The sequence below is a fragment of the Salvelinus fontinalis genome, chromosome 2, assembly GCF_029448725.1.
Source record: "Salvelinus fontinalis isolate EN_2023a chromosome 2, ASM2944872v1, whole genome shotgun sequence".
Classification (NCBI taxonomy): domain Eukaryota; kingdom Metazoa; phylum Chordata; class Actinopteri; order Salmoniformes; family Salmonidae; genus Salvelinus; species Salvelinus fontinalis.
The window spans coordinates 88,549,120-88,619,520 of NC_074666.1; the positions used below are offsets into that span (position 1 = coordinate 88,549,120).

A 70,401-nucleotide genomic window follows, 5' to 3' on the forward strand; every position below is an offset into this window, starting at 1 on the left:
TGGGATATAAAGAACAGATGTTGAACAGATCTGTTGAAATGATCATGCCCTTACTTTAACTACAAAATCAGTAGCCTACAAAGGTATGAAGAGGGGTGTAATAACATAGTAGGCTAATAACCGTCAATTACAGACACATGATCAACTATTTATTGATCACGGCTGGTCAGGTATGTCCTATGATGTCATGTCATATGATTTCCCTGGATAAGGCCAATGTCTGAGAAGTGCCAAATGAGAGCATACATTATTTGTTATGACCCTGTCTCTTTAATATTTTTAAACCTGATCTCTTCTTGCTTAGTCACGCCCGTCAGCCGGTTAGCGCCGAGCGCGGCAGTGGCTGCCCATGTAAACCGATTGGCTGGTGGGTTTGACAGTCTTGTCCTATGCTCAAGGGCGGGGTTCTCGGTCCGTGAAACTGAATTACCGGCTGAAGAAAACTTACCCTTGTTGAGCCTTGCGGCGTGGGAATGCGCTGGACACTGCCCGTGAAAATAGCAGCCCAATAGACATATCTGGGAATGTCTTAACGTTTTGTGGCTAGTTCCAGGATATAGAATAGGACTCTTGTTTGACTCGAAATAAATTATTATTTTTCCTTCTCAGAATGAAGTGACACCACATCACATTTCAGTAACTGGGATCTGGGATCTGAAATCTTTACAACAATATTTTTTCTCCACACCGGAAAACATAGGATTTGATTTTGATAAGGGTAAGTTTATTTGTATACTACACGAATAGGCTGGGTTTAGAGTGCTAGGCTATATAGGATTTAATACATCAGAAATAGAATGTTAAGAAGACGATCCTAAATAAGCGATCTGTCCCTCTGTCTCGTGTGCGCACAGTTGTATGATCGATAGCCTACACCGGGATCGATAGCCTACTCACACGATCCAAAGGGAATGTATCGAACGAATTGTACTATTTGATATTGGAACCTGTTTTGAATGTCCTGGTTCACATGCATTTGTGCTGTAGGTTGCAAAGATCTACGTGTATCGCTATACAATATTAGACCTTTCTTTCGTTTTGCATATTTATGATTGTGAATGACAGCTTGTCATCACCTCAATACCAGTGCCTCTATTCTATAAATGTTTGTCATTTCCGCGAGCGCCTATAGGCTTCACGACAGTCCGGCATGTTCATTTGTAGCATGGTAGCACGACCGGTCTGTAAAGGAGCACATAGCAAGGCATTACTACATAATATGACTGCTATTACGCAGGCTTACACCTTAGGTATTTTGTCAGGTGATGAATGTAACAGTTCTCCTCTGATAATGTTTCTCCTGGAATAAGTGGTTTCAGGTGTTTTCTAAGCAAAATCGTTGGAATCCAATTTTTATGGCTTTACTCGTTCACCTTGTACTTCAACGATTGTCCATGACATCATTATCAATATTCTGTTATGAACTATTGATAGTAATTATTAGGTAATTGATTGGTTGTTAACATTTTCATATATGTCATGAATGCAATGGCACTGTTTAGACTCCACTGTGCTACCTGATCAATGTACACTGCACTATAGCCCCCTGTCTGCAACAGGAATGAGAGATGTATTCAGATGTGTTATTTTGGCAAAGTGAGAGGAGCAGCAGGCCAGGCAGGCAGCACATGGCCCGCTGAAACATGATCGCATCCAGAGGATCATCATGAGGGCTGATGTCATGACACAGATACAGCAGGCAGGGCCATGATGTGTGATATTGACGGTCATGTTCATCCTCACTTACCGTTCCAACTGGACTGGAGGTACAGGGAATGTTTCTCTGAGAAAGAGACTGTGTGTGTGTGTGGGGGGGGGGGGGGGGGGGGGGGGGGTTGTCTGTGTGTGTACAGCGTGAGGCATGTGTGGAAGAAGGTGTGTGGCATTTGTGTGCCGTACAATCGAGAGAGAGTATTCCTTGGAAAAAACGATGGTTTCTGGAGCTGGCATTGAAGGGAGCAGGTGGGAATGGGCTAGCCAGGCCTGTGTTGGTTGGTTGGTATGTGGGTGTAGCAGGGAGCTGCTGAGGGGGCACACTGAACTGTAGTCATGCCCACATGAGTCATGGTGCAGTATCTGTTTATCTATCAGTCAGTCTTGCTAAGTGTGCAACACTCACTCACTCTCCATGTGACACTCACTCACTCTCTCTCCATGTGGTGTTGTTTTCACTTGGGTTACTGGGTTGAACCGGTCTCACCCTCAGGAGTCCTGTTTTGAACCCACCAGACTGTGCCAGACTTGTTTCAGCCTTGTTTTTTTATTATATTTAGGGGAAGGACACTAGCATGGTAGCATGCATGCATCTCTATTATATTTAAGGCCTTCTAAGGCAGCCATGAGGTTGTGTTCTGTGTAGGTGTTTGTTCTAATCACCTCATGATGATTCATTGAAAAGCTGACCAGTCTTCAGATGTGGATGTGTCATGGCAGATCCTCTGCTGCTCCGTCCAGTCAATAAGATGACGCAGCCCCTTAAGCAATTGCATATTTCCTGGAAGAATCTTCTTGTTTAATGTGGTCTCAGAGCATTTCGTATGATTCTGTACGTTACCCAAGACACTCTATTTAGTGTGATATGTTACGTTTCATATGGTATGTATTAATTTGTGTATGTCCATCATCCATTTTGTACAATATTTTACGAATTTGCAAAACGTACAATATGTTACAAATTTGTTACCAACACGCAACCTTTGGGCCCACCTACCCACCGCTGACCAACCACCCTCTTTTCGTTTTTGCCTTAAGTTACTTCTATCTTATGTAATCATACCAAACATAACATATCATACGTTTACTATGTTACGTCTAGTCTATAAGACCAGCCTGTCTTGTTATGAAACTACATTGTTCTCTCCCATGGCCTTCAGGTATGTACCCTAGTCTCTGACCAGTTCACTCTCTCTCTCTCTCTCTCTCCCCCCTGTCTCTGTCTTTCTCTCTCTCTCTCTCTCCCCCTCTCTCTCTCCCCCCTGTCTCTGTCTTTCTCTCTCTCGGTCTCTCTTTCTTGTTCTCTTTGTGTGTGTGTGTGTGTGTGTGTGTGCTGAGCACAAGCTTCTCTAAATCACCCCAGGCTGCCTGCTGCGGCTTCAAAAGGTAGTGATGACTATGGCGTGTTATAATGCCATAGGATTGATGTAATAGCTGATTATTATTGCTCTCTTATTAATAATTATAGTGTTAGTATTAATCAAAGTCATATCAATTGTTGAAGAGAAGACATTTTCAACCACAGGCATATCTGTGGTTGAAAATGCTTTACCCTTTTGGGTTAATTGTAGCATTAGTGTGGGCTAAATCCTAACACGGAACTCTCAACGTGAATCACACACCCAACAATCTGAGTTATGTATGTGTATCCACATCTCAAATGAGGATTCCTCTGTTTGTGGAACCGTGCTTGCAGTTGTAAAATATAGGGCAAAGCAGCAGTATCTCTTGTCTTGCAGTTAAACATGTCAAACAACTTGGTCAACAGCTTTAGTAACAATAAGCAGGGTGTTCAAAGCAGATCAGTCAAGTGTTCCCACTACGGCAGACAGATGCTTTACAAGCATGGCAGGTATAGTTTCACTGAAGAATAATGGGGAGAGAAGAACAATTTACTGCCTATGCGCTCTCTTTGATCTGGGCCCCATTGGTGCTTGCTTAACCACGACCGTCAATAACTTTGATGTGCTTGTAGTCGGCCTGGAGTTTGTGTCAGATTGTGTCAAGGCTTCAGGAATGTTTGATAAGCAAAAACAGACCACTCTTTTCAGACGTTGAAAAAATGACTTGTTACGTCAATCTGCCAATCTATGAACCGTGGAGAATACGTCGTGGTGATTACGCTTTATGTGGAATACTTGTGAACAGGAAGATGTTTTCCTCACGCTGTCAGACACTGAACGCCTTTCTCTACATGCACGTGAAAACACAAACCTTCACATTAGTTCTCAACAGTCACAATGAAAAAGCCTCATCAAAACCAATCCCCCACCATTTTGTGTTGTGTGCGGAGTTGGCGTGGCCATGGAGGCTACTTGTTTGTATTCACAATCGTCCTCCCTCGGGTGTCTTTGAGTTTGGCCGTGTAAAAATAAATGTAACATTGCTTTGGTCTGTGAGTTTCCTGTCAGTGTTCAGGCCTTGATTATGTGAGTCCCAGGAAAGCAGCCGTGAAGCAGCTAACTGTAACCCTCCCATTACATCTTGGAGGTGGCACGTAGGGCCTGTGCTGCACGTAGGGCCTGTGCTGCAGAAGCCGACAGACCGGACTACAAACTCAGTCAGATATGATGTAATGCTGTAATGCTATTTCAGGTCTACCTCTAGTCTCCAAGGCTCTGTCTGCCAGCAAGCCATTCTGCCTGCTCCTCTCTCTCTCTCTTAGTCCCCATGTTAGCACCTCATCTATCAAAACTCAGCCATGGCCTATGTTGGGATCCACAGTCAGGAATCCCAAGAAACTCAAACTTCCTTTAACTGAATATAGGGATTAATATAGATTGTTTTATGGTATTATTTGTTTAAAGCTGATTTTAGGTGGGGCTTAGTCTGATGAGATGACATTTAGGGCATGATCCTTGCTGCTGAGGTTTTTCTGGATTCCATTGGTTGTTGTTCTCAATGGGGTGGCGTCTGGTCTGAGACTGGTTAACCTGGCGGCACTCGTCATTCTCAGGACCATGGGAATGTTGTGGGTACTCCCACCAAGCAGACTAGAGCTCCGAGGAGGAGGAACTGCTCTGTGCATTTTGATCTTCCGGCTCTGTGTCTGTAGAGAGTAACTGTAAGGGTGTTTTTCTTTTTCACAGATAAAAAAAAAATAGGGTCCATAGGAACGTATTGTTCCATAGCTGTTGGCATGTGTATAGTGCAGATCCTTACCTGTGTAATATCTCATAACACAGAGTTTACACAACAAGTCAGAATCTCTAGTCCAATTCAGATCCTGACCTGTGTAATATCTCATAACACAGAGTTTACACAACAAGTCAGAATCTCTAGTCCAATTCAGATCCTGACCTGTGTAATATCTCATAACACAGAGTTTACACAGCAAGTCAGAATCTCTAGTCCAATTCAGATCCTGACCTGTGTAATATCTCATAACACAGAGTTTACACAGCAAGTCAGAATCTCTAGTCCAGTTCAGATCCTGACCTGTGTAACATCTCATAACACAGAGTTTACACAACAAGTCAGAATCTCTAGTCCAATTCAGATCCTGACCTGTGTAATATCTCATAACACAGAGTTTACACAGCAAGTCAGAATCTCTAGTCCAGTTCAGATCCTGACCTGTGTAACATCTCATAACACAGAGTTTACACAACAAGTCAGAATCTCTAGTCCAATTCAGATCCTGCCAGTCAAAACAGATGAGATATAGGCTTCATTTTTTTTATGGTTGTCAAGTGGACAGTCAGTTAGTGTTCTTTTTCGACAGGAATCTTGAGTGCAGGACTAAAAATAACATATACCACATTCAGCACTTTTCATCGCCTTTTTGCTAGGAAGTGAGCGTTCTCATGTGCACCAACAAAGTCCATTACATTATTGCAAAATCCTCAAGAGAAATCCTTGTTCTTCAGTTTTCAGTTAGAGCCCATTAGCACAGGTCTACTGTCAGACTGTCCATAGTGTTAGCTTACTACACACACTATCTCTTTAAAAGACTGAATGGCCAGACAGACACAAGGATTGGAGAGGGACAATTATAGTTACTATCCCAGGACTGTTACAGTTGAGAGCACATTTTTTAAATAGGGCGGCCTGCCTTCTCCGACGCTATCTTTGGCCCAGCAAGCCTTCAGCCCCTAGTGCAGGGATCATCAACTAGGTTCAGTCACGGGACAATTTTTTCTTGAGCGGATGGTCAGGGGGCCAGAATATAATTATAAATAATTTGTAGACTGCAAATTGACCACAAGAAGCCCAAACAAAAATGATACAATGAGTTTCACTATCGTGAAAAAGTTGAGTGAGAAAGTTCCAGACGCAGAAATATCATACCCCCAAGACATGCTAACCTCTCACCATTACAATTACAGGGGAGGTTAGCATTTTTGCAGGGGTATGATATTTGTGCGTCTGTAACTTTCTCACTCATCATTATTCACAATGCATTCAGGACTATCCATAATCATGGAAGCATCCACATTATTGTAGAAGTGTTTAGAAACATATTCTATTCTTATTTACAATAAAAATAAAAATAAAATGACACAATACATTATTTACCATTAATTTCTATTGGACGCAAAATAATCTGAAACACAACCAAAACAAACAGCAAATGCATCCAACAAGTTTGTAGAGTCACAAGCTTGATGTAGTCATTGCGTGCTAGGAATATGGGACCAAATACTAAACTTTTGACCACCTACACATATAAGTGAATTTGTCCCAATACTTTTGGTCCCCTAAAATGGGGGGACTGTGTACAAAAAGTGCTATTATAACTGTTTACCTGATATAGATAAAAATACCCTCAAATGAAAGCTGACAGTCTGCACTTTAACCTTATAGTCATTGTATCATTTCAAATCCAAAGTGCTGGAGTACAGAGACAAAGAAGAAAAAATGCTTCACTGTCCCAATCATTTCAGAGGGGACTATATGACTCTCTACTGTGCGTGGGAATACTTTGGAACAGATTTCCACAATGAAGATCAATTGGAGCTGATTTGCTGGTGTTTTTACAGTCTTTTATGTCCAACAGCAAAAACAATTTTTTTGCTTAGTAAACTGGGGGGGGGGGGGGTCAAATAATATCACCCAAGGCCCAAATTCGGCCCATGGGCCGCCAGTTGGGAAACCCTGCCCTAGGGACTGCGGATCCTCATGGTGTATCACAGCGGTAAACTCATGTAAACTGTTCCCCTGAATGGAAGAGCACACAGAGTCATACACAGTAATATCTGGACAGTCTCAACCAACAGTCCCCACCACCACCTCCATCACATACCTTGGGCGCAACTCACTCTGTAATGGAGTTTCCAAGAAACGAGGGTGTGCTTTTGGAACAGCTCTGTGACTTGGCCTTGCCTGGCCCTGTGGGAGGAGGTGGATCCAGGAATGACTAATGATAACTGACAGGGAGACAACTTGGAAAGGTTCTGTAGTTGAACTGTTCGGTTGTGTTTTAAGATCTTTGTGTCACAATGGCTGAAATTGCTGATGACGTCCTCCTGTAATTCTGTTTGTCCTTTCCGTTAGTTTGCTCTCCTGTTCTTGTCTGCTGCCTGTGCTACACTTCAGATCCATGCCAGCTCTTCCATCCACTGGCCAGTTGTCAGAGGTTGTGCAGGAATATGATGTAAAGCCTACCAATGATGCCAGTGTTGCCACCCAGTTGATCACATCACTCACTGCAATAATGACGCCGTCTTCTGGATTCTTCTGGCTGGGAGCACGGTAGTGAAGGACATTTGCATGTAGAACAGCGTCTGTCAGGTTCTTCAGTCTGGGGACGTAGCCCGAATACAGTGAGTCAAGTTGGTTCTGCTGCTGTAGGGGTTGACTAATGCACACTCATCACCACCACTCGACAGTATCTCTCCTAATCACTTAGTCACACCATAACCTGTTACCTGACTGATGAGGGTTTATTTGGATTATCTCACAATGACGAGCACACCCGGGAAGCTGGGATATGTGTCATCCCTTGTCCCCCTTTTTTTCCCCTGTCAAAACATTGAGCTCATCTCTGTGGAGGAGTCTGTGTTTTCCTCAGCCCAATCTACAGGGTGAGGACCGAGGAGGCCTCCCCCAGCCTACTGTATCTCCCATGGGGTCTGCCTCAGCCCTAGCCCCAGCCTTCCTGTGCCTGTGTTTGGGAGTTTCCATGACTCTCTGTGCAGCACAGCTGGCTGCAGCAGGCCCGTCTGCCCCTGCTCTCTCTCCCCGACCCCTCAGACCTGAACCCTGGCTGGCCACCCTTCTGATGATCCCCCAGGGCCAGCTTCACTTCCTCAGAGATGACTTGATGATAGAGAATCCTATGGCACCTTGTTAGATTAGGGAATAACATGTAAAGATACAGGTGAGGGACTTGTCTGAAACAGGTCAATCAAAGGTTGTGTGTGTGGGAGAGCTGAGAGAATGGCCAAATGTAGCTACATTTTTTAAAATTACTAAAACAGAGATGATTAACTTGTATTTTTCTCCTCTTCATCTAATACGGTGTACATATTAAATACTGAGTGATATGAAATACAGACATAGCGTGTAAACCGCATCGACATTGTCATTGTAACGTTTTAATCTTATTTTCACGGCCTGTTGATGGTGCTCAGCAGACTATGATACAGTGGATCAAGCACAAAAATACTCACTTGTGCTATTTATCTCTATTTATACAAAGTTACACAGGACCACAATAATGTTCCTTATTTTAGTAGAGGCTTTAATAAGAAACCCTCATGAACTCCAGGCCTAGAGGTTTACTCTATAAGGGTTGGAGGTTCAGAGAAAGAGATCATATCAGCATAGCATCAGTATAGTTGAGAGTGCTGCTTTTTTCACACACAGCAACTAGTTTGGACAGAGCGTACACGTTGAAGTTGATGAATGTGGGAATGTGGGAACTTGTAAACAGGCAGTCTGGGTGGCTGGCTGCCTGGCTGTGGGAATCAGTGCACATGTTCAAGGTGGAAGTGGAGCACCTGTCTTAGTACACCGCATGGCAACAGCGATACACCTCAAAGACTCACTTCCTCTTTCTACCTTTGGGTTTGACTATATTGATGAATCTCACCTGTTCCGCTTTTATCCTCTTATCTTCCTGGATATCTGCGACGTATTACAGATGAAAGGGATTTAAACATTGGAGGGATGTGAAAATCACCCTGTTGTGTCTAGGACAGACAGAGAGACATAACACCGGAGGGATATATATATATACACTACCGGTCACAAGTTTTAGAACACCTACTCATTCAAGGGTTTTTCTTTATTTTTACTATTTTCTACATTGTAGAATAATAGTGAAGACATCAAAACTATGAAATAACACATATGGAATCATGTAGTAACCAAGAAAGTGTTAAACAAATCAAAATATATTTTATATTTGAGATTCTTCAAATAGCCACCCTTTGCCTTGATGACAGCTTTGCACACTCTTGGCATTCTCTCAACCAGCTTCATGAGGTTGTCACCTAGAATGCATTTCAATTAACCTGTCTAGGCTGAGGGTGCCGCTAGCGGCACTCCCCCCCCACCCCCACTGAAAAGGCAGAGCTGCGAAATTCAAAAAAAACATTTTTTAAAAATATTTAACTTTCACACATTAAAGTCCAATACAGCTAATGAAAGACACAGATCTTGTGAATCCAGCCAACATGTCCGATTTTTAAAATGTTTTACAGGGAAGACACAATATGTAAAGATGTAAATCTATTACCTAAAAAAACATTAGCATAATCCACCATCTTTTATTTGTCCACCAACACCAGTAGTTATCACCAATTCGGCTAAACTAAGATATTTATAGCCCCTAACCAAGAAAAGAACTCATCAGATGACAGTCTGATAACATATTTATGGTATGGGATAGGTTTTGTTAGAAAAATGTGCATATTTCAGGTAGATGGCATAGGTTACAATTGCACCCACCGTCACAAATGGACTAGAATAACTACATAGAGCAACGTGTTTACCTACTTACTAATCATCAAACATTTCGTAAAAATACACAGCATACACTAATCGAAAGACACAGATCCTGTGAATACAGACAATATTTCAGATTTTCTAAGTGTCTTACAGCGAAAACACAATAAATCGTTATATTAGCATAGCACATAGCACATAGCAGCCCAGCATTGATTCTAGCCAAAGTGAGCGATAACGTCAACATCGCCAAAATATATTAATTTTTTCACTAACCTTCTCAGAATTCTTCAGATGACACTCCTGTAACATCATATTACACAATCCATATAGAGTTTGATCGAAAATGTGCATATTTAGCCACCAAAATCATGGTTAGACAATGTGAAATGTAGCCCAGCTGGTGAGAAAATGTCCGTGCGCCATATTAGACAGTGATCTACTCTTATACATAAATACTCATAAACGTGACTAAAAAATATAGGGTGGACAGGGATTGATAGACAATTTAATTCTTAATACAATCGCGGAATTACATTTTTTAAATTATCCTTACTTTTCAATACAGTTTGCGCCAAGCGAAGCTACGTCAAAAAACATGGCGTCCTAAGCCACTAACATTTTTCGACAGAAACACGATTTATCATAATAAAAATGTCCTACTTTGAGCTGTTCTTCCATCAGTATCTTGGGCAAAAGATCCTTTCTTGGGTCTAATCGTCTTTTGGTGGAAAGCTGTCCTCTTGCCATGTGGAAATGCCAACTGCGTTCGGGATGAACTGGAAGCGTGCCCAGCAATTCACAGCGTTTCAGAAATAAATGTCCCAAAATCGCACTAAACGGATATAAATTGCTATAAAACGCTTTAAATTAACTACCTTATGATGTTTTTAACTCCTATAACGAGTAGAAACATGACCAGAGTAATATTACTCCCTCCACTAATGCTTGGAACAAGTGCGGGTCGATGTCCTCCAGGCGCATGACGCAGCAAGAAAAGAGTTCCTAGCTACAGGGTTTTTTAATTTATAGTGCCTGTGAACGCGCAATCGACCCCATTCAAATCGTCATCACGTAAAGGCATCCAGGGGAAGACGTAAGCAGTGTCCGTATACTCATAGCAATAACTGTGGCCTTTTAACTGACTCCAGATCAGGGGCCAACATTTCTGAAATCTGACTCCATGTCAGGGAAATTGCTGTAGAATGGGTTCTGTTCCACTTATAGACAAAATTTCAACTCCTATAGAAACTATAGACTGTTTTCTATCCAATAATAATAATAATATGCATATTGTACGATCAAGAATTTTGTGGGAAGCCGTTTCAAAAATTACACGATTAGCATAAATAGTGACAACAGCGCCCCCAGCCTCAACAGGTTAACAGGTGTGCCTTGTTAAAAGTTAATTTTGTGGAAATTCTTAATGTGTTTGAGCCAATCAGTTGTGTTGTGACAAGGTAGGGGTGGTATACAGAAGATAGCCCTATTTGATAAAAGACCAAGTCCATATTATGGCAAGAACAGCTCAAATAAGCAAAGGGAACTGACAGTCCACCATTACTTTAAGACATGAAGGTACATCAATACAGAACATTTGTGCAGCCGCAAAAAAACCATCAAGCGCTATGATGAAACTGGCTCTCAACACTTTTTTGGTTATTACATAATTCTGTGTGTTATTTCATAGTGTTGATGTCTTCACTATTATTCTACAATGTAGAAAATAGTAAAAATAAAGAAAAACCCTGAGTAGGTGTTCTAAAACTTTTGACCGGTAGTGTATATGTCAAAGGTAAATGGGTTTGTCTGGTTGGAGTCACTCTGTGTAGAAGATTGAAGATCCATAGTACACATCCTCAACAGCTAATGTGTAAGTGACTGTATATGTGTTGATTACATTGAGACCTTAGATTGTTGCCCCCATTGCTGAATTGCCTTGTTGACATATGGAGACAGGTACAACACAGCAGCGGTGCTGTAGTAGTCTGTGTGCTGTAGTAGTCTGTGTGCTGTAGTAGTCTGTGTGCTGTAGTAGTCTGTGGTTCATCTATGGCCCATGCTGTGATGGGGGTTACAGCTGAAAGACGTGTCACATGCTCTGGGACATTCCATCCCCTGTCACTTGGCTTTAAGACCACCATCCCATGCCCTGCCTGTCCTCTGTTCAAGCACTAACAGTGAGTGCTCTGCCCCTATCACTAGCTGTAACATCCCAGAGGAAGCCCCCAGTCTTAATATTACGACTGGTCATAGCAGGTATTAGGCCTCAGACCCTGTTTGTTGTGATGCTGGTCAGGAAATCAATTCCTTCGATCTGCTTGTGTGTATTCTGTGTGTTATTTCTCATTTGTGTACACGTTTTACCAGAAACCGCCGGTCTACTAAACCAGTTGAGGTCACTTCCTTCTATGCAAAAATGTTCTTGGTTTAGGGAAGTGATACCGTGAAGAGTTCGGTATTCTTCAATACATATTTGACTCACTCCAACCCAATACATATTTGACTCACTCCAAACCCAATACATATTTGACTCACTCCAAACCCAACACATATTTGACTCACTCCAAGCCCAATACATATTTGACTCACTCCAAGCCCAATACATATTTGACTCACTCCAAGCCCAATACATATTTGACTCACTCCGAGCCCAATACATATTTGACTCACTCCAAGCCCAATACATAGTTGACTCACTCCAAACCCAATACATAGTTGACTCACTCCAAACCCAATACATATTTGACTCACTCCAAACCCAATATATATTTGACTCACTCCAAACCCAATACATAGTTGACTCACTCCAAACCCAATGCATAGTTGACTCACTCCAAACCCAATACATAGTTGACTCACTCCAAACCCAATACATAGTTGACTCACTCCAAACCCAATATATATTTGACTCACTCCAAGCCCAATACATATTTGACTCACTCCAAACCCAATATATATTTGACTCACTCCAAGCCCAATACATATTTGATTCACTCCAAGCCCAATATATATTTGACTCACTCCAAGCCCAATACATATTTGACTCACTCCAAGCCCAATACATATTTGACTCACTCCAAACCCAATATATATTTGACTTACTCCAAACCCAATACATATTTGACTCACTCCAAACCCAATATATATTTGACTCACTCCAAACCCAATACATATTTGACTCACTCCAAACCCAATATATATTTGACTCACTCCAAACCCAATATATATTTGACTCACTCCAAACCCAAAACGAATGAAAGATATAGAGAATTCTTAATGAACCATTAAGGTCAAGCAAATCTGTATGAAGGGATTTAAAAGAGGCTTTGAATCATATTACAATCACTATAGAATTCCCTTCGGAATAAAACTAATTACCAAGTAGTGAACGTTTTTATATAATATATGAATGAACGTTTTAGTAGTAAATGGATAAATGAATGAATCCATGGATTATGAATGTCATTAAATTAACCTTTCAGTATATGCCTATGTTTTTAGGACATAATGGTGAAGCTAATTTTCTCTGGCGGTTTGTCAAACGTGGGTTCAAATAGTATTCAAAGACCAAACCTGAGTTTAGTAAACAAATACTTTTTGGACCCAGGTCTGATGGTGTGTCAATTAATCCCCCACCCCAGCAGACAGACAGAGGGTGGGTGTTCCTGCCAGTCCCTCCCTGGCCAGTTTATCAGGAGGTTTGACCTCATTGGCTTTGATTGGAGATCAGAGGGCTGATTTGGACAGGCCAAATGCCCATTCTCTCCCCTGGCTAAATCCGTGTGTAGTCTGGCTAATTCCTTTGTCCCAGAGCAACAGGCCACGCTTCGTCTGCTCTCCTCAATAGAGACAACAGCTTAGATTTCACACTGCATGGAGATGCCAGAGGGGGCTGACGGGACAGGACAGAGGGAGGAGGGAGGGGTGGCTATTGTTCTCTACTGTGGTATTTGGAGGGGAGGGATGCCTCATGGCCGGTGATGGGATGAGATTGATTAGTGTGTGTGTTGTGGCTGTGCGCAGTGGACGTTGTGGAGAAGCCTCCCAGAGAGCAGTGTGTTTTCTGCTTTCCCATTCGGAGGTCTCTTCAGCTCCTCCTCTCCTCCCCACTTCCTACCAGCACATCTTAAATAAGCAGTCATCTGACCTCCCCATGCTGGTGGTCTTTTAGGGAGGATGTGAGGTCACACAGTTGATGGCGCCTCTTTGTGAAGTATTTTTACTCGTGTTGATTGGCCAGAGCGTGGAAATAAACCCAGGAGTGCCCACAGTGAGTAATACGGTGGTGATAGGCCGTATCACCTCCAGAATACACTGTCTGAAGGACTTCATAACATACTGGATACAGCTGGAGTCTGTCCACATTTACGCCCTCCTAACCATGATGGGGTTACCGAACTCCATGCACACAGAAAGTCATTAGCTAAACACAGAACTTGCTGACACCCCAGTTTTGATCGATAAAGGAATGAATCCTTCAGTCAGCCTGGTTTTCCCCTTCCTTCTCTCACGTTGAGGAGGAATTTTGGATCAGTCTCCACAACAATGACCCTCCTTCAGCCCCATGCACATCATCAGCCTGATGCCCAGCACACAATGCAGCCTTTTGTGGGCGGGAGCGATTCAGGCTGATATCATGCTGGAAACTATTTAGATGGGGATCACATGTTGTTTGGTCATGCTGCTGCTGAGTCCCCTCTTAGCTCACTTGGCTAACAGGAAGGGCAGCTTCTGACTGCTTTCTACAGACAATAAGGCGCTTGTTAAGCTAGTTTGGGGATGCATCTGGGAGCCTCTCTACGGGGATAGTAGTGGAGGAGAGACATTCTGCTTTGAGTTTGTTTTCCTTTGTTTTGTTAAAGCTGCCCAGTCTCTCAAGAGGATGTAAATCCATACAGACACTTCTATGTCCAACGGTGAGAGGTCAAGAGGTCAAACACGCTAAAATCCGGTCACCAAGTCAAATGCTAATGTTATTGATTGACTGATTATGGAGAGAGAGAGAGGGCTGTTTCAGATTTGCATGTTGTGGCTCACCCAGTGGTTTCCCTTGCCCTGTCAGGCCGGTTTTACAGCAGTGTTTTGAATTTGTGATTAAGTAATGGAAACAATTATCTTATCTCTTAGCTGTCAACTGTCAGTGCAGAGAGCGGAGAGACAGTATTTTATTTATACACATGTAATTGCTGTGATTTATTATGGAGTGTAAAAGTGTTGTGTTAATCTATCATGAAATATTGAGTAATGTTATTACTTGGATAACCCTTTTGGCATTTTGAGTAACAAGTTATGTTATTATCGTTATTATCTAACATTTAGTTTGACAGAAGATTGTGTCAGCATTGTTCTACTGTAGACGTTATCTTGTTAAGCCACTCAACCTCAGTTAAACCAATCCAGTTTAAAAGGTTAATGTTGATAAATGGTCATGGTTGAATTAGTCCAATCACACGCCACCTCTGTGTTTTTAACCTTTGACCCAGATTTCCTAGTTCTCCTTAAATTGAGGTCATGTAAGATGAGGTCACATCATTGTGAGTGTCATGCTCATGTTCATTTCATTATTTCCATTCTTTACTCTGCTCTTTATCCCCACAGCATTCCTACCCATCTCCAGGCTGTTAAATACGGTCTAATCGTAGATATACCTGTATCAAGGCTATTATACAGGCTACATGGAGAAGCTGTTGTCATGGTCACACCCTGTCCTCCAGGCTGCAGTGGTCTGGGGGGTGGATGTCAGAGCGGCCCTGGGTCTAGGTGGATCTCTACTCCCACTCTCTCCCCATGTGACAGGCCTTTCTGCGTGGGCACACTGGGTTGTCTGCTGGGGGAGATAAGGAGAGTTTCCATGCGAAAAAGTACCATCTGGGACCCTGGCATGATAGCAGCAGTCTCAGGGACTTCAGGCTAGGCTAGAACACCCTCTCTATTCCCACCACATCTTGAGTTGAGGAGGTTGTGTGTGTGTGTGTGTGTGTGTGTGTGTGTGTGTGTGTGTGTGTGTGCTGAATCAGCTGATGTAATCACTGTCCATGCACAAGAAGACACAGTATTTGATTGTGTTAAATCAAATTACATGTCCTTGTCTTAGAATAGTATAAGGCATCTGGTCCATGAGGAAAGTTTAGAGTTGTCTCTCTTTATATGAGATGTACAAACACTGGCATGTGTCCATACAAGATACAGATTTACAGTGAGGTTTTTCCACCAGAGTAAAGATATGCACCAACCATCTCAAGTGCTGCTGTGGGTTAGGAGTGGAGCTTCAGTAAAATGGGCACATTAGAGAGTTGAGCTAAGAGGGGCACGCTAAAGAGTTGCGCAAAGAGGGGCACGCTAAAGAGTTGCGCAAAGAGGGGCACGCTAAAGAGTTGCGCTAAGAGGGGCACGCTAAAGAGTTGCGCTAAGAGGGGCACGCTAAAGAGTTGCGCTAAGAGGGGCACGCTAAAGAGTTGCGCTAAGAGGGGCACGCTAAAGAGTTGCGCTAAGAGGGGCACGCTAAAGAGTTGCGCTAAGAGGGGCACGCTAAAGAGTTGCGCTAAGAGGGGCACGCTAAAGAGTTGCGCTAAGAGGCCCACGCTAAAGAGTTGCGCTAAGAGGAGCGCGTTAAAGAGTTGAGCTAAGAGGGGCGCTAAAGAGTTGAGCTAGGAGGCGCGCTAAAGAGTTGCGCTAAGAGGGGCACGCTAAAGAGTTGCACTAAGAGGGGCACGCTAAAGAGTTGCACTAAGAGGGGCACGCTAAAGAGTTGCACTAAGAGGGGCACGCTAAAGAGTTGAGCTAAGAGGAGCGCGCTAAAGAGTTGAGCTAGGAGGAATGCTAAAGAGTTGCGCTAAGAGGGGCACGCTAAAGAGTTGAGCTAAGAGGAGCGCGCTAAAGAGTTGCACTAAGAGGAGCGCGCTAAAGAGTTGAGCTAAGAGGAGCACGCTAAAGAGTTGAGCTAAGAGGAGCGCGCTAAAGAGTTGAGCTAAGAGGAGCGCGCTAAAGAGTTGAGCTAAGAGGAGCGCGCTAAAGAGTTGAGCTAAGAGGAGCGTGCTAAAGAGTTGAGCTAAGAGGCGTGCTAAAGAGTTGAGCTAAGAGGCGCGCTAAAGAGTTGAGCTAAGAGGGGCGCGCTAAAGAGTTGCGCTAAGAGGGGCACTCTAAAGAGTTGCGCTCAGAGGAGCGCGCTAAAGAGTTGAGCTAAGAGGCGCGCTAAAGAGTTGAGCTAAGAGGGGCGCTAAAGAGTTGAGCTAAGAGGCGTGCTAAAGAGTTGAGCTAAGAGGCGTGCTAAAGAGTTGAGCTAAGAGGGGCACGCTAAAGAGTTGAGCTAAGAGGGGCGCGCTAAAGAGTTGAGCTAAGAGGGGCGCGCTAAAGAGTTGAGCTAAGAGGAGCGCGCTAAAGAGTTGAGCTAAGAGGAGCGCGCTAAAGAGTTGAGCTAAGAGGCGTGCTAAAGAGTTGCGCTAAGAGGGGCGCGCTAAAGAGTTGCGCTAAGAGGGGCGCGCTAAAGAGTTGCGCTAAGAGGGGCACGCTAAAGAGTTGCGCTAAGAGGGGCGCGCTAAAGAGTTGCGCTAAGAGGGGCGCGCTAAAGAGTTGCGCTAAGAGGGGCGCGCTAAAGAGTTGCGCTAAGAGGGGCGCGCTAAAGAGTTGCGCTAAGAGGGGCGCGCTAAAGAGTTGCGCTAAGAGGGGCGCGCTAAAGAGTTGCGCTAAGAGGGGCACGCTAAAGAGTTGCGCTAAGAGGGGCGCGCTAAAGAGTTGCGCTAAGAGGGGCGCGCTAAAGAGTTGCGCTAAGAGGGGCACGCTAAAGAGTTGCACTAAGAGGGGCGCGCTAAAGAGTTGAGCTAAGAGGAGCGCGCTAAAGAGTTGAGCTAAGAGGCGTGCTAAAGAGTTGCGCTAAGAGGGGCACGCTAAAGAGTTGCACTAAGAGGGGCGCGCTAAAGAGTTGAGCTAAGAGGCTGAGCTAAGTGTGTGTGTGTGTGTGTGTGTGTGTGTGTGTGTGTGTGTGTGTGTGTGTGTGTGTGTGTGTGTGTGTGTGTGTGTGTGTGTGTGTGTGTGTGTGCCATGCTAGCTCCAATGGGAAATACACAGTGAATTATTCACAAGTATAGGATGGCTTAATAATTTATCCGTTGAATTATCCACCCTTGCAATAATATTTCACCCCCTAAAGAAAAGAGGAAAACCATTTTGCCTGGGGAGAACTTACTCAACTTCAAGTGAACTGAATCAGTAGACGTGGCAATTCAGGGCTAATTCCTCTCCCTGATATAAAACACATCTCTCCCTTTTTTCACGTTGATTTCCAGAGGAAGATATATGCACTGTTTTCTCAATGTATTCATTGGGATGTTGCCTGCTCAACTTTGTTTCATTTTAGAGTTCCCACACGGGCGGTTAAATATGCTGTATATGAGGCAGAGTGTTGAACTGCATAACACTGTCACTGTACAGTACAGTGCACATCGTACTGTGAAGTCACTAGTGAGATGTTAAGAGGATGCAGCCATCATTTTGCCAGTTACAGTAGTAGCATTTGCCGTTATATCATCCTACAGTACTTTCTACTGCCTTGATATCTAGCATGTCTGTCATTATGGAAGCTTGTCTATAGTCTATCTCCAGCAGGACGTTGGCCATTGAAGTTCTATAAATAGACTGTATGCACACAGAACAGCGTCAGAGACCTGCTTATCCTCTCATACATAGTACCTCTGGCACTAGATCTTAGCATACAGTCAATACTGTTTGGACAGCAGTAGCAGAGGTTTTTCCCATGCACCGTATGTAGCACGTTCACACTCACTTTGGATTGAAAGCCACTCACTTCCAAGTGTTGACTTTGCACTGTAAAATCCCCCTGTGGTGTGTGTGTGTGTGTATGAGCGTGCGTGCGTGTTTTTTCCCGGACGGTAGGGCGAGACGACCCGGGTGTCAGTGAGCAAACATGGGGAATGGATTGAGGTTCCACCAGACAGGCCTGTCATGCCAGTTCCCTCCTCCCCTCTGGACCCTCCCCAGCCATGACACTGGATCCCTGGGTCAGCTGCAGAGGGTATTCCTGTTGTGTTTGTGTTTTAATGTCAGACGGGGATGTTTCGGGGTGACAGCCTGTCACATGTCACTGTGTCAGTTTGCCTCAGGCTAGACACACACTGAATCTTAATGGTGCGGAGCGGGCCGGACACAGGGCGGCTCCTTGGCCTCCGCTACCCAGGCCTGGTCTGCAGCTATGTGGAGTATTTCCTTCCATGTAAGAGGAGCATACCACCAGGCCATACGCCCAGACTGAGGAGAGGAACCAGAGCTGAACCCTCCTTCCTTTTCCCCTTAAAAAACCCTGGTGAAAATCCCCTTGTCATCCCGGCGCCATGTTCATGGAAACCACATGGTTTAGAGTCACACTGCTCTGTTAGTCATCAGGGAGAAGGTGTGAAGGAGGGAAAGAGGGAAACAGAGTTGCATTTACACCCATGGTTATATCACAGAGGCAACTCTAGTCTGCATCCAAACTCTGCTTCCACAATCAGCGTGGTCACCTGGTCTTGCTGTCTCTCCTCCAACATGAATGCTATGTTGATATTCTTAGTCCTTCAATCTGCGTCTGTTTCAGAAGTCATCCAAAGGCTCCCAAACTAAGACACTGCAGCTTTGCAGGTTCGGTCAGCTTCTTAATTGGTCTTGCTTGACAGTGGTGTGTGTGTGCGTGTGTGTGCGCATGCGTGTGTGTGTGGGTGTGTGCACATGCGGTGTGTGTGGGTGTGCGCATGCGTGTGTGTGTGTGCACATGCGGTGTGTGTGTGTGGGTGTGCGCATGCGTGTGGGTGTGTGCACATGCGGTGTGTGTGTGTGGGTGTGCGCATGCGTGTGGGTGTGTGCACATGCGGTGTGTGTGTGTGGGTGTGCGCATGCGTGTGGGTGTGTGCACATGCGGTGTGTGTGTGTGGGTGTGCGCATGCGTGTGGGTGTGTGCACATGTGGTGTGTGTGCTATTTAAAGACCAAAAGCAGCACCATGCTGTAATAAATTCCCAGATGTGCCTCAGATGGATCAGGTGTTACACAACACTGAGGCCGTTGTTATTAAGTGCAGTTGATTGACAGTCTCTAGATCTCCCATCTAGGTCCACTGACAGATCAGATGTGTGTTCTAATTGCTTAGCACGTTCCTTGTCCATCCAAACACACTTGAAGGATGAGGTGTTGTTGGGCTCCTTGGCAGTAATGACTTTGTGGGAGTGTTGTTGCCTACGGTGCATGCAGATTGCAGCATAGTAGGCTTATAGAGTCATATGAGGAGTGAGGTCAGTGTTTGGGTAAGAGAGTGAGCTGCTCAATGGCATATTTTCCTTCCATTGTTTCCTTAATATCAGGCTTTGCATTGCTTTCAACATGTAATGAGGCAGGCTGACTGCAGCCATGATGGATCGGCTGCATTGTTGTTAGTGACTCCAGCATGGTGACGGTCAACATTACCAGAGAGAATCTCTGTTTTTATCCAGGTTTACAGTATTTATGGTGCATATTCTGTTATGGAACATGATATGCGGTACTAAAGCTAAGTCATTGTCTTATAGTTTTCCATAGTGTATCTTGGGTCATGAGTAAGCAAGTGTATCACTCATCAAGAGAAAAGAAGGAAGAATACAGTTATACACAAAGACATTTAGAGAAAACCAGAAGCGAGAGAGAATGAGAGAGCGAGGAACCAGAGCCTGAGGTCAGGAAGTTCAGTTTCTCAGGAAGGAAGTTTCCAGCCTTCTCAGTACCCAGATTAATGAGATCATCCATCATGGCGCCTGCCTCAGCCGGCAAGCCAGCATGCCTCTTTTGTGACTCTTCCTCTTCCCCCTACGCCCAGCCTGCCTCCCTCTGCCCAGCCTGCCTCCCTCTGCCCAGCCTGCCTCATCTACCCAGCCTGCCTCATCTACCCAGCCTGCCTCATCTACCCAGCCTGCCTCATCTACCCAGCCTGTCTCCCTCTGCCCAGCCTGCCTCATCTACCCAGCCAGCCTCCCTCTGCCCAGCCAGCCTCCCTCTGCCCAGCCTGCCTCCCTCTGCCCAGCCTACCTCCCTCTGCCCAGCCTGCCTCCCTCTGCCCAGCCTGCCTCCCTCTGCCCAGCCTGCCTCCCTCTGCCCAGCCTGCCTCCCTCTGCCCAGCCTGCCTCTCTCTGCCCAGCCTGCCTCCCTCTGCCCAGCCTGCCTCCCTCTGCCCAGCCGCCCTCATCTACCCAGCCTGCCTCCTCAGCCTTAGCTCTGCCCCGCAGCCAGCTGCACTATCTGGAGCTCTGTCACTTACAATAAGACGGATCATTTTCCGGTGACTGTCCACACACAGGGCCTACTGAAATGACCAAAAGTAATGGAATAGGAGCAGGGAGTGAGCAGCAGAGCACACAGAGGCAGCAGGGAGGAAATCCCTCGCCCAGCCCAGACACTGGCTGACCAGACTGGTTAGACTTGATGTGCTTTCTCCAGCAATGCTGCTCACTTTCAGAATCACCTTTATTCACCAGGTACATTTACACATACTCAGAATTTTACTTGGTGATATGGTGCTACTAGTGATAGACAACATTTAGAGACAGAATACAGGAAACCGAGTTTATACGAAGTTTACATACATTATATACAACTAGGTAGAGTGAGCATAGCGCTATCAGAGAATGAGCAGATATATAAATATACAGTGGGTATACGGTTGATATACAGTGGGTATGCGGTTGATATACAGTGGGTATACGGTTGATATACAGTGGGTATGCGGTTGATATACAGTGGGTATGCGGTTGATATACATTGGATGTACAAATGTACAGTATCAGTATGAATATATCTAAATGCAGAGAGATGGACAGAGTGCAATGCCGTATAATGCAGTTATTTTATGTACAGTTCAGAGATTGCTTGATGCGGTGTGCAGCATAGAGTGTCCTTTAGTAGCCATAGTCCTTTAGTCTCTTTGCGCCAGATAGCTGGTTGGTGAGGGCCATAGCCCGGGGGAACAAACTTTGTGGCTGGAGGTTTTGGTCAAGAGTGACCTGAACCATCTTCCAGAGGTGAATTTTTGGAGTGGGGGTGGGGGGTGGGGGAGTCGGTGATGATTCTTCCTGCACGCTTCCTTGTCCTGGGGGGCAGGTGGCAGACTATGACCCGCTATGCAGAACGGACAATGCGTCACAGTTTTCCCTTGCAGTGGGCAGATCCAAACCAGACGGTGATGGAGGAGGTGATTTATGGATTCAACGATTGATGCGTAAAACCGGATCAGGATTGCCTAGGCGATTTTGAGATTTCTTTCAGCTGCCGCAGGTAGTACATCAACTATTGTGTCTTCTTGGTGACCGCTGTGAACATGTCCTCCCACTTGAGGTTGTGGGAGATGATGTTCTCCAGGAATTTGAATGATTCAGCCCTGCTAACAGCTGAGCCAGCAATCTCGAGGGGGAGAGATGGTGGGGGGCTGTTCAACTGAAGATCATATGGAATGTTGCTATGGAATGTTCCAGTGACAGCTTATGAATTCAGGTTTTGTCCCTGGATGGAGGGCTTGGAAAACATACTGTACAAGACAGTTGAAGTCGGAAGTGTACATAAGCTTAGTTTGTAATCATTAAAACTCGTTTTTCAACCACTCCACAAATTTCTTGTTAACAAACTATAGTTTTGGCAAGTCGGTTAGGCCATCTACTTTGTGCATGTGTAACAGTATAACTTTACGTCCGTCCCCTCGCCCCGGGCGCAAACCAGGGACCCTCTGCACACATCAACAACAGTCACCCACGAATCATCGTTACCCATCGCTCCACAAAAGCCGCGAGCCCTTTCAGAGCAAGGGCACCCACTACTTCAAGGTCTCAAAGCGAGTGACGTAACCGATTGAAACGCTATTAGCGCGCACCTCCGCTAACTAGCTAGCCATTTCACATCCGTTACACATGACACAAGTAATTTTTCCAACAATTGTTTACAGACAGATTATTTCACTTATAATTCAGTGTATCACAATTCCAGTGGCTCAGAAGTTTACATACACTAAGTTGACTGTGCCTTTAAACAGCTTGGAAATTTCCAGAAAATGATGTCATGGCTTTAGAAGCTTCTGATAGGCTAATTGACCTCATTTGAGTCAATTGAAGGTGTACCTGTGGATGTATTTCAAGGCCTACCTTCAAACTCAGTGCCTCTTTGCTTGACATCATGGGAAAATCAAAAGAAATCAGCCAAGGTAACACATTCACCTGTACAAATAATAGTATGCAAGTATGAACACCATGGGACCACGCAGCCGTCATACCGCTCAGGAAGGAGACGCATTCTGTCTCCTAGAGATGAACGTACTTTGGTGCGAAAAGTGCAAATCAATCCCAGAACAACAGCAAAGGACCTTGTGAAGATGCTGGAGGAAACAGGTACAAAAGTATCTATATCCACAGTAAAACGAGTCCTATTTCGACATAACCTGAAAGGCCCTCAGCAAGGAAGAAGCCACTGCTCCAAAACCGCCATAAAAAAGCCAGACTACGGTTTGCAACTGCACATGGGGACAAAGATGGTACTTTTTGGAGAAATGTCGTCTGGTCTGATGAAACAAAAATAGAATTGTTTGGCCATAATGACCATTGTTATGTTTGGAGGAAAAGGGGGGAGGCTTGCAAGCTGAAGAACACCATCCCAACCGTGAAGCAAGGCGGTGGCAGCATCATGTTATGGGGGTGCTTTGCTGCAGGAGGGACTGGTGCACTTCACAAAATAGATGGTATCATGAGGAAAATTATGTGGATATATTGAAGCAACATCTCAAGACATCAGTCAGGAAGTTAAAGCTTGGTCGCAAATGGGTCTTCCAAATGGACAATGACCCCAAGCATACTTCCAAAGTTATGGTAAAATGGCTTAAAGACAACAAAGTCAAGGTATTGGAGTGGCCATCACAAAGCCCTGACCTCAATCCAATAGAACATTTGTGGGCAGAACTGAAAAAGCATGTGCGAGCAAGGAGGCCTATACAAACCTGACTCAGTTGCACCAGCTCTGTCAGGAGGAATGGGCCAAAATTCACACAGCTTATTGTGGGAAGCTTGTGGAAGGCTACCCTAAATGTTTGACCCAAGTTAAACAATTTAAAGGCAATGCTACCAAATACTAATTGAGTGTATGTAAACTTCTGACCCACTGGGAATGTGATGAAAGAAATAAAAGCTGAAATAAATCATTCTCTCTTCTATTATTCTGACATTTCACATTCTTAAAATAAAGTTGTTATCTTAACTGACCTAAGACAGGGAATTTTTACTAGGATTAAATGTCAGGAATTGTGAAAAACTTAAGTTTAAATGTATTTGGTTAATTAAGCTGTATGTAAACTTCCGACTTCAACTGTATAATGTATCACTTCTATTTCCAAATCTGGGCTGGCATTAGATGAGAGGCTGCTGACAAATGCATTCCTGTACACATGGAAAATTAAATGGATGGATCAAGTTTATAAATCATTTTATATTGATTAGATCTTATGTCGAGGGGTGTTTCCTATCAGGAAGTTACGGCTACCAGTTTAAACAGATAAAAGGAAGATATTTCAGTGGAACATTTGTTTCTGCTTAGCAGGCATCAAAAAAGGGCTATATTTAGAATGTGGTTAACGTGAGACAGGATGTGTCAATTAAGGAAAAGTTGTTGTGAGATAGCAGCAGGAGAACTAGGTCCTGTTGAAAAGTGAACAATGAGAATTAACCCCTGCACTCGCCCACCAAAGCCCTTTCAGACAGGCAGCTGAAAGAGGCAGTGAAGGAAGGCAGTCACATCTAATATCCTCCTTGCAGCCCCCAGCCCTCCTCACCACTGTTTGTCTTCAAGCTTTACCTGTTACAGCTGGGCCCTCCATTGTCACAACTCACTGCCTTTCTATGCATGACTGGCACCCATTTACCAAGTCATTATATTAATAGATGTCCTAAAAACCAAACCACATCAAGAGAGAGAGAGAGAGAGAGCACACACACCAACAATAGACCTGCATGGCTCCCCAGGGAGGTAAAACACTGTGGTTGAGCCAGGTTGTCAGTTTGATAACCTGAAAGCCTCATGGACGTCTCTGTCCTACCCTGCACCTGGAGAGACCCGGGTCTGTCCTCTGGGTTTAGTCTGCCTGTCAGTCTTCCCCGCCCACCCGCTAATGGCGAGCAATAGCCTTGTAGGGCAACAGCAACACCAGAACGTAAAAACACAGTCAATCGAGTTTGTTGTAAATGCATCTCATGGTTGAGTAGGAAGCGTTCGTTTCTCACATCCATTAGCCTGGAGTTGAAGCGTCAGCAGGAAGCTAATCTTGCAGTGTGCATGTTGCAAGGATTGGAGTGGGTGTTTTCCTTCTTCAGATGTGGATCTAGAAGTTAAAACAAATCTCTTTAAAGGGCCGACAGATTAAATCACGGTAACCTCATAGTGGTGGGGAGTAGGGGTGCTGACGGGGCTGCAGCACCCCCTGAAAAATCTGAATTTAAAAAAGTATCAATAAAAACATATATCCATCTGCAGCGCCAGAGCGGGCAAAAAGATTGTCCAGCCCCACCCCCAAAACTACTTCCCGCGGCTATGGTTAACGTTAAGAATGCTGGAGTGCAGACAGACAGACAGAGTGCAGACAGACAGACAGAGTAGTTATCAGGGTGGGAAAACTGTTGCTATCTCCAGGCATGGAATTGTTGCCACGCAATGTTAACCTTTTGACCTTTAGATAAGACATGTAGTATTCCATGCACATAGAATTGGCTTCACTGTCTCTTCAACTCAATTCATAATATTAAGCTGTAATGAGCATTAATGTGATAGTATCAAATAAATGGCCGAGGCACTTGCATTACAGTAAGATGGCGTTTTCAACCCTTTTGGAACTTGAATGTGAATTGAAACTATAAGGAGTCAGGGAAAATTATAATCCTGTGTCCTTGGATGGGGTCCAAAATGTAGAATTCAATCAACATAATTTCTCCTCAAGGATATTCCTATTGCTCAAGGACTTCCTCCAGTCAGTGTGCCTCTCAGACTGGGATGGATGACCCTGAATACTAGCTAGGCCCTTGGCCTTCATGCAGGCCTAATGTACTGTACTCATTCATTATCCTGGTGAGAGGAGATGACTGCCATGTTATAGACTCCCACGTGGTAGCAGGCAGCCAGATCACTGCCATAACCACAGCTTGTGTCCATGCTGGGTGTCCTGGTGCCTGCAGACCTAGTATCCGGCTGGCGGCTGCCATCCTCCCATCCTCTTCCCCAGACACAAGCCTCAGAACTCTGCCAAGTCAGCTGCCATGTTGACTTTGGACTGGACTGAAGGACAAGAGAGAAGGAGACAGGCTTCCGAAGCACACAGCTGACTGTAGGTCTGTCTGTCTGCAGTTCTGTGTCTGTCAGTCTGTAAGTAGGTCTGTCTAAGGTTTCTGATTTTCATAGGCCTCAGTGTGCCAGACCCGTCAACCACCTTGCCTCTCAGAGTTACACTCAGAGTGTGTACACAGGGTAGTAAGGATGAGAGGAAAGCCAGGCAGCAGGCAGGAGGATTTAAGTGGGTTGGCCGTAGGAAAACCGTGGGGAGAATCGGAGGCGCCAAAGTCCCCAGTGTTAGCTACAAACCCAGGAGATAGTGGGGCGTAGATTCAGCAGTAGACAGAGGCTGAGGCCCAGTTCAAACACACTACAGTCACGGCTGCAGGGCCTGGAATCACATGAGACTGAGTGTGGAAGACAATTAGGCTCCCATCCCTCGATACAATCTGCAGAACCAGGGCATATGCCTCTGCTGTGTTGGATCACTAAGCACTAAGATCCCTGGAGTTTGTAGTTAAAAGCAAATTATGGGAGCTGTAGCTTCAAGGCTGTCTGGGCTATAGAAGAGAGGGTTTGTGTCTGTTGTTCTGGCAGAAATGTTGAAGTGGGTGTTTTGTATAAGTGCAAAGGCTAAAGCCAGACAGGCTGAAGTTTACCTCCTCCAGGCGTTGGTTGCTAGCTGGTCTAACAGAGCTTCACCTGGTCCAAGACTCACCCCAGTAGGAGACCAGGGGAGGCTGTCACTACGCCTTATACCCCCAGTCAGAAAACCTACAGTCATGACCTGTACCGTCACTAGAAGTCTGAGCTCATATGGAGCTGAGTGACCGTGCTTTGAAATGTGTCATCTTGTGACATTTTCTCTGCTCATCTTCCTCTGCACAGAAAAACCTGGTTGTGAGTCAGTGAGGGCGGTCTCCCCCTCTTTCTTCCCTCACACCTCCCTCCCTCACACCCTAGGCTGGCCTGCTTTGTTCCCGTCTGGCTCAGTTAACAGCTAATCCTGGCCAGTCATCACAACCCAGAGCTCCTGACCAGACATAAAGGCTGGGGAGCTCGGACAGCATTCCACCACAGAGCCCCCTCTCCACTCTGTGCAGTGGGGCAGAATGTCTCAGCATGGCGTCCATGGGTGAAGTCACCGACCTCTTGTTGGCTCTGTCTTCACAGTAGCTAGCTATTTACCACACGCTAATGGACTTGTTCAGTACGCTCTCTCTATGTCAGACCTGGGTTCAAATAGTATGTGTTTTGTTTCAAATGATTGCTGAATTTGATTGAGCATACATAGAGTGCAATATTGGCTTGGATTGCACTTTTGGTTCTATTCCCTTGGTTCCATTGCACCAGGCAAGCTCAATCAAACTCAGTTAAAGTATTTTACCGAAAGCAAATACCACTTGAACCCAGTTGTGTGTAGTAGACCCTTTTCACACATGATAGGACAGGTCAGGATGGGACTGACTGCATGTGTGTCCTGCTGTGAACCGATGGCTCGTGAACACCAGCCGTCAATGATGACTTGGCTGACTGGGACCAGGCTGCTGTTACTAGCACAGTGTGGTTGACCTCACCTTCTCTCCTCTCCTCTCTATCTGTGGACAGCGCCTCCGGCCTGGGGTTTCACTCCTGCCTCCCTCCACTGCCCTCCATTGTCAGCCTCGCTGGCTCTGTGGCAGGATTTATGTTTCACATGAACGCTCCCATCATCACTTGGGCTAAAACAGGAGCCTGCAGTGTGTTAAAATGCAACGCAAAGCAGATGTGCTTGACATTGCCATGGACTTTCCAAGGACCTAAAGCTCTGTAACCGTAGAAGGGAATGTGTGACCCTGTATGACTGCTGCCAGCCCGCTCATAGCCCTCTGATGCTGCTGAACTGAAAGCACAAGACCACATTAGGGCCCCCATCCCTCGTCTTGTGGGGCATTTGAGCAAAATGAGAGTCTGTGAAAGACAAATATCATGTGACACGTGAGGAGAGTGTTTTTCCTCACATTCAAAGGGTTTAATAACAGCTTCTCTGGTGAGGAACTAACCAATGGCGCGCGCTTGAGTGTTTTTCTCAGGGGAAAGAGTCTTTATTTACGCGTTCATGTATCTCACTGCGGGAATAATTGTTTCAGTTGTCCTATGATACCCCTGGGGAGAATGTCGCAGAGCACTTTAAGAGTGCCACCCCTGTGTTTGAAGGTGACAGTATTATTTTACCAAATAACAGGGAGAGAGAACCCAAGCTGAAGTGAAGGATTGTTGATAACAATGTTCTAGGGATGAGGAGGTTTCTCTGACGGAGGCCGGCGAGGTACATTGCACCTCCTGTGGTCTCTAGGCTGCGTCATGGGAATGCACAGGGAAAAGACCTAGCAATTTAGTCTCTCCCACAAATACCTGACGGGGGATAGGCCTAGAATAGATTAATATATAACAACAAGGTGGGATTAAATTCAATTTAATCTCTGGCATTTCGGGATTAGTCCTTAGATCATAAACTTTCCCACCCCCGCTGCACAAATATTTATTGCTTTGTTAAATGGTTCCGTGTGCTTCTTTCTGGGTAAGAGTACACAGCTGTGGTCTGGTAATATCTCCATTTGGCGCTCTCTGCTTTTCTAACTGGTTTTATGATCGCAGTACAGACCCTGTTACATGGCGTGACTCAAGGCTCATCAGCACCATCTTGTGTAATGACTCTGCAACACAAACTGTTATTAGGATGCTCTCAGGCTTTCATTTACAAATTGTTGATTAGACTTTTAACTCAAACTCCTGAGGGACAAAGAGGATGTGATTATACTTGTAGGATGGATATGTATCAGTCTCATCCTTCCCTTCGTCTCTCTCTCCCTGTAGGTGGGAGGCGTGGGGTGGGGTTGGGAGCATGGCTGAACCACGCCGTGAGAGCACCAGCAGCCTGCAGAGGAAGAAGCCTCCATGGCTCAGACTGGACATTCCCACTGCTCAGGTGTCCCTGGATGAGCCACCCACCTTCGTCCAGGTACAGCACACACTCTCTCTCCCCCCTTCTCTATCTCTCTCTCCCTACTGTTCACTCTTTCTTTTTCTCTCTCTCTTTCTCTCTCTCTCTCTCTCTCACTCACTCACTCACTCACTCACTCACTCACTCACTCACTCACTCACTCACTCTTTCTTTCTCTCTCCCCCTCCCCTCTCCCTCTCTCTCTCTCTGCATGCCTTTCCTTGTATCCCACACTTATTCTCTGGGTCTTTGTCTTCATTCTTCTCCCTGCTTTCTCATTGTCTCTCCCACAGAGTTATGTTGTGGTCTGTTGTAACTGTATGTGAATCTCTGGATGCAATATGGCTCTCATTGTGTGTACTTAATCTCTGTCTCTTTCCATGGGACCCCCCCCCCCCCCCCCCCCCCCCCCACTGCAGCCGGTGAAGCGCCAGGGTTTCCTCCGCAGTATCAGCATGCCAGTGGAGCCCTCCCACCTCCGGTCCCCGCCTCGCGACCTCTTTGACCCCCGCCGGCCGCCCCTGCTACGCCAGTCCTCCATCACACAAACCATCAAGAGGTAAGGGGAACATATCAAAGCTCTGGAGCTACTGAAGGACACCTTGGTTGGTTAGATCATGGTTGTGACACGGAATCGTACGACCGCCATGGGATTTGGTTATCTTTGGTGTTGAGCAGTGGGCCCACTGAAAATATTTGATTATGAACTTGTCATGATGGTGTGAAATAAGCATGTTTTATCCAGATCTGTAAGTCATGGATGGCATGTTTTTGACCAGTTTGTTACTGTAGGCTACTTGTGTGATGCCAGTAACAAGGCATGAGACCATGGTGTCCGTTTCTCTGCCTGATTGCCCCACCCACTTCAGTTTGGTGGTTTGATTGCATATTGATTTTTACCAGAATTCTGTATTTGCTTGCAATTTGTCTGGTTGAACTGAGAACAGGGGATATTTGACAGGACGGACTGGTATTTGTAGGTGTTTGTTTGTGGTGTGTTTTATCATAGTGCCTGTCTGTGTCTGCAGATGGGCTCATATTACAGTGTTTAAAACTTTAAATAGCTGTGGCTGTGATTGTGTGCATTGATTCTTCAACAGTCTGAATGAATGAGTTGGGAAACCCTCTGCATGCCTGGTTCTTTGTCTGGTCAGTGTGTATGATTCTAATGCATGTTCAAACTTTATTTCCCTTCACAATTTCAATGCTTGAAAAGCTTTACTCCTTTTGCACTATTTCTGTCTATCGCTTTTCTAGATACTGTTTCTTGCTCACCACCTCTTCTTTTCTTCTCTCCTTTCTTTTTCCTTCTCTTTCTTGCCCACTGCCCTGTCCTCCTCCTCTCACCTTCCTACCCTCTCCCCCGCCCACTGCCCTGTCCTCCTCCTCCTCTCACCTTCCTACACTCTCCCCTGCCCTCTGCCCTGTCCTCCTCCTCCTCTCACTTTCCTACCCTCTCCCCCGCCCTCTGCCCTGTCCTCCTCCTCCTCACCTTCCTACACTCTCCCCTGCCCTCTACCCTGTCCTCCTCCTCCTCTCACTTTCCTACCCTCTCCCCCGCCCTCTGCCCTGTCCTCCTCCTCCTCTCACCTTCCTACACTCTCCCCTGCCCTCTGCCCTGTCCTCCTCCTCCTCTCACCTTCCTACACTCTCCCCCGCCCTCTGCCCTGTCCTCCTCCTCCTCTCACCTTCCTACACTCTCCCCCGCCCCCTGCCCTGTCCTCCTCATCCTCTCACCTTCCTACACTCTCCCCCGCCCACTGCCCTGTCCTCCTCCTCCTCTCACCTTCCTACACTCTCCCCTGCCCTCTGCCCTGTCCTCCTCCTCCTCCTCCTCTCACCTTCCTACACTCTCCCCCGCCCTCTGCCCTGTCCTCCTCCTCCTCCTCCTCTCACCTTCCTACACTCTCCCCTGCCCTCTGCCCTGTCCTTCTCCTCCTCTCACCTTCCTACGTTCTCCCCCGTCCTCTGCCCTGTCCTCCTCCTCCTCTCACCTTCCTACACTCTCCCCCGCCCTCTGCCCTGTCCTCCTCCTCCTCCTCCTCCTCTCACCTTCCTACGTTCTCCCCCGTCCTCTGCCCTGTCCTCCTCCTCCTCTCACCTTCCTACCCTCTCCCCCGCCAACTGCCCTGTCCTCCTCCTCCTCTCACCTTCCTACCCTCTCCCCCGCCCCCTGCCCTGTCCTCCTCCACCTCCCACCCTCCTCCTCTCAACACTCTCCCCCGCCCCCTGCCCTGTCCTCCTCCACCTCCCACCCTCCTCCTCTCACCTTCCTACCTTCTCCCCCTGCCCGTCTCCAGCAGCAGGAGGGTGCACTTTGAGCGGATTAACACAGTGCCCGTTAAGGGTCAGCGGGCATCTCGCCGCGGCCCCAGGAAGCATCACTCTCTCTCCAGAACCCTGCTCAGGTACTGCAGGCCAGAGGTCAGAGGTCAGACTGGGCCTACAGTACACTGGCCAATGAGGACAGCACTTCCTGTCTGATTACAGTAACATACAGTATGCAACCATGGGGAGCCAGAACATCTTGTGATGGATAACATACTGACACAGGTTTAGCTAAGTGTTTACCCCACCAATGTTTGTGTCATAGGTTATGTTGGTAATGGCTCAGATCTAGGGAGTACAGAGAGTATGAAGTTCAGAACAGAGAGAATTATCAAGAGAGTGCAGGGTCTCCGTAAGATAGAATACTGCATCAGGCATAAAGACACAGCTTGAATGAACTGAATGAACTGTCTTCCATTGCCTATAGCTGTAAGCCTCTCTTCAGGGGTGCTGTTGTTTTCTCTCTGTGCTATGACTGGGGTTGTTATATGACTCACCTCATTGACACATCTGACTCACACTGAATTAGTCATAATAAAGGAGCCTAACAAAGGGAGCTGCCATTTTCCTGGAATACACAACCACCACCGCATTCCATTGTGGTCAGACCAAAGACTAAGCAGCAATAATGTCGCCTCAGACTTTATGAATCTCTGTGTGAGTTAGGGACCCTAGAATACATGTCCACTGATTCGATGTTACAGTCACTAAAAGACCATACTTGCGTTTGACTGAGTCTTAAAATAACCTGAGCTGCTCTTTAAACTAAGCCATTCTGGTTAATGTGTGTATAGCGGCAGGGTTGGGTTAGCGTGGCCTTCTGCAGCACCTGATTAGACTGGCAGAGGCAGAGAACATTGTATTGTGATCCTTATTGAATGTACAGATGATATGATTCAATAGAAAAAAGAGGCAAAGGCTGAGAGGGGCAGAGAGATAGAGAGGGGCAGAGAGATAGAGAGGGGCAGAGAGATAGAGAGGGGCAGAGAGAGAGAGGGGCAGAGAGAGAGAGGGGCAGGGAGAGAGAGGAGCAGAGAGAGAGAGGAGCAGAGAGAGAGAGAGGAGCAGAGAGAGAGAGAGGAGCAGAGAGAGAGAGAGGGGCTGAGAGAGAGAGGGGCTGAGAGAGAGAGGGGCTGAGAGAGAGAGGGGCAGAGAGAGAGAGAGGCAGAGAGAGAGAGAGGCAGAGAGAGAGAGAGGCAGAGAGAGAGAGAGGCAGAGAGAGAGAGAGGCAGAGAGAGAGAGAGGCAGAGAGAGAGAGAGGCAGAGAGAGAGAGAGGAGCAGAGAGAGAGAGGAGCAGAGAGAGAGAGGAGCAGAGAGAGAGAGGAGCAGAGAGAGAGAGGAGCAGAGAGAGAGAGGAGCAGAGAGAGAGAGAGGAGCAGAGAGAGAGAGGAGCAGAGAGAGAGAGGAGCAGAGAGAGAGAGGGGCAGAGAGAGAGAGAGGCAGAGAGAGAGAGAGGCAGAGAGAGAGAGAGGCAGAGAGAGAGAGAGGCAGAGAGAGAGAGAGGCAGAGAGAGAGAGAGGCAGAGAGAGAGAGAGGCAGAGAGAGAGAGAGGCAGAGAGAGAGAGAGAGGCAGAGAGAGAGAGGAGCAGAGAGAGAGAGGAGCAGAGAGAGAGGAGCAGAGAGAGAGAGAGGGGCAGAGAGAGAGAGAGGGGCAGAGAGAGAGAGAGGAGCAGAGAGAGAGAGGAGCAGAGAGAGAGAGGAGCAGAGAGAGAGAGGAGCAGAGAGAGAGGGGCAGAGAGAGAGAGGCAGAGAGAGAGAGAGGCAGAGAGAGAGAGAGGCGCAGAGAGAGAGAGGCGCAGAGAGAGAGAGGCGCAGAGAGAGAGAGGCGCAGAGAGAGAGAGGCGCAGAGAGAGAGAGGGGCAGAGAGAGAGAGGGGCAGAGAGAGAGAGGAGCAGAGAGAGAGAGAGGAGCAGAGAGAGAGAGAGGAGCAGAGAGAGAGAGGAGCAGAGAGAGAGAGGAGCAGAGAGAGAGAGGGGCAGAGAGAGAGAGGGGCAGAGAGAGAGAGGGGCAGAGAGAGAGAGGGGCAGAGAGAGAGAGGGGCAGAGAGAGAGAGGAGCAGAGAGAGAGAGGAGCAGAGAGAGAGAGGAGCAGAGAGAGAGAGGAGCAGAGAGAGAGAGGAGCAGAGAGAGAGAGGGGCAGAGAGAGAGAGCTTGCTATTGAGAAAGGCCGCCAAAGGCAGACCTGGCTCTTGAGAAGACAGGCTATGTGCACACTGCCCACAAAATGAGGTGGAAACTGAGCTGCACTTCCTAACCTCCTGCCAAATGTATGACCATATTAGAGACACATATTTCCCTCAGATTACACAGACCCACAAAGAATTTGAAAACAAATCTAATTTGATAAACATATGTTTCCCATGCCACTAAAAAGAGAGAGAGAGAGACCAAGCTAGAGCGAGGCAGAGGTAGAGCGAGGCAGAGTTAGAGCGAGGCAGAGGTAGAGCGAGGCAGAGGTAGAGCGAGGCAGAGGTAGAGCGAGGCAGAGGTAGAGCGAGGCAGAGGTAGAGCGAGGCAGAGGTAGAGCGAGGCAGAGGTAGAAGGCAAGAGAGAGGGGGGAGAGGTAGAGAGCGAGAGAGGGGGCAGAGGTAGAGAGCGAGAGAGGGGGCAGAGGTAGAGAGCGAGAGAGGGGGGCAGAGGTAGAGAGCGAGAGAGGGGGGCAGAGGTAGAGAGCGAGAGAGGGGGACAGAGGTAGAGAGCGAGAGAGGGGAGCAGAGGTAGAGAGCGAGAGAGGGGAGCAGAGGTAGAGAGCGAGAGAGGGGGGCAGAGGTAGAGAGCGAGAGAGGGGGGCAGAGGTAGAGAGCGAGAGAGGGGGGCAGAGGTAGAGAGCGAGAGAGGGGGGCAGAGGTAGAGAGCGAGAGAGGGGGGCAGAGGTAGAGAGCGAGAGAGGGGGGCAGAGGTAGAGAGCGAGAGAGGGGGGCAGAGGTAGAGAGAGGGGGGCAGAGGTAGAGAGAGAGAGAGGGGGGCAGAGGTAGAGCGCGAGAGAGGGGGGCAGAGGTAGAGCGCGAGAGAGGGGGGCAGAGGTAGAGCGCGAGAGACGGGGGCAGAGGTAGAGAGCGAGAGAGGGGGGCAGAGGTAGAGCGCGAGAGAGGGGGGCAGAGGTAGAGAGCGAGAGACGGGGGCAGAGGTAGAGAGCGAGAGAGGGGGGCAGAGGTAGAGAGCGAGAGAGGGGGGCAGAGGTAGAGAGCGAGAGAGGGGGGCAGAGGTAGAGAGCGAGAGAGGGGGGCAGAGGTAGAGAGCGAGAGAGGGGGGCAGAGGTAGAGAGCGAGAGAGGCGGAGAGGTAGAGAGAGCCAGAGGGAGAGGGAGAGAGGCGCTCCAGATGTTCCATCAGGCAGAGGTCTATTTATAGCCTCAGAGGTCAAGGATGGCAGGCTGACACACTCTGATGACACTCCACGACCTGGAGGACAGGGCAGCTGGTCTGGAATACCAGAAATTCAATCATGTCACTAACAGACCGATGGAGATAGTACATCCATCCACAACCCAGAGGTACACAGGACACAGTATTTCAAATGATCTGTCCATATTACCCAGAATAATCCTTTACATGAAACCGGTACAGTAGGAGTTTAGTGGGCTATAGTAACTGTTGCTAGGGAGTAGGGCTTGGAATTGCTAGGGACCTCATGATGCGATATTATCATGATTCTCACGATTATATACGTATTGCAATTTGATGCTGTGATTTGATTGTGTTTCGATGTTCCAAACATATTGCTCACCATGTGTCTTCTACAGAGGAACAAGAGAGAGCCATGAGAAAACGTGTTCAGTGGGTAGTAGTGATGAGGGAAGAAATCGATAGTTACATATCGGAATATCTTTTTTTGACGATATATCGTATCAACTATCGCAATATTAATTTACACCAAAGTTCCAAGTATTTTTCCTTCATAGCTTGTTCGCCATCGTCTTTTTAAATAGAGAGACTTTTTGTTTTCAGCACTTTTATTTCCATGACTGATCAAAACTCATTTTCTCATGGCTCTCTCTTTTCCCTCTATAGAAGACACATGGTGAGCAGTATGTTTGGAACCATCGAAACACAATCAAATCAAATCAACTCCATATTTGGTTTGATGCTACTTAAAGAAGATTTGGCCATTTAAAAAAACATTACTTACATTGATTGCTAGCTTGTCAAATCAAATCAAATTGTATTAGTCACATGCGCCGAGTACAACAGGTGTAGACCTTACGTGAAATGCTTACTTACGAGCCCCTAACCAACAATGCAGTTTAAAAAAAAATCAAAATAAGAAATAAAAGTAACAAGTAATTAAAGAGCAGCAGTAAAATAACAATAGTGAGACTATATACAGGGGGGTACCGGTACAGAGTTGATGTGCGGGGTCACTGGTTAGTTGAGGTAGTATGTACATGTAGGTAGAGTTATTAATGTGACTATGCATAGATGATAACAACAGAGAATAGCAGCGGCGTAAAAGAGGGGGGGGGGGGGGTGCAAATAGTCTGGGTGGCCATTTGATTAGATGTTCCAGAGTCTTATGGCTTGGGGGTAGAAGCTGTTTAGAAGCCTCTTGGACCTAGGCTTGGCGCTCCGGTACCACTTGCCGTGCGGTAGAAGAGAGAACAATCTATGACTAGGGTGGCTGGAGTCTTTGACAATTTTTAGGGCCTTCCTCTCACACCGCCTGGTATAGAGGTCCTGGATGGCAGGAAGCTTTGCCCCAGTGATGTACTGGGCCGTACGCACTACACTCTGTAGTGCCTTGCGGTCGGAGGCCGAGTAGTTGCCAAACCAGGCAGTGATGCAACCAGTCAGGATATTCTCGATGGTGCAGCTGTATAACCTTTTGAAGATCTGAGGACCCATGCCAAATATTTTCAGTCTCCTGAGGGGGAATAAGTTTTGTCATGCCCTCTTCATTGACTGTCCTGGTGTGCTTGGACCATGTTAGTTTGTTAGTGATGTGGACACCAAGGAACTTGAAGCTCTTAACCTGCTCCACAACAGCCCCATCGATGAGAATGGGCTGTGCTCGGTCCTCTTTTTCCCGCAGTCCACAATCATCTCCTTTGTTTTGATCACGTTAAGGGAGAGGTTGTTGTCCTGGCACCACACGGCCAGGTCTCTGACCTCCTGCCTATAGGCTGTTTAGTCTTGGTCGGTGATCAGGCCTATCACTGTTGTGTCATCGGCAAACTTAATGATGGTGTTGGAGTCGTGCCTGGCCGTGCAGTCATGAGTGAACAGGGAGTACAGGAGGGGACTGAGCACGCACCCCTGAGGGGCTCCTGTGTTGAGGATCAGCGTGGCGGATGTGTTGTTACCTACCCTTACCACCTGGGAGCGGCTGGTCAGGAAGTCCAGAATCCAGTTGCAGAGGGAGGTGTTTAGTCCCTGGGTCCTTAGCTTATTGATAAGCTTTGAGAGCTCTATGGTGTTGACTAAAAATGACTAAAATGTGTTGAACACTGAACTGTAGTCAATAAATAGCATTCTCACATAGGTGTTCCTTTTGTCCAGGTGGGAAAGGGCAGTGTGGAGTGCAATAGCGATTGCATCATCTGTGGATCTGTTAGAGCGGTATGCAAGTTGGAGTGGGTCTATGGTATCTGAGATTGTAGGTTTGATGTGAGCCATGACCAGCCTTTCGATCCACTTCATGGCTACAGATGTGAGTGCTACAGGTCGGTAGTCATTTAGGCAGGTTACCTTACTGTTCTTGGGTACAGGGACTATGGTGGTCTGCCTAAAGCAGTTCGTATTACAGACTCGGACAGGGAGAGGTTGAAAATATCAGTAAAGATACTTGCCAGTTGGTCAGTGCATGCTCGCAGTACACGTCCTGGTAATCCCTCTGGCCTTGTGAATGTTGACCTGTGTTAAGGTCTTACTCACATCGGCAGCGGAGTGCGTGATCACACAGTCTTCCGGAACAGCTGGTGCTCTCATGCATGTTTCAGTGTTATTTGCCTTGAAGCGAGCATAGAGGTAGTTTAGCTAGTCTGATAGGCTTGTGTCACTGGGCAGCTCTCGGCTGTGCTTCCCTTAGTAGTCTGTTATGGTTTGACAGCCCTGCCACATCCGATGAGTGTCAGGGCCGGTGTAGTACGATTTGATCTTAGTCCTGTATTGACGCTGTGCCTGTTTGATGGTTCGTCGGAGGGCATAGCGGGATTTCTTATAAGCTTCCGGGTTAGAGTCCCACTAAACGCCAGCTTTAGCCTTTAGCTCAGTGCGGATGTTGCCTGTAATCCATGGCTTCTTGTTGGAGTATGTACGTACAGTCGCTGTGGGGATGACGTCATCAATGCACTTATTGATGAAGCCAATGACTGATGTGGTGTACTCCTCAATGCCATTGGCGGAATCCCGGAACATATTCCAATCTGTGTTAGCAAAACAGTCCTGGAGCTTAGCATCCGCTTCATCTGACCACTTTTTTATTGATCGAGTCACTGGTGCTTCCTGCTTTAATTTTTGCTTGTAAGCAGGAATCAGGTGGATAGAATTATGGTCAGATTTGCCAAATGGAGGGCGAGGGTGAGCTTTGTATGCGTCTCTCTGTGTGGAGTAAAGGTGGTCCAGAGTTTTTTTCCCTCTGGTTGCACATTTAACATGCTGATATAAATTTGGTAAGACGGATTTATGTCTCCCTGCATTAAAGTCCCCGGGTACAAGGAACACCGCCTCTGGGTGAGCGTTTTCCTGTTTGCTTATGGCAGAATACAGCTCATTGAGTGCGGTCTTATTGCCAGCCTCAGTCTGTGGTGGTATGTAGACAGCTACGAAAAATACAGATGAAAACTCTCTAGGTAGATAGTGTGGTCTACAGCTTATCATGAGATACTCTACCTCAGGCGAGCGAAACCTTGAGACTTCCTTAGATATTGTGCACCAGCTGTTATTTACAAAAATACAGAAGTGTGGGTTTATTCGATCGCCTATGATTTCTCAGAAGAATCTGGGTCTGTTCCCGGGAGAGCAGTATATCATTCTCGTCGGACTTTTTAAAGGAATAAAAAGGCCGTAGTGGCTAAAGTTAGCTGAAGTTTGTAATGGATGTTTAAAGAGAACTGAACTGTAGATTACAGTTTCTCCTGGCCCATAGACTACTTTCAGACTACTACTACTTTCAGGAACCGTGTTGTAAAATAGTGAACTACTCCTTTTAATGTGGTCAAATTGAAATAGAATAGTCCATTCCAAAAATCTCTTTATTCTAAAGGTAGTGATCTGGAGGAAATTGACAGCTTTTTTTTTGCCGTTTCCAGCAACAGAATGCCTCCAGCATGCAAGTTCAGTCTTTACATTTATGACTTTATTACCGTGCTGTAATGCTGCAAAGGCAGACAAAGTAATACAATATACACCAGACCCATGAGAGAGACGGTGTGTGTGGTGTGTGTGGTGTGTGTGTGTGGGCGTGTGTGTGTGTGGGTGTGTGTGTGTGGGTGTGTGCCTGGACTGGAACATGTCCGGGCTTATTCCCTCTCTCATTATTACTAGTGCAGTCAAGAACAATTAGTCATTTTTTCCATTCTTGGGAAGTGTGGCGTTATCAGTCCATTGAATGTTTGCCCACCCAGTCTTCCAAACAGGGCTTTGAGGAGGGACATCTAATAACAGCTCTATATCTCTCAGGCCAATAACTGACGCACTCTGTGCTAGATAGCTGGAGTTAGCAGACTCCCTCTACAAGAGAAGTACTGCGGAACTAGGTGATCAGAGAGAGTTCTGTGGATAGGTTGGAGTTTGTGAGATGAGATGTGTGCTTCCCGTGGACTGAGTGGCTGGTGTTTGTGGTGTCAGGGGCACAGCGGACTGGTTCGGGGTCAGTAAGGACGGCGATGCCACCCAGAAATGGCAGAGGAAGAGTCTGCGCCACTGCAGCATGCGCTATGGCCGTCTGAAGCCCCAGGTGATCCGGGAGATGGACCTGTCCAGTCAGGACAACATCTCTCTGACCAGCACCGAGACGCCCCCGCCCCTCTACGTACCCTCCTCAGCACACGCCTTTGGCATGCAGAAGGTATGATACCTATGTCATCTATATATTTGGGTCATTATACCTGTAGTACTTTTGTACCTCAGTGAGGGTTTCATTGTGGATCTTGATAACATATTTTAGGATGTATCAATATTTATCTGTGGCATCCACAGTAGTTTTTTCAATTAGAATCTAGGTTGATTATTCGAACATAATCCAGTTTCACAATATAAACTCAGTCCTAGATAGCCTGTTCTTAACCGCCCTGCCTGTGTCTGTCATCTTCAGATCGTGGACCCGTTGGCGAGGGGGCGTGCGTTCCGTATGGTGGAGGAGGTGGACGGTTACAGCGTGCCCCAGACCCCCGTCACCCCCGGCGCTGCCTCCCTCTGCTCCTTCAGCTCTTCCCGCTCGGGCCTCAACCGGCTGCCACGGCGACGCAAGAGGGAGTCTGTCGCCAAGATGAGCTTCAGGGCAGCAACAGCTCTGGTGAAGGTGAGCTTGCTGTGTGGCGAGACATCCTATTGAAGGTGAAAGTGATTCATTATTTCAGCTGCTAAAGCCCTCTACTGTACTGTACACACAGATCCAAACCATACCCACCCAGTACCACTATGACCAAACTCTTCCCTTAATCGATAAGGTACCCTCAGTGAAACAGCATGGCCTGATCAGTTGTGTGGAATCAGTCAGCCTCCGGCGTTCTAGAACAACACTGAGTTCCATCGGGGCGGATACATTTATTTTCAAAAGGAGACATTATCTCTGTGTTGTGTTGTGTCATTCAGTGTTGAGGGAGACCACTATGTGCTATGCTGCATGTTCAAGAGCAGCAGTGCTGTGCTTAGGACTACTGTTAGGAAAGAGCTTACCATTTTGGAAGTGCAAGAGTGACATGGAGGAATGAACAAACAGGGGTACTCAAGCTCTGATATGCCTACTATGCATGTGTTATAATTATGAGGTACTGTCTCCAACAATTCTGACATGCAAAAAGAAACTCAACTCAATGTTAGTGTGTGTGTGTGTGTGTGTGTGTTTGTGTGTCTGCACCGTTTGTTTGCTGTATGGCACTAGACAAAACACTACAGCCTGCTGTGCTAGGTGACAGCTTATAGTGTGTGTTGTGTTGTTATGTGTGTGTGTGCGTCTCAGGGGCGCTCCCTGCGGGAAAACGCCACCCTGCGGCGGATGCAGAGACGCAGCTTCACCCCTGCTAGCTTCATGGAGGAGGACGGGGTGGACTTACCTGATGAGCTGGACACATCCTTCTTCGCCAGAGTAAGGACATGTCCTCATCTACTCTGTAGTTAGAAACTCATCTCAAGCCTCCATCTAGAAGAGAACATACAGCACCCCCTGGAAGTCTCTAACAGAGTTGCAGCCTGGGATAGAGTTTAAAGGCCTGTGATTGGCCGACCAGTTAGTGTGTGTTTTCATTACGGCCAGGAGTTTTTCCTAAACCATGTGTGAGCTGACCAGGGAAATCTCCTGTGCCTAGTTCCCACCCACTACTGTTCTCAGACCTCCCAATCCCTCCCCCAGGACTGTCTGATGCAGGAAGAGTTGTCCACATACGCTGACGAGGTGTTTGAGTCTCCGTCGGACGCGGCTATGATGGATGTGGTGCAGGAGGAGGGCAGTATGCTGGACGAGACGGAGCTGACCGGCAGCGCTCTGGACAAGAGTGAACTGGAGAGGAGCCATCTCATGCTGTGAGTCTGGCACACTCATGACAACAAGTACACAGAAACATCTGAAATGACTACAGTATCTTTGGTTTCCTGTTGCCAAAATCCAATACACTACCAGAGCATCTCAGTGAACCATTCAGTTGTGTTGACACAGTGTTTGGTTTAAAGAGAACCCACACTCTCTCCAAGGGTGGTTCTGTGGTGGGTTCCTCTTTAAACTGACTTTACCCCTCCTCCTCTCTGTCTCCCCTCCCCTCCCAGGCCTCTGGAGCGAGGGTGGCGTAAGGCCAAAGAGGGAACCCCAGGACCGCCCAAGGTGCCCTTGCGGCAGGAGGTGGTGAGTGTGAACGGACAGCGACGGGGTCAGCGCATCGTTGTGCCCGTCAAGAAGCTGTTCGCTCGGGAGAAGAGGCCCTACGGGCTGGGCATGGTGGGGAAGCTCACCAACCGCACCTACCGCAAGCGCATCGACAGCTATGTGAAGAGGCAGATAGAGGACATGGATGACCATAGGTAATGGTCTCTAAGACCATGCTGAGGCTCAGCGTGTTTAATATATGAGACCATTGGTGTAGAGTACAGCACTTCTGTGTAAAACCGTTGTTTTCTAATATGGATATTGTGTTTCCGTCAGGCCTTTCTTTACGTACTGGATCACTGTTGTCCACTTGCTGATCACCATCCTGGCTGTCTGCATCTATGGCATCGCCCCCGTGGGCTTCTCCCAGCACGAGACGGTTGATTCTGTGAGTACCACCTCACTTCCCTAGTCAAATCAAATCAAGGTTTATTGGTCATGTACACAGTTTAGCAGGTGTTATTGCGGGTGCAGTGAAATGCTTGTGTTACTAGCTCCTAACCGTGCAGTAAAATATGAATCAAATAATCAAAAACTGTATTCAAAAGTCCTCTGAACGAATCCTTACAGCTTTACAATGGTCTTACAGTCGTTATGACCTTCTATTCCATCCTTCCAGGATCAAGTTGAAATGTGAAATGTTTTCCTCCCCAGGTTCTAAGAAACAAAGGTGTATATGAAAATGTCAAGTTTGTACAACAAGAGAACTTCTGGGTCGGGCCCAGTTCAGTAAGCACATTCACATTGCTCCCCTTTTTTTCATTCAAGCATTCTGTTCCATGACCAGATATGTCCGATCCTTTCAGTTTGGAAGGTACTTATTTCAGCGCTTTAACTAGGCCTGATAAAGTGATGGTGTTCTATGTGTCTATTCCTGACTGTCTGCATGCCATCTGTCTCCCTCGTTAGGAGGCTCTGATCCACCTGGGGGCCAAGTACTCTCCCTGCATGCGTCAGGACCAGCAGGTGCACGACCTGATCCGGGACAAGAGAGACATAGAGAGAGACTCTGCCTGCTGTGTACGCAACGACCGCTCCGGCTGTCTACAGACCTCAGAGGAGGAGTGTTCGGTGAGTCGTGAATCTCTCTCCGTCTCTCTCACTCACTCTCTCGACCTCACTCTTTTGTACTCTACCTCCACGAGTGATCTATTCAGGGGTCAATATATTTACCTTTCCATCTTTGTTTTGTCTCAGAGTACTCTAGCCGTGTGGGTGAAGTGGCCGCGGCATCACAGCACCCCTCAGCTGGAGGGCCAAGACAGGCAGTACGGCTCAGTGTGCCATCAGGACCCCCGGTGAGAGAACCACTCTTACATTCAGCAGTACGCCGTCACACTCCTCATGCTACTGTAGTTACACTGTGTGTTTATTGGGACCACTGACTGAACTGTGTATCCATACTAATATTTCATTCATATTTTTCACCCCACAACAGGATTTGTCTAGAGCCAGCTTCGGTGGCACCGCATGAATGGCCTGATGACATCACCAAGTGGCCAGTGAGTATTGTGGAACCCCATTGGTCATGAGGAGAGGGTGAGAGGTCAGAGGACCTGTTAATCAGTCAGTGTCTCACTGTTTCCTCTGGCTGGGTTTTTAGGTTTGCACCAGGTACAACACAGGGAACCACACCAACCTGCCTCACATAGACTGCACCATCACAGGCCGGCCCTGCTGCATCGGCACAAAAGGGAGGTGAGGAGAGCCTACATACAAAACCAAACATGCAAACATTCACGCCAGACACCACACACACATTCCTGTGAGTCTATTTACTATTGACACTGTGGTGTTGATTTGCCTTTGTCTGTGGTACATGTAGTTGGTAGATGGATGTTTAAACAAGGCAGGGGCTGCATCTCAATAATCTATATGGACTTCCTCTCCCCTCTTGCCTTCATTTTCACTGATCTGGTAAAGCAGCAGTATGTAAGCAGTGTAGTGGTCACCATGTGTCTTGTTCATGACCTATCAGTGCACATGACGGGGAGGAGTCAAGGGAGTGTGTGGTCATGAGGTCATGCTGTGGTTCTCCTGTTCCTCAGGTGTGAGATCACGTCCAGGGAGTATTGTGACTTCATGATGGGCTACTTCCACGAGGAGGCTACTCTCTGCTCCCAAGTAAGTAAGCATCGCTCTACTCAATGAACATCTGACTATTACGTTGCGTTAGGGAATTGCCAAGGCATCTTTAGTGGCTAGCTAGTATAATGGATACGATAGCCCCAGTCCTACAAAGACATAACCCAGACCATAACCCCGACCCTGTTCCAACTAGGCTAATGAGACAGGCTGAGTCGGAGGCAGCCGTTGAGGAGCAGAGAAAGATCTAAGCTGTGAGAGTGGATAGTGTTTAATCACCATAAAGGGTGCCATACAATTCCCTACTGAGTAAGCAAATTGTCCTCACTGTAATCCCCTCTGCTCTGAGGTACAGAATATCCAGGGCACAAGTAAATCTATTCACACATAAGGTTCTTCATTATAAATATGATATATTCATTCCACAATATGTGTCAAATGAAAATGCATCCTCTAGTACTTGCAGTGACATCCTTATCTTAGAATAGCTTGACAGTAAAAAAAAGTTATTGTAAATTCAGTGGGTATCAGTTATGCTATTGTGTGTGCGGTTTCGCGTGTGTGTGTGTGTGTGTGTGTGTGTGTGTGTGTGTGTGTGTGTGTGTGTGTGTGTGTGTGTGTGTGTGTGTGTGTGTGTGTGAATATGTGCATATGTGTGAGTGTGTGTGAGTGTGCCAACAGAGACAAAGAGAGCGATGGTGTCCTGTAGGTGATGTATTCTACCTCCTCCCCCAGGTTCACTGCATGGATGATGTGTGTGGCCTGCTGCCTTTCCTCAACCCAGAGATCCCAGACCAGTTCTACAGACTGTGGCTCTCTCTCTTCCTGCACGCTGGGTAAGTGGCTGCCTGCCTCTGCCATTTCATCACAAACCTCTGTCCATCCTAGCAGCATTTAATACATTTGACCGGTATTGTACTGTTAGACATCCCTGGAGCAGCTGTATTATAATGAAGCAGAAGGGTGGCCTACAATTCGTTCCATTGGTTGACCAATTGTGTGTCCTCTCACTGATTCATTATGTTTCATGTACACGTTCTCCAATAACTCCTTCTTCAAGCCCCTCATTAATGTCTTTGACTTCTTCAGTCAGAATGTCAGTGGTTCCACAGCGCAGATGTCGTGATCCTATTAGTAGAAGGAGCTGAGTGTACACTAACGTACCACTCTGAGGAAGAGGAGGGAGCAGAGTAGCAGAGTAGCAGTCCTCCTTCATATCTCTGCTGCCTCTTATCTGTCTCTGCTCTCCTCTTTCTCCTCTCCGGGGTAATTAAAGGAAGTGTCCTCTCTGCAGGCAGCAGCCCTTATTAGGCTTGAGGAGATAGACAGACAGCAGAGAAATGTTGATGCTGGATAAACTAGAGATCCCTGGTTGGCTGGCTGTGGAAGTGTCTTCTCACAGCAGCTGGATTAGCTGGATCCCTACATCACATGCAGAGGACATACTCTTGCATTCACGAGGATACACGCTGTAGGATCCTTCACATCATGGTGTAACTTGTCTTTCTGTCCCCCTGTAGGATCCTTCACATCATGGTGTAACTTGTCTTTCTGTCCCCCTGTATAATCCTTCACATCATGGTGTAACGTGTCTTTCTGTCCCCCTGTAGGATCCTTCACATCATGGTGTAACTTGTCTTTCTGTTCCCCTGCAGGATCCTTCACATCATGGTTTAACGTGTCTTTCTGTCCCCCTGCAGGATCCTTCACATCATGGTTTAACGTGTCTTTCTGTCCCCCTGTAGGATCCTTCACTGCGTGGTGTAACGTGTCTTTCTGTCCCCCTGTAGGATCCTTCACATCATGGTGTAACGTGTCTTTCTGTCCCCCTGTAGGATCCTTCACATCATGGTGTAACGTGTCTTTCTGTCCCCCTGTAGGATCCTTCACATCATGGTGTAACTTGTCTTTCTGTACCCCTGCAGGATCCTTCACATCATGGTGTAACGTGTCTTTCTGTCCCCCTGTAGGATCCTTCACTGCATGGTGTAACGTGTCTTTCTGTCCCCCTGTAGGATACTTCACATCATGGTGTAACGTGTCTTTCTGTCCCCCTGTAGGATCCTTCACTGCATGGTGTAACGTGTCTTTCGGTCCCCCTGTAAGATCCTTCACTGCATGGTGTAACGTGTCTTTCTGTACCCCTGTAGGATCCTTCACATCATGGTGTAACGTGTCTTTCTGTCCCCCTGTAGGATCCTTCACTGCATGGTGTAACGTGTCTTTCTGTCCCCCTGTAGGATACTTCACATCATGGTGTAACGTGTCTTTCTGTCCCCCTGTAGGATCCTTCACTGCATGGTGTAACGTGTCTTTCGGTCCCCCTGTAAGATCCTTCACTGCATGGTGTAACGTGTCTTTCTGTACCCCTGTAGGATCCTTCACATCATGGTGTAACGTGTCTTTCTGTCCCCCTGTAGGATCCTTCACATCATGGTGTAACGTGTCTTTCTGTCCCCCTGTAGGATCCTTCACTGCATGGTGTCAGTGTGCTTCCAGATGACCATCCTGAGAGACCTAGAGAAGCTGGCAGGCTGGCTGAGGATCTCCATCATATACATCCTGTCTGGCATCACCGGAAACCTAGCCAGCGCCATCTTCCTGCCCTACAGAGCAGAGGTCTCAATAAACCCCATAAAACACAATAACACGCACACCTCAATATGTAGGGTTCAATTTGGACAGTTCGGAACACATGACTGGTAATAGTGTCAGATGAGACAGACTAGATGTATGGTTCAGACTGGGGGTGATTTTTCATTGTTTTGTGCAGCTCATAGAATGTGTCTAATAGAATGCGTCTAATAGAATGTGTCCACTCTAGGTGCTGAGTATTTCTATGTTGACCTTTTCCACTGACTGACTGGTCCCTCTCTCTCCCCCTCCCTCCGTCAGGTGGGTCCGGCAGGCTCCCAGTTTGGCATCCTGGCCTGCCTGTTTGTGGAGCTGTTCCAGAGCTGGCAGATCCTGGCCCAGCCGTGGCGGGCCTTCATCAAGCTGCTGTGTGTGGTGCTCTTCCTCTTCGCCTTCGGCCTGCTGCCCTGGATCGACAACTTTGCCCACATCTTTGGCTTCATCTCTGGCTTCTTCTTGTCCTTCGCCTTCCTGCCCTACATCAGCTTCGGACGCATGGACATGTACCGCAAGCGGCTGCAGATCATCGTCTTCCTGGTGGTGTTCTTGGGGCTGTTCGCCGGCCTCGTGGTGCTTTTCTATGTGTACCCCATCAAGTGTGACTGGTGTGAACTGCTCACCTGCATCCCCTTCACAGATAAGTTCTGTGAGAAGTATGACCTCAACGCCCACCTCCACTGAGGAGTGGGAAGGTAGCGCTTGAGGAGGGGCGTCAGGTCTAGAGGCATCGATTGGCAGGTGTTATCAAGCAATCCGTGTCTCTGTTTCTGCCCTATAGTGTGGCTAAAGAGGAGGGGAGGGTCCTGTGTGGAGCTCCCTCTCCACTGGCTCTGTGAACTGAACTCTGATGACAATATGCTTGTGTTTTTTACTCGGTCTGTCTGTATGAATAAGTAGGAATGCCACTGCACTCGTCATGAGGACTTGCATTAATCACATTCTTTTCACCCCCCCACACACACCATTTTCTCTCCTCCACTGACCAATGAGAGAAGGTTATGGTCTAACCACTTATCTAAGCCCCTCCCACATGTATCTCTCTCTTCACGTGTAAGGCAGGGTTTGGAGGAGTCATCACTGGTACAATAGACAGAAGGAAATATTTCTGTATTTTTTTCAATTTGTTATTTTTTAATTTTATTTTCATGTTTTTAACACTCACAATCCAGGAGTAGGTTTTGTAATTATTCAGGCAACCTCTCAAAACAACCAGGGACAAACAAATCAGACATTAATACCTTTGGTGCCTTGCTGATAAATGTACCAACTACTGCCATATTTTTGTTACAATACGTTGAGCACTCGAATGCTATCCTTTTATTTGTTTATTGCTTCTTAAGAAGTAATGATTGATTGAAACAAGGTAGTGTTTTAGCTACCTATCTACTCATATGTAACTGAATACAACAGTAAAAAAAACTTGAAAAGAAATCCGTCAGTGAAGTCTGTCTGATTTTCTATGGTGATTGATGCTGCCCTTTACTTTCAGACATGAACATTAGTTAACGTTCGCTAACAATCAGCTTTGTTGAAGGCACCACTGTTTTCATGATGTATGTCAATGTTAAAGGGAATATGAGGAGCTATAAAATCAGTGGCATCGTTTCCCTATATTGCCTTAGTACATCATAGTGTTAATACAAAAAAGATAAGCAAAAGCCTAAGATTTCAACACACCAGAGGACTAATAGGGTTTACAAAAATAAAATGGTATTTACATCACACTCAGAGAACTCAGTAATAGTAGTATCTCAGTAACAGTATCTCAATAACAATAGTAGTATTAGTATCTCAATAACAATAGTAAGTAGTAGTATCTCAATAACAATAGTAGTACTAGTATCGCAATAACAATAGCAGTATTAGTATCCCAATAATAATAGTAGTATTAGTATCCCAAAAACAATAGTAGTATTAGTATCCCAAAAACAATAGTAGTATTAGTATCCCAATAACAATAGTAAGTATTAGTATCTCAATAACAATAGTAGCATTAGTAATAATAAAGACCTCAAACAAGAATAGTACTACAAAGTACAATTTGTGGCAAGGAATATTTCATTTAAATACTCTCAAAATTAAGCATAATAAAAAAGAAGAATGTCGGGACTGCAAAATTAGAACTTTGTTAATTCAAGACGTGTTGTACACAAAGTATGCTGAAACTCCACATTGCATCTCAAACATATTCTGATTCTGTCTTCTATCGCTAACAGACATTTTTTGTTTTGCTTTCTGTTGCTGTTTTCTTAGAAAACCCATTCTTGTCCGCTTCATGTGATGGTGCATGTCCCCTGTCTATGTTGCAGGGCGTCGGGATGCTGTCTGTGAGGCACTGAAAGATGGTGTCTCGGAGCCTGCTGGTGCTGCAGCTGAGATTGATGGGGCAGTGCCTTCTCTCATGGAGCACCTGTGGTTGCAACCTGATCTCAGAGCATTTCATATGATTCTGTATGTAAATCTGGGACAATCCATTTAGTATGATATGTTACGTTTGGTATGGTATGTGTTGATTGGTAGACGTCCATCACCCATTTCGTATATGATATGTTACAAATTACAATTCGTATTATATGTTCAGAATTTGCTAAATATACAATATATTGGGATTTTACAAAACGTATGATATGTTGCTAATTCTAGCTAGGTGCCTAACGTTAGCAAGCTCGCTAACATTAGCTAGACTAGGGGTTAGGGTTAAGTTTATGAGTTAGGTTAAAGGGTTAAGGTTAGGGTTAGGGTTAGGTTTAGGGGAAGATTAGCTAAAAGGGTTAAGGTTAAAGTTACGTGAAAGGTTAGCTATACGTGAAAGGTCAGCTAAAAGGGTTTAAGGTTAGGCTTAGGGGAAGTTTTGGATAACAAGCAGTTGCAAAGTAGCTAAAAAGTAGTAAGTAGTGAAAAGTTGTTAAAGTTGTCAGTGATGAGATTTGAACTCGCAAACCTTTGCTAGATGTTCGTGTTGTACACCCACCCATCCTGACCAACCACCCTCCTTAAGTAACCATCTGTCTTATGTAACCATACCAAATGTAACCTATCATACTAAATGGAGTGTCTCGAATTTACGTACAGAATATTATGAAATGCTCTGAGACCAGGTTGGTGCTTGGATCTGTCTGTCTGCTATAGTGTGGTCTGGACGGTCAACTGTGATGACCAGAGTCTATGATTACATGGTGGATGAGTTCCAGTGCTAGGGTTGATGTGATTATGAGCGGGGTGGTGACGGCCGGCAGTGACTAGCAGCCGCTGTTCCGCCGTGCGTAGGCCGCTCCGCCGATATGGTACTCCATCTCCTGGAAGGTGAGGTTGGGCACGGTGATGGCAGAAGGCCCCTTCTCCTTGAAGCCTGCCTTCTGGTAGAAGGGAACCAGGAACTCCTCACAGGCCAGCAGGGCCCTCCGGAGGCCTGGCACACATCGCAGGTACTGCAGGTAGCGCCACAGCAGGATGGAACCTTTACCCTGCTGGCGAGCGTGGCGGTGCACAGACAGCACGTGGATGTGCACTGCTGAGGTTTCTGGGATATGCTGGGTCATGGCCTCCTGGGGTAGGGAAAGGCAAAGGTAGGGTTAATGACCAGGTATGATCAGAGTAAAAAACATGTATTTTATTGATGGTTACCTTTTAGATTATGAAAAACAAATGTCTGTTTTTGGGGGGCAAAACAATTCCAAATATGCAATGGAAGTAGCTATTTTAAATTGTGATGTCTGTCTCACCTGCTCCAGTCTCTCTTTGCCCCAGCCTGAGCCGATGATGAACGCCACCAGCTGGCCCTCTTCAAACCAGCCCAGGGAGAGCTCCGGACACTGACTTAGGAAGTTCAGCACCTCGTCAAGAGTGAGTGGACACTCGCCAGACACAGAGACGAATGCTGGTGGGAGGAAAGACAAGACACACGGTCAGTCAGTCAGTCAGTGAGCAGATGAAGCATTTTGGAAGAGTAGCAAACGAACCAGGGATTACAGGCTGCTTGTTCTCTTATCACAGTTTATTGATGTTATTCACAATCCATTTTTTGGGACAAAAATCTGTGATAAACACACATTTGGTGGTTAAGGCATTATTTAGTTTCCTGAGCTATTTATATTGTGGAGACTGACAGCGATTGTCATTATGTGTTAGAAATTATAAGATAAATGTGCATTTTGTTGAACATAAGACCCAAAAGTCTCTCTAATCCAACAAATCCTATACAATCAACATTTTCTGAGTAACCAGTAGAATCTGGAGACACTTTTACCTTCTCTCTCGATCTCGAACACGCTGATGGCGTCCTGTGGGGTCAGGTTCCTGAACTCGCTGGCGGGGAGCGTGTGGCGTCTCTGGGTTCGCGGAATGACCCCACCAACCGGGGTCCTCGTGTAGAAGGGCTTGAGGAACGGAGAGCGGCTGACCTGATGTGTCATGATGGTCAGTTACTGGGCTGACGAATAATAACGATGAAACAGTCTCTGTGCTGTCTTTACAAGTATAGCAGCTCTCTTTCCAGTCTTCTGTTGTAGAGAATACTGTAGATATTTTCTTGGTTAGATGTTGGTTTCCTCTTGACCGTTTTTTTTGTTCCAGAGTGGTTTGATGATGATAATAGTCTTTGAATCCAACACTAAAAACACATCTGAGGTTAACTTGCTCTGTGCTTTCTATCTGCCTGTCTGTCTCTGTCAACTGACTAGTCTTTCTCCTCACCAGTAGAATAGTACCTGTCCTTTTGTCTCAACACCTCCACTGCAAGCTCTTACCCTCCCTGATCTCCTTCTCTTGCTATCTCTCTCTTTCATTATCCCCCTCTTTCATGCACTCTCTCTCTTATTGGCCCATCCCCGTGTCTTATCATCGTGGTCATTCCAAAGAGGGGATCACTGTCTGGGCACGTGAGGTGGAAAATTCACAAAATCTGGTGACACACATGTTTATGCAGCGCAGTGTCTGGATTAAAGGAAACCATTGAACTCTGTGATATACATTATGTTAGGGATTGATTCATTCATTCAGTCTTCATTTTGTTCAGGGTTTTCTCAAAACTCAATTGAAGGCCAGTGTTTAATATATTCTCCCTTTCACTGTGCTGTTATTAAATCCATCCATAAAGAAAACCACCAAGTTCACACTTCACACTTCAAAGCACCATACTGTATGTAAGGGCTCCTTATATCACCATTATACGATATACTAAAACATGATTAGTGATGTGTAGGCTTAAAGAGTTTTGAAGCCTTCATTAAGCTTTAGAAGTTAAAGCTCAGTGTGACCAAGATCACCAATGTTTTTTTCTCTCACATCGATGATGTCATTTTGGCACGCTAACGTCAGCGCCCACATCGTCTTTTCTGGACGGCTCTCATGTGCCGGCCTAGTGCTACAATATTCCCACGTTTGTATGTCGTGGATCTGGTCCAGGGTATGTGCATGTAGCAAACGTAGCCGATATACTGTAGCTCACATTGTGTTGACACGTGGGGCCCTTGGGGGTGTGTTTTGGAGACACCCCAAGGGCCCCATGGAAAGAGATGTAGCGTGGCTTCTGGCTTACTGGCGTGATAGGCATGTGTGTGCAGTTCCAAGGACATGTGGGCTTTCACTGTAACAAACCCAGAGAGAAAGAGAAAGGGAGATTTGGGTGGATTGCTGTAAGGCTGATTTCATGGCTTAGAGGTTTAGCTCAGCTGCTAATTAATGAGAATGAAAGCAGCCTGTTTGCTGGGCTGCCTGGAGTAGAGTAAACCTGTTTATATCTACTGGGCCTGGAGGAACAGGGTAGGATGAGTAGGTTACAGAACGACTACTCTTGATGTCACCAGACAGATAAACAGATTTGTAGTCAAATAAAGTAGTATGATCAAATATGATGATGTCATTTATGTAGCACTATGCTAGTTATTTATGGTGATCATTTATGTAGCACTGTGCTAGTTATTTATGGTGATCATTTATGTAGCACTATGCTAGTTATTTATGGTGATCATTTATGTAGCACTGTGCTAGTTATTTATGGTGATCATTTATGTAGCACTGTGCTAGTTATTTATGGTGATCATTTATGTAGCACTATGCTAGTTATTTATGGTGATCATTTATGTAGCGCTATGCTAGTTATTTATGGTGATCATTTATGTAGCACTATGCTAGTTATTTATGGTGACATTTATGTAGCACTATGCTAGTTATTTATGGTGATCATTTATGTAGCACTGTGGTAGTTATTTATGGTGATCATTTATGTAGCACTATGCTAGTTATTTATGGTGATCATTTATGTAGCACTGTGCTAGTTATTTATGGTGATCATTTATGTAGCACTATGCTAGTTATTTATGGTGATCATTTATGTAGCGCTATGCTAGTTATTTATGGTGATCATTTATGTAGCGCTATGCTAGTTATTTATGGTGATCATTTATGTAGCACTATGCTAGTTATTTATGGTGACATTTATGTAGCACTATGCTAGTTATTTATGGTGATCATTTATGTAGCACTGTGGTGATCATTTATGTGATTTTTATTTTGTGCTGTATGCAGCTAATCCACATGTAGAATATTTATATTTTCATTACTTGTCATACTGTTCACATTAAGATGATATTGTAGACAACTAAGACAACTTTGCCCACGTCAACATTACTTTTTTAAAAGATACCCCCCATAGTCTCATCCACACAGGCTTAGCAAAGCCATAACAGCTTTAACACCACTGAATGTGGAGTAACTCGGCTCTGTAGACCACTATTCTACCAAAAAGCATTGTCTGTAGGATTACTTTAGAAACGGATGGTGAAATCTCTATTTCCAGCCAACAGCTGCGTCTTTCCAAGACAATCACAATGAGAAGAAACCCCCCACTTGTTGGGCTCACTGGATATTAGGCCTAAAGCGTATGCACGGATTCTGTTTTTTTTATGATGGTGTGATTTTTTTGGGATCCACCTAAAGCTCTTGTCTTCCTAATCTCACTAGTTTGCTTGAAAAGGAAAGAGGAGAGGAGAGTAGGGTCTCACTGTTGTTGTCAGGAAGGTAATTATCTCAAGGAGCACTCAAACCTCTGAGCTGCAGCTTCTAGCCACTTTAAATGAGAGTTGAGGAGGAAATTATGCTGTGGTGACGTGCAATGGTGGTTTGGGACGGCATATCAGGTTCTCACCTCCTATATGTTTTCCATGTGACATCATGTCCTTGTTTGTTAGTGTTCAGTGTTTTGGATTACACTCAGATATATAAGACTCCATCTTACAAAGTTGTTGACGAATATCATTATATTCCTAAATACTTTGATAACCTAAAACCATGGATCACTGGATCAGGATGTGACAATACTTTCAAGAAGTAATGACAGATTACTAAGAGCACTATAATGTAGTGTTACAGAATGTTGTGTGTGTGTGTGTGTGTGTGTGTGTGTGTGTGTGTGTGTGTGTGTGTGTGTGTGTGTGTGTGTGTGTGTGTGTGTGTGTGTGTGTGTGTGTGTGTGTGTGTGTGTGTACACTACCGTTCAAAAGTTTGGGGTCACTTAGAAATGTTTTAGTTTTTGAAAGAAAAGCAAATTTTTTGTCTATTAAAATAACATAGAATTGGTCAGAAATACACTGTAGACATTGTTAATGTTGTAAATGACCATTGTAGCTGGAAGCGGCTGATTTTTTAATGGAATATCTACATAGGCGTACAGAGGCCCATAATCAGCAACCACCATTCCTGTGTTCCAATGGCACGTTGTGTTAGCTAATCCAAGTTTATATTTCTAGAAGGCTAATTGATCATTAGAAAACCATTTTGCAATTATGTCAGCACTGCTGAAAACTGTTGTGCTGATTTAAAGAAGCAATAAAACTGGCCTCCTTTAGACTAGTTGAGTATCTGGAGCATCAGCATTTGTGGGCTCAATTACAGGCTCAAAATGGCCAGAAACAAAGACCTTTCTTCTGAAACTCGTCAGTCTATTTTCTTTCAGAGCAATGAAGGCTATTCCATGCGAGGAATTGCCAAGAAACTGAAGATCTCGTACAATGCTGTGTACTACTCCCTTCACAGAAGAGCGCAAACTGGCTCTAACCAGAATAGAAAAAGGAGTGGGAGGCCCTGGGGCACAACTGAGCAAGAGGACAAGTACATTAGAATGTCGCCTCTTCACTGTTGACATTGAGACTGGTGTTTTGCGGGTACTATTTCATGAAGTTGCCAGTTGAGGACTTGCGAGGCGTCTGTTTCTCAAACTAGACACGCTAATGTACTTGTCAACTTGCACAGTTGTGCACCGGGGCCTCCTACTCCTATTTCTATTCTGGTTAGAGCCAGTTTGCGCTCTTCTGTGAAGGGAGTAGTACACAGCGTTGTACGAGATCTTCAGTTTCTTGGCAATTTCTCGCATGGAATAGCCTTCATTTCTCAGAACAAGAATAGACTGACAAGTTTCAGCATAAAGGTCTTTGTTTCTGGCCATTTTGAGCCTGTAATCAAGCCCAAAAATGCTGATGCTCCAGATACTCAACTAGTCTAAAGAAGGCTAGTTTTATTGCTTCTTTAATAAGCACCACAGTTTTCAGCTGTGCTAATATAATTGCAAAAGGGTTTTCTAATGATCAATTAGCCTTCTAAAATTATAAACTGGGATTAGCTAACACAACGTGCCATTGGAACACAGGAGTGATGGTTGCTGATAATGGGCCTCTGTACGCCTATGTAGATATTCCATAAAAAAATCTTCCGTTTCCAGCTACAATAGTCATTTATAACATTAACAATGCCTGCACTGTATTTCTGATCAATTAGATGTTATTTTAAAGGCCAAAAAATGTGCTTTTCTATCAAAAACAAGGACATTTCTAAGTGAACCCAAACTTTTGAACGGTAGTGTATGTGTACACATGCGTGCCTGCATGTGCATCAGTGTGTGTGCAAATGGAATTGGTTCTTGAGCTGTACTGGCAGTGTCAGCTTAATGAGGTTAGTGGGTGAGGTTGGCACGGTGTGCCAGACTGTTTTAATCTGTACCGACCTGCTGCCTGCTCAGGCACATCCAGAGGATCACCCATCCTCTGACAGCGTAGTCTCATAACTCTTCTACCCTTCTGTGCTGGGAGATTACGCTAGCTGGTTATGAGGCTAGTAGCTCTACTTGGCCTAACAAATGACACAGAGACTGGGCTACAGGTCAACACCAATGGGAAAAGGGAGGATGGATGGCTGAAATCCATGGGTAAATATGGTCTGAGTCCTCCTAAATGAAGTTCGGGTTAGGGTTGAGCCAGGGTGTGGACATGAAGCTAGGGTTAGAGTTAGGGTTGAGACGGAGTGTGGACATGAAGCTAGGGTTAGAGTTAGGGTTGAGACGGAGTGTGGACATGAAGCTAGGGTTAGAGTTAGGGTTGAGACGGAGTGTGGACATGAAGCTAGGGTTAGAGTTAGGGTTGAGACGGAGTGTGAACATGAAGATAGGGTTAGAGTTAGGGTTGAGACGGAGTGTGGACATGAAGCTAGGGTTAGAGTTAGGGTTGAGACGGAGTGTGGACATGAAGCTAGGGTTAGAGTTAGGGTTGAGACGGAGTGTGGACATGAAGCTAGGGTTAGAGTTAGGGTTGAGACGGAGTGTGGACATGAAGCTAGGGTTAGAGTTAGGGTTGAGACGGAGTGTGGACATGAAGCTAGGGTTAGAGTTAGGGTTGAGACGGAGTGGGGACATGAAGCTAGGGTTAGAGTTAGGGTTGAGACGGAGTGTGGACATGAAGTTAGGGTTAGAGTTAGGGTTGAAAAGGAGTGTGGACATGAAACTAGGGTTAGTGTTAGGGTTGAGACGGAGTGTGGACATGAAGCTAGGGTTAGAGTTAGGGTTGAGACGGAGTGGGGACATGAAGCTAGGGTTAGAGTTAGGGTTGAGACGGAGTGGGGACATGAAGCTAGGGTTAGAGTTAGGGTTGAGACGGAGTGGGGACAAGAAGCTAGGGTTAGAGTTAGGGTTGAGACGGAGTGTGGACATGAAGCTAGGGTTAGAGTTAGGGTTGAGACGGAGTGTGGACATGAAGCTAGGGTTAGAGTTAGGGTTGAGACGGAGTGTGGACATGAAGCTAGGGTTATAGTTAGGGTTGAGACGGCGTGTGGACATGATGCTAGGGTTAGAGTTAGGGTTGAGACGGAGTGGGGACATGAAGCTAGGGTTAGAGTTAGGGTTGAGACGGAGTGTGGACATGAAGCTAGGGTTAGAGTTAGGGTTGAGACGGAGTGTGGACATGAGGCTAGGGTTAGAGTTAGGGCTGAGACGGAGTGGGGACATGAAGGTAGGGTTAGAGTTAGGGTTGAGACGGAGTGGGGACATGAAGCTAGGGTTAGAGTTAGGGTTGAGACGGAGTGTGTACATGAAGCTAGGGTTAGAGTTAGGGTTGAGACGGAGTGTGGACATTATGCTAGGGTTAGAGTTAGGGTTCAGACGGAGTGGGGACATGAAGGTAGGGTTAGAGTTAGGGTTGAGACGGAGTGTGGACATGAAGCTAGGGTTAGAGTTAGGGTTGAGACGGAGTGTGGACATGAAGCTAGGGTTAGAGTTAGGGTTGAGACGGAGTGTGTACATGAAGCTAGGGTTAGAGTTAGGGTTGAGACGGAGTGGGGACATGAAGCTAGGGTTAGAGTTAGGGTTGAGACGGAGTGGGGACATGAAGCTAGGGTTAGAGTTATGGTTGAGACGGAGTGTGTACATGAAGCTAGGGTTAGAGTTAGGGTTGAGACGGAGTCGGGACATGAAGCTAGGGTTAGAGTTAGGGTTGAGACGGAGTGTGGACATGAAGCTAGGGTTAGAGTTAATGTTGAGACGGAGTGTGGACATGAAGCTAGGGTTAGAGTTAGGGTTGAGACGGAGTGTGGACATGAAGCTAGGGTTATAGTAAGGGTTGAGACGGCGTGTGGACATGAAGCTAGGGTTAGAGTTAGGGTTGAGACGGAGTGGGGACATGAAGCTAGGGTTAGAGTTAGGGTTGAGACGGAGTGGGGACATGAAGCTAGGGTTAGAGTTAGGGTTGAGACGGAGTGTGGACATGAAGCTAGGGTTAGAGTTAGGGTTGAGACGGAGTGTGGACATGAGGCTAGGGTTAGAGTTAGGGTTGAGACGGAGTGTGTACATGAAGCTAGGGTTAGAGTTAGGGTTGAGACGGAGTGGGGACATGAAGCTAGGGTTAGAGTTAGGGTTGAGACAGAGTGTGGACATGAAGCTAGGGTTAGAGTTAGGGTTGAGACGGAGTGTGGACATGAAGCTAGGGTTAGAGTTAGGGTTGAGACGGAGTGGGGACATGAAGCTAGGGTTAGAGTTAGGGTTGAGACGGAGTGGGGACATGAAGCTAGGGTTAGAGTTAGGGTTGAGACGGAGTGTGGACATGAAGCTAGGGTTAGAATTAGGGTTGAGACGGAGTGTGGATATGAAGCTAGGGTTAGAGTTAGGGTTGAGACGGAGTGGGGACATGAAGCTAGGGTTAGAGTTAGGGTTGAGACGGAGTGGGGACATGAAGCTAGGGTTAGATTTAGGGTTGAGACGGAGTGGGGACATGAAGCTAGGGTTAGAGTTAGGGTTGAGACGGAGTGTGGACATGAAGCTAGGGTTAGAGTTAGGGTTGAGACGGAGTGTGGACATGAAGCTAGGGTTAGAGTTAGGGTTGAGACGGAGTGGGGACATGAAGCTAGGGTTAGAGTTAGGGTTGAGACGGAGTGGGGACATGAAGCTAGGGTTAGAGTTAGGGTTGAGACGGAGTGTGGACATGAAGCTAGGGTTAGAGTTAGGGTTGAGACGGAGTGTGGACATGAAGCTAGGGTTAGAGTTAGGGTTGAGACGGAGTGTGGACATGAAGCTAGGGTTATAGTTAGGGTTGAGACGGAGTGGGGACATGAAGCTAGGGTTAGAGTTAGGGTTGAGACGGAGTGTGGACATGAAGCTAGGGTTAGAGTTAGGGTTGAGACGGAGTGTGGACATGAAGCTAGGGTTAGAGTTAGGGTTGAGACGGAGTGTGGACATGAAGCTAGGGTTAGAGTTAGGGTTGAGACGGAGTGTGTACATGAAGCTAGGGTTAGAGTTAGGGTTGAGACGGAGTGGGGACATGAAGCTAGGGTTAGAGTTAGGGTTGAGACGGAGTGTGGACATGAAGCTAGGGTTAGAGTTAGGGTTGAGACGGAGTGTGGACATGAAGCTAGGGTTAGAGTTAGGGTTGAGACGGAGTGTGGACATGAAGCTAGGGTTAGAGTTAGGGTTGAGACGGAGTGTGGACATGAAGCTAGGGTTAGAGTTAGGGTTGAGACGGAGTGTGAACATGAAGATAGGGTTAGAGTTAGGGTTGAGACGGAGTGTGGACATGAAGCTAGGGTTAGAGTTAGGGTTGAGACGGAGTGTGGACATGAAGCTAGGGTTAGAGTTAGGGTTGAGACGGAGTGTGGACATGAAGCTAGGGTTAGAGTTAGGGTTGAGACGGAGTGTGGACATGAAGCTAGGGTTAGAGTTAGGGTTGAGACGGAGTGTGGACATGAAGCTAGGGTTAGAGTTAGGGTTGAGACGGAGTGGGGACATGAAGCTAGGGTTAGAGTTAGGGTTGAGACGGAGTGTGGACATGAAGTTAGGGTTAGAGTTAGGGTTGAAAAGGAGTGTGGACATGAAACTAGGGTTAGTGTTAGGGTTGAGACGGAGTGTGGACATGAAGCTAGGGTTAGAGTTAGGGTTGAGACGGAGTGGGGACATGAAGCTAGGGTTAGAGTTAGGGTTGAGACGCAGTCTGGACAAGAAGCTAGGGTTAGAGTTAGGGTTGAGACGGAGTGTGGACATGAAGCTAGGGTTAGAGTTAGGGTTGAGACGGAGTGGGGACATGAAGCTAGGGTTAGAGTTAGGGTTGAGACGGAGTGGGGACATGAAGCTAGGGTTAGAGTTAGGGTTGAGACGGAGTGGGGACAAGAAGCTAGGGTTAGAGTTAGGGTTGAGACGGAGTGTGGACATGAAGCTAGGGTTAGAGTTAGGGTTGAGACGGAGTGTGGACATGAAGCTAGGGTTAGAGTTAGGGTTGAGACGGAGTGTGGACATGAAGCTAGGGTTATAGTTAGGGTTGAGACGGCGTGTGGACATGATGCTAGGGTTAGAGTTAGGGTTGAGACAGAGTGGGGACATGAAGCTAGGGTTAGAGTTAGGGTTGAGACGGAGTGTGGACATGAAGCTAGGGTTAGAGTTAGGGTTGAGACGGAGTGTGGACATGAGGCTAGGGTTAGAGTTAGGGCTGAGACGGAGTGGGGACATGAAGGTAGGGTTAGAGTTAGGGTTGAGACGGAGTGGGGACATGAAGCTAGGGTTAGAGTTAGGGTTGAGACGGAGTGTGTACATGAAGCTAGGGTTAGAGTTAGGGTTGAGACGGAGTGTGGACATTATGCTAGGGTTAGAGTTAGGGTTCAGACGGAGTGGGGACATGAAGGTAGGGTTAGAGTTAGGGTTCAGACGGAGTGGGGACATGAAGCTAGGGTTAGAGTTAGGGTTGAGACGGAGTGTGGACATGAAGCTAGGGTTAGAGTTAGGGTTGAGACGGAGTGGGGACATGAAGCTAGGGTTAGAGTTAGGGTTGAGACGGAGTGGGGACATGAAGCTAGGGTTAGAGTTAGGGTTGAGACGGAGTGGGGACATGAAGCTAGGGTTAGAGCTATGGTTGAGACGGAGTGTGTACATGAAGCTAGGGTTAGAGTTAGGGTTGAGACGGAGTCGGGACATGAAGCTAGGGTTAGAGTTAGGGTTGAGACGGAGTGTGGACATTATGCTAGGGTTAGAGTTAGGGTTCAGACGGAGTGGGGACATGAAGGTAGGGTTAGAGTTAGGGTTGAGACGGAGTGTGGACATGAAGCTAGGGTTAGAGTTAGGGTTGAGACGGAGTGTGTACATGAAGCTAGGGTTAGAGTTAGGGTTGAGACGGAGTGGGGACATGAAGCTCGGGTTAGAGTTAGGGTTGAGACGGAGTGGGGACATGAAGCTAGGGTTAGAGTTATGGTTGAGACGGAGTGTGTACATGAAGCTAGGGTTAGAGTTAGGGTTGAGACGGAGTCGGGACATGAAGCTAGGGTTAGAGTTAGGGTTGAGACGGAGTGTGGACATGAAGCTAGGGTTAGAGTTAATGTTGAGACGGAGTGTGGACATGAAGCTAGGGTTAGAGTTAGGGTTGAGACGGAGTGTGGACATGAAGCTAGGGTTATAGTAAGGGTTGAGACGGCGTGTGGACATGAAGCTAGGGTTAGAGTTAGGGTTGAGACGGAGTGGGGACTTGAAGCTAGGGTTAGAGTTAGGGTTGAGACGGAGTGTGGACATGAAGCTAGGGTTAGAGTTAGGGTTGAGACGGAGTGTGGACATGAGGCTAGGGTTAGAGTTAGGGTTGAGACGGAGTGTGTACATGAAGCTAGGGTTAGAGTTAGGGTTGAGACGGAGTGGGGACATGAAGCTAGGGTTAGAGTTAGGGTTGAGACAGAGTGTGGACATGAAGCTAGGGTTAGAGTTAGGGTTGAGACGGAGTGTGGACATGAGGCTAGGGTTAGAGTTAGGGTTGAGACGGAGTGTGTACATGAAGCTAGGGTTAGAGTTAGGGTTGAGACGGAGTGTGGATATGAAGCTAGGGTTAGAGTTAGGGTTGAGACGGAGTGGGGACATGAAGCTAGGGTTAGAGTTAGGGTTGAGACGGAGTGGGGACATGAAGCTAGGGTTAGATTTAGGGTTGAGACGGAGTGGGGACATGAAGCTAGGGTTAGAGTTAGGGTTGAGACGGAGTGTGGACATGAAGCTAGGGTTAGAGTTAGGGTTGAGACGGAGTGTGGACATGAAGCTAGGGTTAGAGTTAGGGTTGAGACGGAGTGGGGACATGAAGCTAGGGTTAGAGTTAGGGTTGAGACGGAGTGGGGACATGAAGCTAGGGTTAGAGTTAGGGTTGAGACGGAGTGTGGACATGAAGCTAGGGTTAGAGTTAGGGTTGAGACGGAGTGTGGACATGAAGCTAGGGTTAGAGTTAGGGTTGAGACGGAGTGTGGACATGAAGCTAGGGTTATAGTTAGGGTTGAGACGGAGTGGGGACATGAAGCTAGGGTTAGAGTTAGGGTTGAGACGGAGTGTGGACATGAAGCTAGGGTTAGAGTTAGGGTTGAGACGGAGTGTGGACATGAAGCTAGGGTTAGAGTTAGGGTTGAGACGGAGTGTGGACATGAAGCTAGGGTTAGAGTTAGGGTTGAGACGGAGTGTTTACATGAAGCTAGGGTTAGAGTTAGGGTTGAGACGGAGTGGGGACATGAAGCTAGGGTTAGAGTTAGGGTTGAGACGGAGTGTGGACATGAAGCTAGGGTTAGAGTTAGGGTTGAGACGGAGTGTGGACATGAAGCTAGGGTTAGAGTTAGGGTTGAGACGGAGTGTGGACATGAAGCTAGGGTTAGAGTTAGGGTTGAGACGGAGTGTGGACATGAAGCTAGGGTTAGAGTTAGGGTTGAGACGGAGTGTGAACATGAAGATAGGGTTAGAGTTAGGGTTGAGACGGAGTGTGGACATGAAGCTAGGGTTAGAGTTAGGGTTGAGACGGAGTGTGGACATGAAGCTAGGGTTAGAGTTAGGGTTGAGACGGAGTGTGGACATGAAGCTAGGGTTAGAGTTAGGGTTGAGACGGAGTGTGGACATGAAGCTAGGGTTAGAGTTAGGGTTGAGACGGAGTGTGGACATGAAGCTAGGGTTAGAGTTAGGGTTGAGACGGAGTGGGGACATGAAGCTAGGGTTAGAGTTAGGGTTGAGACGGAGTGTGGACATGAAGTTAGGGTTAGAGTTAGGGTTGAAAAGGAGTGTGGACATGAAACTAGGGTTAGTGTTAGGGTTGAGACGGAGTGTGGACATGAAGCTAGGGTTAGAGTTAGGGTTGAGACGGAGTGGGGACATGAAGCTAGGGTTAGAGTTAGGGTTGAGACGCAGTCTGGACAAGAAGCTAGGGTTAGAGTTAGGGTTGAGACGGAGTGTGGACATGAAGCTAGGGTTAGAGTTAGGGTTGAGACGGAGTGGGGACATGAAGCTAGGGTTAGAGTTAGGGTTGAGACGGAGTGGGGACATGAAGCTAGGGTTAGAGTTAGGGTTGAGACGGAGTGGGGACAAGAAGCTAGGGTTAGAGTTAGGGTTGAGACGGAGTGTGGACATGAAGCTAGGGTTAGAGTTAGGGTTGAGACGGAGTGTGGACATGAAGCTAGGGTTAGAGTTAGGGTTGAGACGGAGTGTGGACATGAAGCTAGGGTTATAGTTAGGGTTGAGACGGCGTGTGGACATGATGCTAGGGTTAGAGTTAGGGTTGAGACAGAGTGGGGACATGAAGCTAGGGTTAGAGTTAGGGTTGAGACGGAGTGTGGACATGAAGCTAGGGTTAGAGTTAGGGTTGAGACGGAGTGTGGACATGAGGCTAGGGTTAGAGTTAGGGCTGAGACGGAGTGGGGACATGAAGGTAGGGTTAGAGTTAGGGTTGAGACGGAGTGGGGACATGAAGCTAGGGTTAGAGTTAGGGTTGAGACGGAGTGTGTACATGAAGCTAGGGTTAGAGTTAGGGTTGAGACGGAGTGTGGACATTATGCTAGGGTTAGAGTTAGGGTTCAGACGGAGTGGGGACATGAAGGTAGGGTTAGAGTTAGGGTTCAGACGGAGTGGGGACATGAAGCTAGGGTTAGAGTTAGGGTTGAGACGGAGTGTGGACATGAAGCTAGGGTTAGAGTTAGGGTTGAGACGGAGTGGGGACATGAAGCTAGGGTTAGAGTTAGGGTTGAGACGGAGTGGGGACATGAAGCTAGGGTTAGAGTTAGGGTTGAGACGGAGTGGGGACATGAAGCTAGGGTTAGAGTTATGGTTGAGACGGAGTGTGTACATGAAGCTAGGGTTAGAGTTAGGGTTGAGACGGAGTCGGGACATGAAGCTAGGGTTAGAGTTAGGGTTGAGACGGAGTGTGGACATTATGCTAGGGTTAGAGTTAGGGTTCAGACGGAGTGGGGACATGAAGGTAGGGTTAGAGTTAGGGTTGAGACGGAGTGTGGACATGAAGCTAGGGTTAGAGTTAGGGTTGAGACGGAGTGTGTACATGAAGCTAGGGTTAGAGTTAGGGTTGAGACGGAGTGGGGACATGAAGCTAGGGTTAGAGTTAGGGTTGAGACGGAGTGGGGACATGAAGCTAGGGTTAGAGTTATGGTTGAGACGGAGTGTGTACATGAAGCTAGGGTTAGAGTTAGGGTTGAGACGGAGTCGGGACATGAAGCTAGGGTTAGAGTTAGGGTTGAGACGGAGTGTGGACATGAAGCTAGGGTTAGAGTTAATGTTGAGACGGAGTGTGGACATGAAGCTAGGGTTAGAGTTAGGGTTGAGACGGAGTGTGGACATGAAGCTAGGGTTATAGTAAGGGTTGAGACGGCGTGTGGACATGAAGCTAGGGTTAGAGTTAGGGTTGAGACGGAGTGGGGACATGAAGCTAGGGTTAGAGTTAGGGTTGAGACGGAGTGTGGACATGAAGCTAGGGTTAGAGTTAGGGTTGAGACGGAGTGTGGACATGAGGCTAGGGTTAGAGTTAGGGTTGAGACGGAGTGTGTACATGAAGCTAGGGTTAGAGTTAGGGTTGAGACGGAGTGGGGACATGAAGCTAGGGTTAGAGTTAGGGTTGAGACAGAGTGTGGACATGAAGCTAGGGTTAGAGTTAGGGTTGAGACGGAGTGTGGACATGAAGCTAGGGTTAGAGTTAGGGTTGAGACGGAGTGGGGACATGAAGCTAGGGTTAGAGTTAGGGTTGAGACGGAGTGGGGACATGAAGCTAGGGTTAGAGTTAGGGTTGAGGCGGAGTGTGGACATGAAGCTAGGGTTAGAATTAGGGTTGAGACGGAGTGTGGATATGAAGCTAGGGTTAGAGTTAGGGTTGAGACGGAGTGGGGACATGAAGCTAGGGTTAGAGTTAGGGTTGAGACGGAGTGGGGACATGAAGCTAGGGTTAGATTTAGGGTTGAGACGGAGTGGGGACATGAAGCTAGGGTTAGAGTTAGGGTTGAGACGGAGTGTGGACATGAAGCTAGGGTTAGAGTTAGGGTTGAGACGGAGTGTGGACATGAAGCTAGGGTTAGAGTTAGGGTTGAGACGGAGTGGGGACATGAAGCTAGGGTTAGAGTTAGGGTTGAGACGGAGTGGGGACATGAAGCTAGGGTTAGAGTTAGGGTTGAGACGGAGTGTGGACATGAAGCTAGGGTTAGAGTTAGGGTTGAGACGGAGTGTGGACATGAAGCTAGGGTTAGAGTTAGGGTTGAGACGGAGTGTGGACATGAAGCTAGGGTTAGAGTTAGGGTTGAGACGGAGTGGGGACATGAAGCTAGGGTTAGAGTTAGGGTTGAGACGGAGTGTGGACATGAAGCTAGGGTTAGAGTTAGCGTTGAGACGGAGTGTGGACATGAAGCTAGGGTTAGAGTTAGGGTTGAGACGGAGTGTGGACATGAAGCTAGGGTTAGAGTTAGGGTTGAGACGGAGTGGGGACATGAAGCTAGGGTTAGAGTTAGGGTTGAGACGGAGTGTGGACATGAAGCTAGGGTTAGAGTTAGGGTTGAGACGGAGTGTGGACATGAGGCTAGGGTTAGAGTTAGGGTTGAGACGGAGTGTGTACATTAAGCTAGGGTTAGAGTTAGGGTTGAGACGGAGTGGGGACATGAAGCTAGGGTTAGAGTTAGGGTTGAGACAGAGTGTGGACATGAAGCTAGGGTTAGAGTTAGGGTTGAGACGGAGTGTGGACATGAAGCTAGGGTTAGAGTTAGGGTTGAGACGGAGTGGGGACATGAAGCTAGGGTTAGAGTTAGGGTTGAGACGGAGTGGGGACATGAAGCTAGGGTTAGAGTTAGGGTTGAGACGGAGTGTGGACATGAAGCTAGGGTTAGAATTAGGGTTGAGACGGAGTGTGGATATGAAGCTAGGGTTAGAGTTAGGGTTGAGACGGAGTGGGGACATGAAGCTAGGGTTAGAGTTAGGGTTGAGACGGAGTGGGGACATGAAGCTAGGGTTAGATTTAGGGTTGAGACGGAGTGGGGACATGAAGCTAGGGTTAGAGTTAGGGTTGAGACGGAGTGTGGACATGAAGCTAGGGTTAGAGTTAGGGTTGAGACGGAGTGTGGACATGAAGCTAGGGTTAGAGTTAGGGTTGAGACGGAGTGGGGACATGAAGCTAGGGTTAGAGTTAGGGTTGAGACGGAGTGGGGACATGAAGCTAGGGTTAGAGTTAGGGTTGAGACGGAGTGTGGACATGAAGCTAGGGTTAGAGTTAGGGTTGAGACGGAGTGTGGACATGAAGCTAGGGTTAGAGTTAGGGTTGAGACGGAGTGTGGACATGAAGCTAGGGTTAGAGTTAGGGTTGAGACGGAGTGGGGACATGAAGCTAGGGTTAGAGTTAGGGTTGAGACGGAGTGTGGACATGAAGCTAGGGTTAGAGTTAGCGTTGAGACGGAGTGTGGACATGAAGCTAGGGTTAGAGTTAGGGTTGAGACGGAGTGTGGACATGAAGCTAGGGTTAGAGTTAGGGTTGAGACGGAGTGTGGACATGAAGCTAGGGTTAGAGTTAGGGTTGAGACGGAGTGGGGACATGAAGCTAGGGTTAGAGTTAGGGTTGAGACGGAGTGTGGACATGAAGCTAGGGTTAGAGTTAGGGTTGAGACGGAGTGTGGACATGAAGCTAGGGTTAGAGTTAGGGTTGAGACGGAGTGTGGACATGAAGCTAGGGTTAGAGTTAGGGTTGAGACGGAGTGTGGACATGAAGCTAGGGTTAGAGTTAGGGTTGAGACGGAGTGTGAACATGAAGATAGGGTTAGAGTTAGGGTTGAGACGGAGTGTGGACATGAAGCTAGGGTTAGAGTTAGGGTTGAGACGGAGTGTGGACATGAAGCTAGGGTTAGAGTTAGGGTTGAGACGGAGTGTGGACATGAAGCTAGGGTTAGAGTTAGGGTTGAGACGGAGTGTGGACATGAAGCTAGGGTTAGAGTTAGGGTTGAGACGGAGTGGGGACATGAAGCTAGGGTTAGAGTTAGGGTTGAGACGGAGTGGGGACATGAAGCTAGGGTTAGAGTTAGGGTTGAGACGGAGTGTGGACATGAAGTTAGGGTTAGAGTTAGGGTTGAAAAGGAGTGTGGACATGAAACTAGGGTTAGTGTTAGGGTTGAGACGGAGTGTGGACATGAAGCTAGGGTTAGAGTTAGGGTTGAGACGGAGTGGGGACATGAAGCTAGGGTTAGAGTTAGGGTTGAGACGGAGTGTGGACAAGAAGCTAGGGTTAGAGTTAGGGTTGAGACGGAGTGTGGACATGAAGCTAGGGTTAGAGTTAGGGTTGAGACGGAGTGGGGACATGAAGCTAGGGTTAGAGTTAGGGTTGAGACGGAGTGGGGACATGAAGCTAGGGTTAGAGTTAGGGTTGAGACGGAGTGGGGACAAGAAGCTAGGGTTAGAGTTAGGGTTGAGACGGAGTGTGGACATGAAGCTAGGGTTAGAGTTAGGGTTGAGACGGAGTGTGGACATGAAGCTAGGGTTAGAGTTAGGGTTGAGACGGAGTGTGGACATGAAGCTAGGGTTATAGTTAGGGTTGAGACGGCGTGTGGACATGATGCTAGGGTTAGAGTTAGGGTTGAGACGGAGTGGGGACATGAAGCTAGGGTTAGAGTTAGGGTTGAGACGGAGTGTGGACATGAAGCTAGGGTTAGAGTTAGGGTTGAGACGGAGTGTGGACATGAGGCTAGGGTTAGAGTTAGGGCTGAGACGGAGTGGGGACATGAAGGTAGGGTTAGAGTTAGGGTTGAGACGGAGTGGGGACATGAAGCTAGGGTTAGAGTTAGGGTTGAGACGGAGTGTGTACATGAAGCTAGGGTTAGAGTTAGGGTTGAGACGGAGTGTGGACATTATGCTAGGGTTAGAGTTAGGGTTGAGACGGAGTGTGGACATGAAGCTAGGGTTAGAGTTAGGGTTGAGACGGAGTGTGGACATGAAGCTAGGGTTAGAGTTAGGGTTGAGACGGAGTGTGGACATGAAGCTAGGGTTAGAGTTAGGGTTGAGACGGAGTGTGGACATGAAGCTAGGGTTAGAGTTAGGGTTGAGACGGAGTGGGGACATGAAGCTAGGGTTAGAGTTAGGGTTGAGACGGAGTGTGGACATGAAGTTAGGGTTAGAGTTAGGGTTGAAAAGGAGTGTGGACATGAAACTAGGGTTAGTGTTAGGGTTGAGACGGAGTGTGGACATGAAGCTAGGGTTAGAGTTAGGGTTGAGACGGAGTGGGGACATGAAGCTAGGGTTAGAGTTAGGGTTGAGACGCAGTCTGGACAAGAAGCTAGGGTTAGAGTTAGGGTTGAGACGGAGTGTGGACATGAAGCTAGGGTTAGAGTTAGGGTTGAGACGGAGTGGGGACATGAAGCTAGGGTTAGAGTTAGGGTTGAGACGGAGTGGGGACATGAAGCTAGGGTTAGAGTTAGGGTTGAGACGGAGTGGGGACAAGAAGCTAGGGTTAGAGTTAGGGTTGAGACGGAGTGTGGACATGAAGCTAGGGTTAGAGTTAGGGTTGAGACGGAGTGTGGACATGAAGCTAGGGTTAGAGTTAGGGTTGAGACGGAGTGTGGACATGAAGCTAGGGTTATAGTTAGGGTTGAGACGGCGTGTGGACATGATGCTAGGGTTAGAGTTAGGGTTGAGACGGAGTGGGGACATGAAGCTAGGGTTAGAGTTAGGGTTGAGACGGAGTGTGGACATGAAGCTAGGGTTAGAGTTAGGGTTGAGACGGAGTGTGGACATGAGGCTAGGGTTAGAGTTAGGGCTGAGACGGAGTGGGGACATGAAGCTAGGGTTAGAGTTAGGGTTGAGACGGAGTGTGTACATGAAGCTAGGGTTAGAGTTAGGGTTGAGACGGAGTGTGGACATTATGCTAGGGTTAGAGTTAGGGTTCAGACGGAGTGGGGACATGAAGGTAGGGTTAGAGTTAGGGTTCAGACGGAGTGGGGACATGAAGCTAGGGTTAGAGTTATGGTTGAGACGGAGTGTGGACATGAAGCTAGGGTTAGAGTTAGGGTTGAGACGGAGTGGGGACTTGAAGCTAGGGTTAGAGTTAGGGTTGAGACGGAGTGGGGACATGAAGCTAGGGTTAGAGTTAGGGTTGAGACGGAGTGGGGACATGAAGCTAGGGTTAGAGTTATGGTTGAGACGGAGTGTGTACATGAAGCTAGGGTTAGAGTTAGGGTTGAGACGGAGTCGGGACATGAAGCTAGGGTTAGAGTTAGGGTTGAGACGGAGTGTGGACATGAAGCTAGGGTTAGAGTTAATGTTGAGACGGAGTGTGGACATGAAGCTAGGGTTAGAGTTAGGGTTGAGACGGAGTGTGGACATGAAGCTAGGGTTATAGTAAGGGTTGAGACGGCGTGTGGACATGAAGCTAGGGTTAGAGTTAGGGTTGAGACGGAGTGGGGACATGAAGCTAGGGTTAGAGTTAGGGTTGAGACGGAGTTTGGACATGAAGCTAGGGTTAGAGTTAGGGTTGAGACGGAGTGTGGACATGAGGCTAGGGTTAGAGTTAGGGTTGAGACGGAGTGTGTACATGAAGCTAGGGTTAGAGTTAGGGTTGAGACGGAGTGGGGACATGAAGCTAGGGTTAGAGTTAGGGTTGAGACAGAGTGTGGACATGAAGCTAGGGTTAGAGTTAGGGTTAAGACGGAGTGTGGACATGAAGCTAGGGTTAGAGTTAGGGTTGAGACGGAGTGGGGACATGAAGCTAGGGTTAGAGTTAGGGTTGAGACGGAGTGGGGACATGAAGCTAGGGTTAGAGTTAGGGTTGAGACGGAGTGTGGACATGAAGCTAGGGTTAGAATTAGGGTTGAGACGGAGTGTGGACATGAAGCTAGGGTTAGAGTTAGGGTTGAGACGGAGTGGGGACAAGAAGCTAGGGTTAGAGTTAGGGTTGAGACGGAGTGTGGACATTATGCTAGGGTTAGAGTTAGGGTTCAGACGGAGTGGGGACATGAAGGTAGGGTTAGAGTTAGGGTTCAGACGGAGTGGGGACATGAAGCTAGGGTTAGAGTTAGGGTTGAGACGGAGTGTGGACATGAAGCTAGGGTTAGAGTTAGGGTTGAGACGGAGTGGGGACATGAAGCTAGGGTTAGAGTTAGGGTTGAGACGGAGTGGGGACATGAAGCTAGGGTTAGAGTTAGGGTTGAGACGGAGTGGGGACATGAAGCTAGGGTTAGAGTTATGGTTGAGACGGAGTGTGTACATGAAGCTAGGGTTAGAGTTAGGGTTGAGACGGAGTCGGGACATGAAGCTAGGGTTAGAGTTAGGGTTGAGACGGAGTGTGGACATTATGCTAGGGTTAGAGTTAGGGTTCAGACGGAGTGGGGACATGAAGGTAGGGTTAGAGTTAGGGTTGAGACGGAGTGTGGACATGAAGCTAGGGTTAGAGTTAGGGTTGAGACGGAGTGTGTACATGAAGCTAGGGTTAGAGTTAGGGTTGAGACGGAGTGGGGACATGAAGCTAGGGTTAGAGTTAGGGTTGAGACGGAGTGGGGACATGAAGCTAGGGTTAGAGTTATGGTTGAGACGGAGTGTGTACATGAAGCTAGGGTTAGAGTTAGGGTTGAGACGGAGTCGGGACATGAAGCTAGGGTTAGAGTTAGGGTTGAGACGGAGTGTGGACATGAAGCTAGGGTTAGAGTTAATGTTGAGACGGAGTGTGGACATGAAGCTAGGGTTAGAGTTAGGGTTGAGACGGAGTGTGGACATGAAGCTAGGGTTATAGTAAGGGTTGAGACGGCGTGTGGACATGAAGCTAGGGTTAGAGTTAGGGTTGAGACGGAGTGGGGACATGAAGCTAGGGTTAGAGTTAGGGTTGAGACGGAGTGTGGACATGAAGCTAGGGTTAGAGTTAGGGTTGAGACGGAGTGTGGACATGAGGCTAGGGTTAGAGTTAGGGTTGAGACGGAGTGTGTACATGAAGCTAGGGTTAGAGTTAGGGTTGAGACGGAGTGGGGACATGAAGCTAGGGTTAGAGTTAGGGTTGAGACAGAGTGTGGACATGAAGCTAGGGTTAGAGTTAGGGTTGAGACGGAGTGTGGACATGAAGCTAGGGTTAGAGTTAGGGTTGAGACGGAGTGGGGACATGAAGCTAGGGTTAGAGTTAGGGTTGAGACGGAGTGGGGACATGAAGCTAGGGTTAGAGTTAGGGTTGAGGCGGAGTGTGGACATGAAGCTAGGGTTAGAATTAGGGTTGAGACGGAGTGTGGATATGAAGCTAGGGTTAGAGTTAGGGTTGAGACGGAGTGGGGACATGAAGCTAGGGTTAGAGTTAGGGTTGAGACGGAGTGGGGACATGAAGCTAGGGTTAGATTTAGGGTTGAGACGGAGTGGGGACATGAAGCTAGGGTTAGAGTTAGGGTTGAGACGGAGTGTGGACATGAAGCTAGGGTTAGAGTTAGGGTTGA

The 70,401-nt window shown here is 47.0% G+C and overlaps 2 protein-coding genes across 6 annotated transcripts; one reads left to right on the forward strand and one right to left on the reverse strand.

Annotated features, from left to right (window-relative positions):
- Nucleotides 1–357: 357 nt before the first annotated feature.
- LOC129831101 (inactive rhomboid protein 1) lies at nt 358–47,385 on the forward strand. 5 transcript variants are annotated; one of them, XM_055894159.1, is made up of 19 exons: nt 361–718; nt 28,767–28,911; nt 29,313–29,452; nt 31,194–31,301; nt 39,006–39,225; nt 39,472–39,678; nt 40,339–40,464; nt 40,729–40,898; nt 41,139–41,390; nt 41,512–41,623; nt 41,890–41,964; nt 42,145–42,306; nt 42,433–42,533; nt 42,674–42,737; nt 42,839–42,933; nt 43,284–43,359; nt 44,056–44,156; nt 45,786–45,939; nt 46,216–47,385. In XM_055894159.1, the coding sequence occupies exons 2-19, from the start codon at nt 28,795–28,797 to the stop codon at nt 46,633–46,635; spliced, it is 2,700 nt and encodes an 899-aa protein (XP_055750134.1). In that variant the 5' UTR covers nt 361–718; nt 28,767–28,794; the 3' UTR covers nt 46,636–47,385. The 5 variants fall into 5 exon arrangements, with proteins under 5 accessions (XP_055750152.1, XP_055750112.1, XP_055750123.1 ...); XM_055894177.1 differs by lacking the exons at nt 45,786–45,939; nt 46,216–47,385 and adding an exon at nt 45,291–45,779 and having other exon boundaries at nt 358–718; XM_055894137.1 differs by having other exon boundaries at nt 359–718; nt 42,145–42,533.
- A 105-nt stretch (nt 47,386–47,490) lies between these two features.
- LOC129831121 (serotonin N-acetyltransferase-like) lies at nt 47,491–53,342 on the reverse strand. Its single transcript, XM_055894188.1, has 3 exons — nt 50,201–53,342; nt 49,677–49,831; nt 47,491–49,499 (listed from the first exon to the last, which is right to left on the reverse strand). The coding sequence occupies exons 1-3, from the start codon at nt 50,364–50,366 to the stop codon at nt 49,194–49,196; spliced, it is 627 nt and encodes a 208-aa protein (XP_055750163.1). The 5' UTR covers nt 50,367–53,342; the 3' UTR covers nt 47,491–49,193.
- Between the last annotated feature and the right edge of the window lie 17,059 nt (nt 53,343–70,401).

What these genes read in the sequence shown, in the direction of transcription:
- LOC129831101 (XM_055894137.1), top strand. Translation starts at nt 28,795, where the DNA reads ATGGCTGAACCACGCCGTGAGAGCACCAGCAGCCTGCAGAGGAAGAAG. An exon ending in CTCTCCAGAACCCTGCTCAG is followed by an intron (nt 31,302 to 39,005) that starts GTACTGCAGGCC and finishes TTGTGGTGTCAG; the next exon opens with GGGCACAGCGGACTGGTTCG. An exon ending in ATGACATCACCAAGTGGCCA is followed by an intron (nt 42,738 to 42,838) that starts GTGAGTATTGTG and finishes CTGGGTTTTTAG; the next exon opens with GTTTGCACCAGGTACAACAC.
- LOC129831121 (XM_055894188.1), bottom strand. Translation starts at nt 50,366, where the DNA reads ATGACACATCAGGTCAGCCGCTCTCCGTTCCTCAAGCCCTTCTACACG. An exon ending in GTTCGAGATCGAGAGAGAAG is followed by an intron (nt 49,832 to 50,200) that starts GTAAAAGTGTCT and finishes TCCTCCCACCAG; the next exon opens with CATTCGTCTCTGTGTCTGGC. An exon ending in GCAAAGAGAGACTGGAGCAG is followed by an intron (nt 49,500 to 49,676) that starts GTGAGACAGACA and finishes TCCCTACCCCAG; the next exon opens with GAGGCCATGACCCAGCATAT.